We start from the raw sequence: 71,734 nt of genomic DNA, 5'->3' as shown, positions 1-71,734 counted from the left end.
ATCGGCAGCACCTGCATATCTGCCTAATAAGCCTTAGAATGTTGCCTCTACTGTTTGCTTTATAACTTTCTTTTTATATGTCCAACTGATTTACTTTTTAAAGAAAAGAAAGTTAAGCATTCAGGCTCCCTGCTGGGGTGACATGTGTGTGAATATGAAGACGAACTACAAATTGTTCAAAGGTCTATCCCAAAATGAGCTTAATTTACACTTCGTTCACCTGGCAATTATGGGAACTACTTTCAGGTGCTATTTGCAAATTTTGTGAACTAATTCAATGAACTTTGTTCAAGCACACTAGTTCATTTCGGCTACTGGATGATTGGTTAGGGATGAGGAACCAAGATAAGCTATTAACTTTTTAGGGTGTTGCATTCTTTACAGGGGCAATGCTCCTTTTCTGATTCTCCTCAAGCACACCAGGAGACTTGGGAGAAGGGCACCACAGGAACTGCTGTGGTCCCTGAGCAGAGTTTGCTTGCACTTTGAGCACCTGAGAGACAAACAAAATCCATGATGAGATCTGCAGAGGAGTTGGAAAGCTGAGTAAATGTTGCTGTTTTCCTGATCTAAATGTCCCCCATAGCTTAGATGTGCTCCACGGGTGGGTTATCCGATAGCTATATGGGGTGGGATTCAACTAATGAGTCCCAATAGCAGAGGTCAGTGCAAGTTCTTCTGCTAGCACAGTGGGGCTTTGACCCACTGCCTCCCTGAATTTGGCTTGGGGTCTGGGTGGGGGTTGGAAGAACTTCTAGAACAGTGCATGGGGAAGGAAAGAGGATTGTTCTGACTGGTTAGCTTAAAAAATGCACTGACAGAAGAATTTCCATGGTCTTATGTTGAATCCCTCCCATGGTGTCTTTATGCTTGCTCTTGAAATTATATCGCTTATAGTGTATTTACAGCTGTAATTGTATTTACAGTTGTAAATGTGTTTATACACATACAGTGCAGATGATGAGTTAATAAACAGCAGCTGATCAAGTTCAGTAGCTCCTGGAATGAGTGCCTCTAGCCAGTGATTTCTTTTACGCTTTTGTATTGACAAGCCAACCAGCTGGTATGATTATCAGTCTGTGCCTCAGAATTCAGATGAGAACCAGATGTGGTAAAAGACAGCATGTTCTTATGTGAGAAATAAACGCAAGGCTTTGTGGATAGTACATAATATGGAGGGATGTGCTACTGTTCACCTCCTACGACAGGCCAGAGGGCCACGTGTGCTCAGTAGAGCGAACAGTGGGAGCAGGGGTAGTTGTTTAGTTTTACATCTCAGTCTCTGTTTATTTTCAAAAATAGGCCCACCCCTTGGCAATGAGACTATGCAGTAATCCTATTTTTAAATTCTAAGCAAGCCATTTTTGTGCTGGTTTATGTCATCACAGGTGGACAAAGTGTTCTCAGCAACAAGGCAAAGTTCTGTGTTGTAGCCAACCTCTGACAGTTTGCCTTTACCTTTGCACAATCATGTTCAAGATACGGATGCCAGCATTCTGTGTTTTCCACAGAGTTGGGCTTTTCTTTGTCCTGAAAAGCTGGCTTAGGAAGTTGAATCACAGGTGCATAATAACATACGCATGCACGACACTCGTGGTGGGTACCAACACCCTCAAGACAGGGCTGTCATTTTGTACACACAATCTGGCATTAGGGAAGTCTGAAAACGAAGGCCTCCCTGCTTCAAATGAGGCCTGCCTCACAACAACAGCCAACACTTCAGAGCAAGCCAAAAGACAGATGGCAGAACATTGCGCTGCTGTGGGAATTCTGTTTCACCCTTTCCTACACTTGAATTGGCTTGAAATTGGGGACACAGGGATGTTTCAAGTGGCAGCCAGGAATGTAACCATGTGTAGGGAATGCAAACTAAATTTGCTACTCTGCAACTGTTGGCCTGCATACATATGTTTTACATACTGTTACCTAACCATGCATGGGATGTGACAGTATTTAAAGCATGTTGAATGTGGGTGATTCTTGAAATGGAAAAGTGCTAGAGTCCACGCCTGCATGAAAATCTTCTCAAATGCATAGAAGTTATCCTTTGTTTACTTCCCAGAAAGAGATTCTGAATAGGCTCATAAGCACAAACTTCGCATAGTCTTAACACTAAAATATGTCACCAAAGACCAATATTATGGCAAGAGAGAGAAATCAACATTTTTATGATTAACATGATGTTGACAATTTCATGAACCAAAGAAGCATTTTTTAAAAATTGTGTTAGGAGTTTGGGGGTGCCAGACTCCTCTAAATTACCAGATCCAGTAAGTGCTAGAATTTAACCAAGCCTCTTGAACCTCTGGATCCAGCAAGAGTTCAAATATAAGCCAGGACAGTTTCCTGATAAGGTAATCATCTGGGAGATAAGCCATTAAGAAAACAAAGACAATGTAATTGGCCATTTAAGAAAGCCAAGGAGAGTGGACTCTGTGGTGGACAGCTGGGTGGGGCCCCTTCTCCAGCTCAGAGATAGAAGACAAAGTTTGAATTAGAATATTTGGTGTTGGCTGTGAAATGACCTAAATTAAAAAGGTTGCAGGCTGGTGGTGGCAAATTGGATAGAGAGTCAGAGCACGATGGTGGATTTCTGTTTGCATTCAAGGTTGCAGCTATGGGAGAAGCAAGACCCTCATGGGGTGCCAATGCTATGAAACCCTCCATCATAAGCTCAGGTTGTATATAGGAATAAATAAATCAAATATCATAAAGACACCACAGTCTCTGCTATGCCTTTTTTCCAACAGGAAACATGAACCATGGGCGAGTACCTGGAATCTTGCACCACTTGGAGATTGAGGTGGCGCACAAGAATAGTATGCTCTAATTCAAACAAAAATGCAGTGTTCAGGAAGTGCAATGCACACTTCCACAGCTTAATGAGGAGCAACTCACATAGATGTTGTCATGGACTCAGATGGAAGATACTACCAAAGGGACAATCAGCTAACACTGAAGCTCATCTACTGCAATTGCTCAAGTCTCTGAGGTGAGGATACACAAGCAATTTGCCCCTTTCCCCCTGGGTACTACAGACAGAAACTGAGGAACTATTTCATGTACAAAAGGGAGCATATTTGCCAGTCATCTTTTTTCCTGTTTGTTTGTTTGTTTGTTTTAAATCCTAGAAACAGAAGCTTTGAGAACCAGATCAGGACACTGATGGAACATCACTGTTGTCTGCAGTGTTAATTGATGGAAAACCTACATATTTGTAAAGGTTTTGCAGCAAGAGATAACACCACAGACAGCATTTCCCATCTTCCCTGCCATCTTTCTACCCCATTAACATAGTAAATAAAAAAAGCATCTACACACTGACAGAATTTCAATAGAATATGCCTCTTCTAATCAAGTCTTAATGGAAGTGCTGAAATTTCCATGTCAGTAGCACTATCTACCAAGCCGGTTCTATATTTTCCTTCCTCCCTGATTCATCCCATCTCTTATTAGCTGAGGAATGAGGGTTAAAAGGCAAGAGATGCTTGTCTCAGCAATTAAAATAATTATATCTGTTTCTGCTTTGAACTAATTTTGATGAATTTATTTAGAGAAGAACAAATTGGGAGATTAAGGACCATGAGTACAGGTGGGGGGAGGTTTGGGAAGGAGGAGTGGGAGGGTGCATGTGACAGTTTTAATGATCCTATTAAGAAGCCATTCATTCCAACGTCCAAACCGATAGCCCAGCAACCTCATTAAGTTCTCTGGGAAAGGCAGATGTGAACGAAGATACACTAAGAAGAAATTATAATGCGCCAATGGAAGCAACACACTCAGATCTAATGTTTGTATAGATCTATCCGTGCAAATGCAAAAGCCTATTTCAATTAACGCTTTGAAGAGCAATGCAGAGGCTACTAGCTAGAGACATTTATACCACACAGAATGTGCTCTGTGTGGGTGTTCCATTTCAGTACTGGAAGCATGATGAGATGCTTGCGTTAAGTTCAACGTGTGTTGTTAAGTGACACCAGTTTTTCACAGTCCCATCTGCACCACGATAGGTGGTTGTTTCTTGGGGTTTTTTTGTTTTAAAAATAATTTAGTAGAAAAGATCCTTCTCCATTTATATTCAAAGAAGACAAGAGTCCCAATAGTGGGATGTTTAAAATGCAGTCAAACTAATAATTCATGTTTTGCTGATAGGCACATGATAGGAGATGAAGCTCAGAGTTTCCCTGTAAACTTGCTGGAGAGAACTCTGTGAGAGACACTCCCACTGTTCCTGACAGGAAAAGGGTGCAGCCATATATTCTCCTCCCTACCTAGGAACACCTTCTTCCTCTTTCCATCTCTTTCCGCTTTGCCAGCAATGTGAGAACATCTAAGTCTGAACTCCATGCTCAGACTACATTTTAAACTAGAATTAAGTAGGTCTTCATACATGAATTACCATTTTAAGCCTGCCTGAACAAAGCTGCTGTATTTGTTACTCTTCAACAAGTATTCTGAGTGAGTCAATGTTATTTTTGCCTTTTGCAGGACTGTTTGTGTGTGTTTGGATTTTCCTGGTATTTCCCCCTTTTCTTCACCTTAAAATAACAATCTGCCTTAAAACATCCTGGAATACTTAAACCTAAAGGCTAAAGCTAATCTAAGCTTTCTTTTAAGCTGCAAAGGGACGCACTCTGCTGAACTCACAAACATGAGCAAGGAAGGATAATATCTAATAAATATATCCAGTGCTTTTTTCATGGGGGTACGCAGGGGTACACATACCTCTAAACTAAGGTTACCAGATTTTTTTCAATGAATCCGGGGACACTTTAAATATATACATGCATACATACATACTACAGTGGTGCCTCGCAAGACGAAATTAATCCGTTCCGCGAGTCTCTTTGTCTTGCGGTTTTTTTGTCTTGCGAAGCACGGCTATTAGCCGCTTAGCGGCTTAGCAGCTATTAGCGACTTAGCGGCTTAGCGGCTATTAATGGCTTAGCAGCTTAGCGGCTATTAACGGCTTAGCGGCTTAAAGAAAAAGGAAACAAACTCACAAGAACTCGCAAGACGTTTTGTCTTGCGAAGCAAGCCCATAGGGAAATTCGTCTTGCGGAACGACTCAAAAAACGGAAAACTCTTTCGTCTTGCGCGCTTTTTGTCTTGCGAGGCATTCGGCTTGTGAGGTACCACTGTACACTTTCGGGATGTTGATGCTGCAGTGATGGCGGTGGCAGAGGGGCGGCCGCCACCTTGACCTCAACTGCCACGTTTCCCCTTCCTCCGAGGCTTCTATTTCCCTTCTCCATGAGCCTCGGCAGCCCCTGAGTTGTTGGTTCTTTGGTGGTGGTGGTGGGGAAGTGGTGCATGGTGGATCAGGCATGGAAGGTGGAGAAGGAGGGCCAAGACCAGCGGAGGCGAGGCTCGGGCAGCACAATGCCTCCCTTCCCATTGGAGCAGCTCCAATCCCATTCCTACTTGCGTGCAAGCAGGAGCGGGGCGGGGATCTCTCAGGTGTGAAGGGAGGCTTCACACTGCCTATCAGAGCTTGCGTGCAAGCAGGAGGGGACAGGGATCTCTCAGGCAATGGGAAGCCTCCCTTCCCAGCTGAGGGATCCCCGCCCCGCTCCTGCTTGCACACAAGTAGGAGTTGGGAGGCTGCTCCAATAGGCGGCATGAAGCCTCCCTTCACAGCTTAGTTGCTGGGGTCAGGGAAGGCGGAGGCAGCCTGGAAGCTGCATCTTAGAGCCCCTGCACCACCATCATATGGGGACGAGCAGCTCCTGAAGCCAGCCAGAGCCAACTGCTCTGAGCTGCTGAGACTACCACTGGTGCGTTTCCTGGTGACATTAGATGAAATCTGGGGATGGCATTTGTCCAGGGACTTATTCACAAATCGGGGAATAGTTCCCGGGAAAAGGGGACGTCTGGTAACCCTACCTTAAACAATTTGTGAATCTAAGTTTGGCCTCATTGAGGGGCAATATTTCAATATGAGTAGGAAAATGAGAGTACCCCTAAACATTTTTTTAGGAAAAAAACAACACTGAATATATCTTCTCCTAGCATCTATTCACATCCCAGCACTAACAGTCCATCTACTCTAGCATCCTGTTTTCCATGGTGGCCAACCAGATTATTTCCAGGAAGCAGCACATAGAGGCACAACTTTCTGCAGCAAGTGGAGATCAGTGGCACGCTGTTTATCTGAAGGATATTCTGTTTAGCTATCATGGCAAATGGGTATTGAGCCTCTACCAATTGGTCTAACACCTTTTTAAAGCAATCTAATTCAGCAACCATCAACACATCTTGTGGTCATTTATTGTGCTGTGAAGCAGTTAGAAAATGCTGTATCTTCTGGCTGCAGAATGGGCTTTTTAATGAATGTGAAAGGTGAAAAGTAGAAAATAGAAGAAATTCTATTGTTTTTCTACACAATATTTAATCAGTAAGCAGAATCTGAAGCAGCCAAACACTCTCGGAATGGGGATGATAAACAGAGGCAATAAAATATTGAGACGTGGCTAGAAACCTTATGCTTTGTAATGAGACACATGGTGCATGAATAAGGCCATGACTATGTATCTTCGAGGATGAGTGGGATATGTGGCTATTAGCCTCCAGTTCAATATCAGATCATTTGTTTGGCCATTGTACAGAGATAGTACTGTATTATCCCAGCATACAAAAGCTAGGACATTAAAGCAGCAAAACAAGGGCTACACTTTACAGAATGACTTGATAGTTCCAAAGTAGAGATGAGTGAATATGTCGATTTTGATTTACCATATATTATTATTATTAATTAGATTTGTACAACGCCCTTCATCTGAAGATCCCAGAGCCATTCACAATATAAAAATGCAAAATGAGAATACAAAATACATAATAAAACAAGAACAAATCAATAACCTTCCTCCCTTCCTCCCATAAGCCGTATTTAAACACATTAAAAAAGCCGTAGAATGTTAATCAGTCAAACACCTGGTTGAAGAGAAATGTTTTTGCCTGGCACATAAAGATATACAATGAAGACACCAGGCAAGCCTCCCTGGGGAGAGCATTCCACAAACCTCATTTCTCCCTGTTTCTAATATTTCCATTAAAGTTCCGTTTTCTACCTTTCCACATCCAGTTTGCAATATTTATCAAAATGTTCTCATGAAAATCCATCAGCTTCTCAGACCAGATGAGACATGAAGGATGAAGGATGGAGGAAACACAAAGGGTAACTAGACTATGTGAGGTGATGTATGTATAATATTCCCTCACAGTTGAAGTGATGTGGGTACCAGGCTCTACCTGTAACTAGTTATCTCTTTTTAGCTAGGTAGACCTCAGGTTTTTTTAAAATTATCGTTAGGAAGCTTGGATTAATTTTGCACCCTTCCTAAATTATTTATACTTGGAGCTTCATACCCAGCATTGCTCAGGTATTCTAAGAAGGCCCCACCCTCAAATCTGTGCAGTTTTGAAAGATCTGGTCCACCATCTTGATTCAAAAGGGCACCCAACTGTAGACAAACATAGACAAAGCTTGCTCATTGACATCAGGAACCAACATGCAAAATTTGGTTATGAAATCTTAAGAGGTGCCCAAATGCATAGTGAAAAAATAAACTATGTAGTAGATAATATTGAAATTAATTTTCCTTCTAGTCAAGTCAGGAGACTTGTACAATCTTTCTAACTTTTTACGTTCTGCTCTAAATAAGGTTTGTGACACGTGCATGGATAAAAAAAAAAAAATCATCTATTTAGAGGCCAGAGATGTCTGGAAAACAAACTTTATTGAATCCCTGATGGGAAAACTGTAGAATAAATGAGTCGCTAACATTGGCTCACCATCTGTAAAGATAATTTAGTTGGTGTATGTCATTTGATGGCAAAGCTATTATTCAGTTGCATTCTCCAGGATACAGTTTCAGCACATATTATTGGCATATTCAATTTCTGCTGGCTTTCCATGGTGCCTTGAATATTATTCATTGGGTGGTTGTTAGCAAATTGGTAATGTCTCCTTAGAAAATGTAAACTAAAATAAAAAATAAAATCCTGTCCTGTCCTTTCATCAACAGTACTTCTTTGAATATATAATTAAGACACTGAGGGATGGATTCAAATTACCCATTGTTACATCGGTAAATAGGCAAACCTTCCTCTTTAGGGCTTGACATGTTGCAATGTTCTTCTTGACATGAACACGCTCAATGATCATGGAATGCTGAGCAACTTGGTGTGGGAGGTTGTAAAACTGTGTTTGTATGGAATATCCTAGAAGAAGACATGGCTGGCTGTAACCCTGAATGGAAGCACACATTACTGCAATGTTGAAGGCCAGATTCAACCACCTACTTCTGTTAGCACAGTAGCGGACCTTGGCATCTTAACTTTCAGTGGTGCCCTGTACAACACCAAAATCCAGCACTTCCCTGCCTCTCTTCTTCCATTGGAGTAATAGTGGCATTGCCCCAGAAGCTCCATGCCTGGTGCAACCACACTGATCGTGTTCCCTTTAGAGCCACCTCTGGTTAGCAGAAGCCAGTGCAAAGCCCCCTTTTAGCTCAATAGGACCTTCCACTCTCTCCTCCCCCAGCATGCCTGCCCTGAAACTCCTTTGGATAGTCAGGAGAACCCCCAGAACAGTGTGCGGGGGGAGGAGAATGGAGATCATTTTGTCAGTCAAGCCAAACTGCTTGCTCTGATGGAACGAGCTCCTTAGCACTACACTGAATTTCACCCTCCGTTGCATGCCTCAGTTGCAATTGTCATAATATTGTCGTTATGAAGCTCACTTGTTTTTCAACAAAGTTAAGGATAATTTATTTAATGAGGTTCCACATTAAAGGCTAAACCACCTGGTAAAGTGAGTAAGAATGCTTTCAGGGCAGAGGGGGTTGTGAAACAAGGAGATTTACAAAAATCAGTTGTTGTTGTTTTAGGCCAGTAATTTCATGCCATGCAACTGTTTTCAGGTAGAGAAGCCACCTTGTATCCTACCTTTCTTTCAGTGTGAATCCCTAGATGGCTTACAATATATAAATATACAAACACAGAGTATCCGACTGGTAAAATTTGGTGGTGGGGCTCGTCAAACAAATACCTGGTGAAATACAAAGAAGTCTGTACTTGTATCTTAAAACTACTTACTGTGGGGACCAATTGTAGTTAATCAGAGAGGGAGTTTCAGAGGTGTGGGGGCAGGGTTTGAGGCTATGGAAATTCCCCGTCCCATGGCGGTGTGATCCATCAAGACATTCACAAGAGCATCTGTTAAATGGCATGCAAAATTGGTTTTGTAAATCAGCTCTCTTTCCTGGACTATGCTGATATTTTACAGCTCTAATCTATGATTTCCAGACCTTGAAGCAAACAAAATTGCCAGCAACAGAAACAAAGCCAATAGCTGCTTGAAGAGAAATGCTACAGACTATCACAGACAACCTGGCCAATGCTTAAAGTTGTAAGCTTCAGGAACTGCTTGCTGGTTTTCCCCTCTGGGGGTTTCTGCTGCAAACTGGAAGACTTTCAACCATGGATGTTGGTGGTAACAACGTAGCTACTTGTTCTGCTGAAGTTAATTATTATTTAGCTCGTATTTCAGCACGGTGTATTTAAGCTAATTTTTACTGTTTAAATGCTGCTAAATTTCTCTTTAACTTTTTCAACAAAAGGGGGCTGTAGGCTGAGTGGTATGGTATCTTGCATGTTAACTTGGAGTATTCCCATGGGCATTTGAAGGGCAGAAATGGGAAAACAAGGAAGAGGAACCTGGTGGTTTAGCAAGATGAAAGCTGATGGCTTTGGATGTTGCCATCCTAAATGAATACTCTATTCATTTTTGCAAACAGTTCCTGATACTCTTGGGAAAAGGGGATAGGAGTTGTGGATCTCAATCATTTGTAAAACTTAAGGTGCACAAATTGCTAGAATATTGTATGTATGCTGCCTTCCATTCGGAAACATAACAAGCCTGTGGCCAGTGACTAACTTTCCTTGGTAAGCATTGGTAGACAAAGAGGCCTGAGGACCAGAGCTTGTCAGTATAAGAACTCCATTCTACCTCCCAGGATGGCTTAGCTGTGGTACGGGATCTGATATGTGCTTGACTGCACACATGCGCATTGCGTTGAACCTGGAAGCGACCCAGAAACATCACAAAAATGTTACAAAAAGGGGTGGAATGTGGCGGGGGCCGGGTGGAACAGGGTGTTTGCATGCTTTTTCAATGGTGTTTCAAATATACATGATTTGAAGTTATGTGAGGCTGCTGTTTGTGGATTTTAGCTCTGCTTTTAACACTATCCTCCCCCATAGACTGGTGTCCAAGCTAGAGGCGATTGGACTCTCCAACTCCACCTGTCTCTGGGTTTTGGACTTTTTGTCAGAACGTTCTCAGAGGGTTAGAGTAGGGTCACATATGTCCACAGCCCTTAGCCTTAACACCGGCTCACCACAGGGTTGTGTGTTGAGTCCCCTGCTCTATACTCTCTATACGTATGATTGTACAGCCATTTATTCCAGCAACAAAATCATCAAGTTTGCTGATGACACTACGGTGGTGGGGCTCATTTCAGGAGGGGATGAGTCCGCCTATCGGGACGAGGTGGAGCGGCTTTGTGCTTGGTGTGGAGAGAACAATCTGGCTCTTAATACGACTAAGACCAAGGAATTGGTGGTGGATTACAGGAAAAAAAAGGCGGACATTCAGCCCTTGTATATCAACGGGGAACGGGTGGAGAGGGTGGCGGAATTCAGGTTTTTGGGAGTGACTATCGATCAGGGCATGACTTGGAGCGCAAATACCACTGCTCTGGTGAAGAAGGCCCAGCAGAGAATTTATTTCCTCAGACTTTTAAAGAAGAACAATCTGAGTGAGAGACTGCTGGTGTCCTTCTACCGAGGCTCCATAGAGAGCATTCTCACATACTGTATTTGTGCCTGGTTCTCCAGCTGTACAGCTAGGAAGAGGAAGGTGCTCCAGAATGTCATAACCACAGCCCAAAGGATTATTGGTCATCCCCTCCCATCTTTGGAAGAACTGTACGGTTCCCGCTGTCTTAGGAAAGCAAACAATATCCTGCAGGATGCATCTCACCCAGGACACAGTCTGTTTGTACTACTGCCTTCTGGCAGGAGATACAGAAACATCAAGTCAAGGACAAATAGACTGAAAAATAGTTTCTATCCAAGAGCTGTGGCCTTCTTAAATGCAGTAACTCGATAGTGTGACCTGGGAGTTTGATGGGTGTGGGTGTGGGTGTGGCTGGAATGTGGTTTGTTTGGTTGTTGTTGTTGTGTTGCTTTTGTTGTTTTTAAGGGATGGCATCCAATTTCGTTGCACTTGTGCAATGTTGCACTTGTGTAATGACAATAAAGAATCTATCTATCTATCTATCTATCTATCTATCTATCTATTTCAGTTAAATGCACAGTGTCTTGGAGCATAACCCCTGCACAAATTGTGAGTTGCCGGTGATGGAATTTTAAAATGTCACAACCATAATTAGACTTGACTTTGTATCTCATGTTGAGTTGGGATGAACTAACCAGTCACAAGTTCCAGCATTTAAAAAATGTAGAATGCAGAGATAAAAAGGAGATGGATCACGACAGATGCCTGGAACAATCCAGAATTCCTGAGAACAAAGAGAACAGGGGAGTAGAAGGTTTGGCCGGCTGCCTGCTTCTCAGGGTAAATTATACACAGACACCAAGTTCTTTCCAGTGCTTACAGACCATGACATAAACCTTTTGGAGCTTGGATGTCTGCTCTTTCTTGCTTTCTTTTTGCCATCTGCTTTCTCACTTCAGTCTTCAGAATTCAAAGGCTGCTCCTCTTTCTGTGGTTGATTTGGGGAAATAAGCCGTACCAAACAACCCACTGGAGACTCTGAGTCAGGAAAAATACTGGAGTGAGTGTTATGATTTTTTAAAAAAGCCATCAATGTGCTGCTAATTGCACTGCTTGGCTAATGTACATTCCTGTTGTATCACTCCTGAGATTACAGTATTATTATTTTGACATAGTGGTAACTCTACATATAATGGGGGGTTTTATCCAATGAAGCTGTTCCATTTGCACAAGGATTTCCATTTGCTCAAAGGAAATTCCCATCTGTCTCCGCTCCCCACAAAATCTGCTCTATGTTAGAAGAACCCCTAGAACAAATTTTAGGAGTTGGGAGGGGAGGAGTGAGAGGGGAAGTTCCATTGCACAAGCAGAAGGCCTTGCATGGACAGAAAGACATGGTTGGATACAACCCAGAATATGTGAAGATTTTCATGAGATGAAGAAGTTACCCCTCACTCTCCAGAATGCATATGCAAGAAGACCAGCAGACAGGGGCAATTGTTATGGCGAATGGGCTCGTTTTTTTCCTTGGTTTCCTTAAATGAACTTTAAGCTCTTATTCTGAAAAATTCAGGTTCATCACACTATTGAAGGCTGGGTATTGGTCTGGGTAGTTGGCTTCGCTCCCCACCTAGTGGAAGAAGCTCCTTTGGTTAAAAGGATGCCTTGCCTGTTTCACCACTTGTTGACTTCTAGGGAATAGAAGTTGCGGAGGGTTGTTGTTGTTGTTGCTGTGCATTTCTTTGACAAGTCTAGGTTCTTTTACTGCAGAGTCAAAGGAGTCAGTTTTCACCGTCTTTGTGTTTCTGTTGACCTTTTCTTTTAGCTCTCATGATCATATCAAACAACATTCTGCAATTCAGGTGTTGAGGTTTGGGCTGGGATGTTTTGTGATACAATAGTCGGATACTGGGAGATGGCTTCTTGAGGTTTAAAAGAGAGTCCTGCAGATTTAAAAGAGACTCTGTCAGCAAGCAATCCTTAATTTCTTCTGCAAAAGCACCATCACATGAGAAAAATTCTGGAATAACGTTTGCCAGCTGGTGATCACTGAACTCATGCAGAAGTAGAAAAGCAGAAGCACATCAAAGTTAATAAATGTATCTTCCACCTGGCAAGAGAATACAAGTATAATCCAGAGACAGGAATGTAAATAAAATGCCCACAGCACTCCTATGAGCATTAGCCATTGTTTATTTGAAATAATTCTATTCCCTCTCCCTTTTCTTGTGCAGTTCAATGTAGATACAAACAGGAATGAAAACAACAAAGGGTGACAAAATATAGGGACAATAAAATATAAGGACAATGAAGCATAAGAATATAAAGGGCAATTTACTGGTTTTAAGTTTCAATTAAAGACTATGCTCCTATTATGATCCAGCCAGATGCAAAAGTCTTGCCATTTTGTTAGCATTTCCGCCAATACTGTCATTAATTTCCCTACTGGCAATGGAGCCAACACATCGGGTCTCCAAAAGCTCAATTACAGAACACAAACCATTCCAGATGATTATGGTATGTCAGTTTGAATTCTTGACAGAATATAAATATTTATTAATATCAGCAAGAATACCATTTTTAAAATCACCATAAGTGGTTTCTAGCCCAATCTCTTAATAAGAAGTACTAACCTTTCTGTTGACCAAAAGGGTGAGCTCACCTGCAGATCTCCACTTAAAAACTGGCCAACTTATCTACCTTACTTTAGATATTTTTTGTCATTTTCACAATTTGTAGTCCAGATTTCTGGGAGGCGGGTATTGTATTTCTTATGGAATGCTGAAAAATTCTCCTCAGGGTAGCAGGTATTTCAGCCAGTAATGTTCCAAGAAGGAATTTCCAAGTGGCTTCTAACCCATTATTTACTGTTCTGAGGTGGAGCTAAAAATGATACACTTGGTTGTCCAAGAAGAATGGTACTTATTTCTCCCCTTACTAAATTTAAATGTGTATCCTCTTTAAACGACTCTTTGCCAGACCCAAAATCATTTGACACAAAACCTTATGGAGAACCTTACTCATCAATGATAATTGATTTGGTGATGGTAATGTCTCCAGACTTCTTTTTTATAATCTACAGTTTAGTATTTGAACACCAAGGAGTCAGAGCTGGATCCTTTTTGATTGTTTGTTTCCAGACAAATATCTGTTTATGTTTCTCACATGCCTCTAAATTAACTTCTAGGTAGGTTATGTGATAGGAATTTTATGGTCTTAGATATATGGCAACGTTCATAACCACACGTACATAGATCAGCACAGGAAAGCCAACCTGGAACCATTTTGATTCCTAAACTGAGCAAATGTTTCTCTGCATGGTCAAAATGGAAAAGTCTCCCCATTGTCTCTTTCCTCACAAATCCTGTCTTAAGGACACATTTAAGATACAAGGTGTGAGCCGGTGACCTGGCTCAGGAAATAAGTATTTTACCACTACAAAAGAATGGCCAGGCTCCCCAGGAAATCCAATCAAGTAACCTGCCAGACAGGAGATAAACAAGGACAAGAGAAAAACAACATTTAAATTTCTGTGATGTAGGTGGGATGTATCTGAGGGGTGGTCTTAGGTTACACCCCTTCTGTGATGTATGCATAATGTTTCTGGGGGTGGGCTTGATCTACAGGGTGGCAATTTCAATAGTCTTTATAAGGCCTTGCAGGCCATTGTTCTAGGTCCTCTTCCTCTCCTGCGTGTGAGGGGAGCACCCTGTTGCAACAGATCAATAAAGATCAAGCTTACTAGCTGCTTTGCTTCTCAATATTCTCTGGTTGGCCTCTGTTATTTTCTCCTACCAATAGGGAACCTATGTAAGGACTCTATATGGGCTCTTGGATACCCCATAAGGGAAAAGGGCATATTTTTATTTACAACAGATGGCAACCACGAAGGGACTTTTGGTTACCCGGATTCTGGAAGCGAGGAAGGACTGGTTATCCAGCGCGCACCAGGCAGTTTGCCAGGAGGAATAGCCAGTCTTCCATCGATCCCAGGGTCTGGAAATAACTGGAGGTTCAGCGGGGCTAACCAGAGGAAGCAATGCTTGATCAGGCCGGCCTTAAACAACCAGTCAAGAGATCGTGGGATCACCAGGAACAGCGCATGCGGAAGTGAGTATTAAGTAGGAAACACGGGTAGTGGGTTGGGTTCTCTAAACCACAGCAACCAAAATTCTTTAACTCTTCCTTTTCCCTTCAAATCTAAACTTTCTATTTTTTTCCTCATCTAAAAATTGCCTTCTCCTCCTTTCTGTCCCCTTAATTTCAACACCAGCCCTAGCCCTTCGGAGTATGCCCAGGCAAAAGTTGTGTGTGACTTCTTTCATTTCCCTTCTACAGTCTATATGCTGACCTATTCCTTCGGACTTTTGCCCAGAAAAAAGGTCGTGCTTTTTCTTCTGTACTGAAAACTATAACTCCCAGGTGCAGCCGCACCTCTGCCATGGCGATCTTTGTTAGAGATGACCTGTGAGCAGAGAAAGCAAGGGCACCTGATTCCTTTCCTTCTTTGTCATTTCTGAGTCCCAATCTGGCAGTGCGCTACGCAAGCGTCCAGTAGGGAACTCTCAGGTTAGATTGTAAGAGGCAGGAGGTTGCTGTGGGCTCCCTGGCTGAGAAATGACCAAAGGGGGGGTTTGAGATCGCTGACCGCACTGTTAGCTTAGTAGCCAGGAAAGGCCAACAGCTGTACCAGCCTAGTAAGTCAGGCCAGACGAACGGCGGTGTGTCACAGTACTAATTCTCGGAGTTGTCCAAATTGAGTCTACTGTGGGTTATTTATTGTGTTTCCTGAAAAGTGGGGATAAAACCCCGGCTGCAGTATAAAAGTAAAAGCTAGCGCTATTAAAATTCTTAAAATGGGTGCACCTCAATCTAAAGAAATGAACCTGCAGACTTCTGATGGGAAAGAAGCCCAGTTGGTGCTTATTTCTGGCCTGGACTCTGACAGTCCCCTTCAATTTGTGTTTAAGAAACATTTTTCCTGTGTTTAAATTGTACTTAGGTAACATCCAGCAGCTGCTTATCTTAAATGTGCCATCTAAAATAAAAATGCAAGCTTGCTCCAAAATTTTAAATCGTAAGAAAGCCATGTTGGGCCTTATCAATCTTAAACAAGACAAAAATGAGAATGAAGTGTTTGTTATTTGTTATGTTTTTTATATATATATAAATATAAATGTTATTTGAGAGAGGCTCAAAAGAGTCTTCCTCCTTGTATGTACTTCATTAAGCATATGCCTATGAAAGTATGGTCTTCCTTCTAAGAAAAATATCTGAGTCCAGTTTTAACTTGGATTTGGTTGGACAGAAGAGTTATTGTAAGGCTCCTGATATCAGTCTCTATAAGACTTCCTGGCCTCTTTTCTTAGAAAATGCCCCCCCCCCGTTTCATTCTGTCTCTTTCAGGGGTTTTTTCTTTTTACTTCTGTGCCAGGTAAATTTACTCCCGAGTAAGCTTCCTTTAAAGGAAACTGCAAAAGGGGGGGGGCATAGATTAGGCTTACTATTCCTCTGCAAATTCAGATTAGGCTTACTATTCCTCTGCAAGTTCAGGAAAAATTGTCACTTTTGTATTCCTTTTAAATCAAATCTATGGCTGTTTTAACTATGCTTTATAAGAGATCCTCTCCCTATCTTAGGAAATCATTTGTCTAGGAACTTACACTCTAAGGAACTTGCACGTCTAAGGAAGTAAACTCAAACTAGTCTCAAGATCTGCTAAAAGGGTTCTGTATAAAGTTGGGTACTTTTATTTTCCTCTTCCTTAGTACATGATAGGCGCATGGCTTGTGATAGGCGCATTGCTTGTGGTCTCTTCCCCAGTTGTGTCTGTGTACATAAGTATATGCGTGTTTCTGGTAGTACAAATCTTGCTATGAACCCTGTATTTTAGGGTTGGACTAGATGACCCCAGGTCCCTTTCAACTTTCCCAATTTGTGGCTGATGAGTTGAAATTTAGCCCAGATTTGCTCTTTGTTTTTTTCTAAAAAAGGTGAGAGGTAAAGGCCGTGATGTTTTGAAGCAGAACTGGTGATATCAGGCATTTAAGTGATTACAGTGTTTATCATTTTATCTATTATTTACAAAAATCAGACTCAAAGTTTAAGCACATACAAATTCATATAATCAAGTAGAGTAGCCTTGACCAATCCTGTAAATAAAGGGCAGGAAAATTTTGTCTGCAAATGGTAAGGCTGAAATGACAGAATGTTAAAAGTCTTATGAAGTCTGACTCTCTGGCCATTTTTTCCCATATATAAGGGCGTGGCAGATTGTTCCGCGAATGGCCAGAGGGATATTAGCCCTTTCCTGTACATAAAGGAAGCAATTGTCCCTTTGCTTGGGCTGCAATTGTTAGCTTTGGTGAATACTTCAATTGCTGAGTTTCTCTTTTTTGTTTTAAAATCTAACCCTATTTTTAAAATCTACTCCTTACCCTTCCCTTCCCTTATTCAAATTCTAATTTAGCCAAAACATGCAACATTTTCAATAGTATAAAAGGTTTGCTGAGACATGAACTCTGTACATGCACAGAGGCTAGATCAGCTTTTAAAAAAAGAGAGAGAGAGGAAGGAGGGGGAAAGAAGGGGGGAGAGGAGGTTTGCAGAGCGTGTGCTTGCAGAGAGAAACCTATCCAAATTTCCTTATGTAAAACTTGGAACCATTGAGGGAAATCACCATTAATGTGTCTTTTGCTCCAAGGGCTACTTAATCAAGAGGTTGCCAAGTTTCAAATCTAACATGCCAAATTCTTTTCACAGGTAAATATCAAAGCACTCCCACTGTGAGTTCCTCTCTTAAGTAGTTCCGCCTCCCCAATGGAATTTAATTTTTTTTTAACAGTTTTTGTTTGTTTGTGTATATGCCTATGCATTTTAGGAACAGCATTTCCTGACAGACTTCTCACATGAAATAATTTTCCCTTTTAACAGGATATGTGAACCCCATTAACAAAGTGTTTGTCCCTTCTTTTCTCCCACAGCACAAATGATAATGAGGGGATGCAAACAGTGATTTAAATACTCTATAAAAAGTAATTGCATTTGTATTTCTTTTCGTCTTTCTTCCCTTAAAGCCAAACAGTCACTCTCTTTCTGTTCAGCAAAACAAGTCTGAATCCCTGCTATATTAGTTGATTTCCCTCTATCTCTTTGTGGCTTTGACATTTTTTAGGTTACAAATAATCTGTTTTTCATTTATTAATCAGTTTTTCATTGGGTTGTTAGAATGCCAAAAACAGATTACTTCAGGTTACTTCAGGTTTCTTTAAAAATTGTGTGTCTTAGCATTTATTTATTTTTGGTTCCTCATAGGTCATTTTCTGTGTGTGTGTGTGTGTGTGTGTGTGTGTGTGTGTGTTTTACTTTGGGGACATGTCCATCACATGTTGAAAGTCATTTTCATCAAGTTCTACTTATCAGATAGCACATGCTGAATTTTAAGCCTTTTTCCATTATTTTCCCATTATTATTTTTTAGTCCAGTAGTAATCTGTGTGGTTTTGATAATATCTTTGTATTATTTAATAATAATTCTTTTCTAAATCTGATGTCTTTGGGTCAAAATCTGTTTTCATCTGACTGGTAATCTAATTTTTTGCTTTCTTTTTTATTTTTTAACCTTTGTTGTATTTTTTATAGTTCTCTTTCTATACATGTGGAGTAATTTTTATTTAATAACATGAAAAAAACAACAACAAAAACTAAGTGAAGGAAAACAAACAAACTTAGCAGATAATAACAGTAATTATGTGAAAATGTGATAATAATATTAAATTGAGTAAAATGCTTAACATGCTAAGATTTTATTATTTGCAGCTAATAACTCAAGGAGATTTACTTGGGGAGGGGGCTTTTGATCCTTCCTTTTGTCTTTTAAGTCCCCCCAAAACCCTGCCCCCTTACAGGATATCACTTCTACAGATGTGCAATGATGAAAAAGCAGCAACAACCCCTCAACTCAGTTCTTCGCCATCACAAGACCTGCTACAACAGTTTTTAAAATGCCCACAGCTATCTCTTTCAAAGTATATAGACTGACGGGGGAGTGGGGCTGACAAAGGGGGGAGGAGTTGAATTGCAAGGACATTTTCTCACTTTTGAACCTCAAGAATGTGCTCCAGCATTGAGAATATACATGCGTAGAAGATCACAATTGTCTCAAGATATGCAATTGATATTTAATTAGTTTTCTTTGTATTATGTATTATTACGTAGGAATGTTGAAATGTGTCTGACAGTGTGTTATTTCCACAAAGGAGGGGGGCTATTTTTGTGTGTAATTGTTTTTATGTTTAATGTCTTATTCCTTACACCCCAGTGGAGGATTCTCATACATTTTATGCGTTCTAATAGACCAGGCTATTGTATTGTCCAATGTTTAGATTGTCCCACCTGGCACTATGCCAACCTTCCCTACCCATTTTAAAATGTGCTAAAACTCGCTTTACCAAGGAGAAGCTTCTAAGATACATGAAGGTGGATATTCTTTGGTTTAGCAGGAATGATCCCTTATAGAGTTAAATTGACTTATTTGGACAAGTGCCCTTTTAAAGAATGGTTTTGCTTTAACAGATTGGTTTGAAAAGTTGAGAACCATGGGGCAAGATAAATTCAAATTGGACTCAGTTTGAATTGGGCAAGTGTATCCAGGCTGCAAGTAGCCTTTTGGTCCTTAAAGTGCAAGTGAGCAACTTCCCATGAGTGCAAGACCAACGCCAATAAAATAAAATCCCATAGAAAGGCCAAGGCAAAGACATCTCTCTCATGATATGTCCAAACCTGTGGCAGCTATGGTGAGTGCCAGGCGACATGGTTAAATGAAAGCCCCGAGGGGATTCAACAGACAGGATGTGTTGCTGTAGCACTATGCCGGTGTGAGACCACAGAAGAGCTACCTTGACACCTGAGAACACAAAAATGGCGGGGGGCAAAGCAAACTGCATTTTTCAGTCATTAGTGGACCTTCCTGCTAAATGTAAAGCATAGCCACTATTGAGAAAATGTTTCTCCCAAGAGCTAGAATGCCACAAGTAATTTAGTAACAAAATGCAACATATGTTATTTTTATATGATATATTTATACAAAGGCATCCATTTACAACATACGATGTTATTATTTGTGGGGCAAAAATTTTTAAGAAAAATTCTAGCCCCAAAGGGGGGATAATGTGATAGGAATTTTATGGTCTTAGATATATAGCAACGTTCATAACCACACGTACATAGATCAGCACAGGAAAGCCAACCTGGAACCATTTTGATTCCTAAACTGAGCAAATGTTTCTCTGCATGGTCAAAATGGAAAAGTCTCCCCATTGTCTCTTTCCTCACAAATCCTGTCTTAAGGACACATTTAAGATACAAGGTGTGAGCCGGTGACCTGGCTCAGGAAATAAGTATTTTACCACTACAAAAGAATGGCCAGGCTCCCCAGGAAATCCAATCAAGTAACCTGCCAGACAGGAGATAAACAAGGACAAGAGAAAAACAACATTTAAATTTCTGTGATGTAGGTGGGATGTATCTGAGGGGTGGTCTTAGGTTACACCCCTTCTGTGATGTATGCATAATGTTTCTGGGGGTGGGCTTGATCTACAGGGTGGCAATTTCAATAGTCTTTATAAGGCCTTGCAGGCCATTGTTCTAGGTCCTCTTCCTCTCCTGCGTGTGAGGGGAGCACCCTGTTGCAACAGATCAATAAAGATCAAGCTTACTAGCTGCTTTGCTTCTCAATATTCTCTGGTTGGCCTCTGTTATTTTCTCCTACCAATAGGGAACCTATGTAAGGACTCTATATGGGCTCTTGGATACCCCATAAGGGAAAAGGGCATATTTTTATTTACAACAGTTATTTCATAGTAAAGTAGGGAAGTCATCTCTCTGTCAGGAGATTATGCTCACTAGGTTACATTTTTTCATATAATATGTGCAATTTCAAAACTTGTGAAGTGAAGGAACTACTTTCCTTTTGAAAATCTTGATAATGAATTCATGCAACAGAATCTATTACAATGAGATGGAAATCCTAAAGACTGATAATTTAAATAAATGTGGTTTTTCTGAAAATAAATTGTTATTGAGGGTTTGTTTTTTAAAGCTTATACAGAGGCCACCCAACAGTCAAGGGCCAAATATATCCCTGTATTATTTCTCTCCAATAGACTGCAGGACCTCTTAAGAATGAAAGTGCCATGGTGTAATGTTTTGTTTTTATCATAGTTATCTTTTATGCAAGTGCCAAATCACTCTTTATTTGTAGGAACCTCTATACCGCTTGATATATAAGACACCAGAGCAGTGGACTTTTTAAGATGTGTAAGTGTATGCAAAATAAAATATAGAAAAATAGTGAAGCATCTTCAGTAGTATGGACAACATGGCTGGGTCACACTGTAGGGAAGGCCTAGGTGAATAAGATAGCATTAAGCAATTTTGTGTGTCTGAGTCTTGATGGCAACTACCCTCATGTTCAACAGTTGTCTCCTCCACAGACAAGATGGTCATTGTGATTCTCTGCTGCACTGGCAGGTGGTTAATTATCTGTAGGACAGTCTAGGAGAAGATCCAACTGGTGTAAAATAAGAGCAAATCCACAAGTAGATTTTGAAGGTGGGCAGTGAAGAGTTAACTGAATCTTTAGATCCTGGAGGCTAGGGATCTGGTCAAGAAAACATTGTTTCAAATGAGAGCTGGTTTAATTAACTATTTTAATGAGCAACCAATTATTTAACTTCACTTTACCTGAACAGCCTGAATATCAAGGTACTGATAAGTTCACATTGTGAAAGAAGAGTTTCTAAAGAACGGCAAATAATGGCTTTATTTGATAGCAGTGTAGCTGCTTCTCTACAGAGGATTCAATTCCTCCTCCTTCCTCCACTGAATTTCTATCTTTAGCCAGGAACAGCTCATTCCAAGCATCTAGCAGTTTTACTAGTTATATACCTTCATTAGATGGTAAAATATAAAAACGGGTCACAAGATCAATTTCCTCTAAATGCCAAGTTCTCTTCCAGAAAATGGCACACTTGTTTCCTTTGTATTTTCAAGAATGCTAAATCAGTACCACAATAATTTAGCACGGATATATTCCTATGAAAGCATCTGTGGGCCTTGGCACTTATCTCAGAGAGGCTCAGGAGTTTCTTCCTGATTCCAGGGCAGTTTTTCCTAGGTCAGGACAACACGAAAATCTGTTCTAAAAGTTCTCTTTTCTCCTAGGTCATTCTGACAAATCCCAAGAATTGTTGCATAATGGATGAAATTGAAGATAATTTTGAGATAATCGTTTTCAGTGTTTTTCCCCTTCGTGAAGCTACTGTAGAAATGTATCCAGAGGCAATGTGTTGACAACATTTACCTTCCCCCATTTCTTGAGACTGATTCTTTGTTTTTAGTCTGGGCATATGCTCCTGCAAGTTGCTGGCAGGTCCGGAGGGGTGGTGGTGATCGCTCTGCTTGCCTGTGATTACCTTTCTTCTCCTCTTCCAGCTGATTCCTCCTGTTTAACTTTTCTGAGCTTTTTACCTGCTATTCGTCATCCAGCCACACAAGTAAAAGGTTGCACTACACAGCCTTTGACTGCCTTGCAAACGCAGCAGTTGCCTACAATATCTCTGCTTCCTGCAGAGGGTTTCCAAATGTTTTCCTGGGGCAGTGCATAATCTGAGAAGGAGTGCCAAGAATTTGAGATGCCAATGAGGGAACACATAGATGTAGGGGAGCACATTTGCGCTCAGTGAAATTTCTTTGGGCTGGAGGTCATTGTATTTGTCAGCTGTTCACTTTTCTGGTTGTCCAAGTACAGCGGTACCTCAGGTTAAGTACTTAATTTGTTCTGGAGGTCCGTTCTTAACCTGAAACTGTTCTTAACCTGAGATACCACTTTAGCTAACGGGGCCTCCTGCTGCCGCCACGCCGCTGGAGCACAATTTCTGTTCTCATCCTGAAGCAAAGTTCTTAACCTGAAGCACTATTTCTGGGTTAGCAGAGTCTGTAGCCTGAAGCGCCTGTAACCTGAGGTACCACTGCATCTGCAAAGATTGAATTGTGGGAGTGAGCAAAAGACATCAACTTCAGCACTCTTTTTGGAGGTGTGTGTGTGGGGGGGAATTCACAATACCCACCATTATATAAACCAGTTGTATCTGCATCTTAAACTGCATGTATCTCTCCTTCCCAGTCCTGCAAAAAAAAAAAAAAGAAATGAAAAAAGGGGGGCAGAAATTAGCTGAAGCCCACACCAGGCCATATCCAAGGGTAGGTGTGCTGCATTGAAGCAGCAAGTAGGACTATGTATCTACTAACTCTATCTGCCCAACAAAACCATTGAACAGCTAGAGTGCCTGGCAAATGGCAAATGCTAGAGCCTGTGGTGAAGTGGTTCCTTCCCCCAAGCTGCTTTCTCATATGCACTAAACTTGTTAAGGGGGTTGGGGGCTGTGCTTGCTAACCCTACCCCCAATATCTATGAGATTAGCATTTGGAAAGGGGAGCATATCCAGCTGTGTATATGTTGGCTCCCCATTGGGGGCAGGCCATCTGACATGATGTCACGAGCAAAGCCATAATAATGTATGGTCCTGCACTCCCCATATTTACCATATGTGTAGAGGCAGATTAAGGAAAGGATTGTAGAAGCAATTTATATGTCAATAATTCGGGGGGAAAGTTACTAGGGTACAAATACTTAACTGTATTAAGGCACTTAGTAAGCTGAGCAGAAGGATTCACTGTTTGTTCAGCTGAGGGTGCTTCAGGAAGATTTGCTCCTCACAAGATTCATTGCTGGAATAACAGGAATGCATTCAGAAAGTCCAAGAACGAATGACATGAATATGCATAACTATTTGTTAAAACAGGCCCCATATCCATAAATCAAATGGCTTCTAAAGGCCACAGCTTTCCATGTTCTTGACTGAGCATTGCAGGGCATTACTGGGGATGAGGGAAGTGTATCAGCTGTGCAGCCTAGACCACCTGACCTAGACCAACCTGGAAAGCTCAGTTGGTTAGAGCATGGTGCTGATGATAATGCCAAGGTTGCAGGTTTGATCCCTGAATGGGACAGCTACATATTCCTGCACTGCAGGGGGTGGACTAGATGATCCTCAGGGTCCCTTCCAACTCTACAGTTCTCTGATTCTCTCTCTGCCTCATCATTTCATGTAGGAGAAGAAGCCATAACACTTTCTGCTTTACTAAAAAGGGAGAAAGAGACACAAATATGTTACCAAACCATTCAGAGACCCAAATTAATCAGTCTTCCAGATATAGTTGCAGAAAGAACTTTATTCTTACAAATACGTTTCTAAGAAAAAGTTTGGCTAAGTGCCTCTAGCTGTGAAAGAGATGGGATTAATGAGCACGACTTGGCTTCTCCATGCATCTCTAACGTTCCAGCTCCACATACAACCTTGTTATCTGGTAATTAGTTAATGGGAGCTTATGCTAAATGTCTTTGCCCATGCAGACAGACTTTCCCACCCACCATCAGTGGTATTTTAGGCACTTTCTCCCCCAATAGGAAATGCACAGAAGACAATAAGAGCAATAAACTCTTTCTTTGCCATCTCCAATTCACTTTGGTCACATCCACACCATACATTTCAAGGACATGGCTACCCTCAAGGAAACCTGGGAACTGTAGTATACTTCTCACAGAGCTACAGTTCCCAAGATTCTTTGAGAGAAGTTATGTGCTTTAAGTGGATTGTTTGGTTGTGGCCTTTGTTTCTACATTGTCTGGTGTGGGCAGCTCTTAATTTCTCAGCTGAGGCTGCCTATACACTATAACCCACCCCCTGGGCACTGTAGTTTACCGTGTGACATCACGTACGTGGTGCAGTGAGATGCCACACCACAGGAGGCCTGACAGGGCTTCCTGCAGCTGTGGGAAGGCCCCGCAAGACCCACCACTGCAGCAAGCATACCCATTGGTGCCCATCATAGCCATGGGAAGGCCCGTTGGGGCCTGTCGCAGCCATGGGAAGGCCCAGCAGGTGCCATTACAGGCTTGCAATATTGGGGGCCCAGTCCCCTCCTTGAAAATTTGGGGGTCTCAGCCTCCCACTCCGCAGATGGTGCCTCTGGTGTGAGCCTGAGTTGGCAGGTGTCATTTGTGTTTCACTTATGTCATACAGAACATAGGGAAGGACTTAGGCTGCAGTTTACACACCACTGCACACCTGAGTACTTGGATCCAAACTGATGTAATCCCTTGATGTCAAGGGACTACTGCACTGAATTTTGCATTACAAATTTGCTTGGAAGTAAATCCATTTTAAATCACCAGGGCTTAATGGCAGGTCAATGTGTTTAGGATGGTGCATGAATCTCATAGCCAAACATTCTAGGCTGTGGGTAGTGTATGTACTATTAAAAAACCATATTGGAGCAATGCTTGCTGGATGCACAGAGGTAAGCGGCAAGAAGAATGGGCAACAGTATTCAGCTGGGCTTTGTGCTTGAGTGCCAGGCTCCTCTCACTCTCACAGACAGGTCTTTCAACCTTGCTCTTGCTGGAGGCATAAGCCAAAGGGCACAAGGCTCTCAGTTGGAGGCAACCCAGGGAAAGATGATCTTCCTTTGCATTCCGGATAAGAGGTGGATGACGAGGATCATCTGAAGTGCTAAGGAGGAGTGTAGAACCATTGGTGTGTTGCAAGGACTGAACTCGTGGTCATGGTGATATTGATGCTTGTTTTGTGTCTTCTGCCCTATCTGTGTGTTTTGTGGTCCCCCTACTGGTGTTGTTTATTTGACATGAGGTAGGGCTGCTCCATACTACGTGTGGTATGATCCTGTGTACACAGTCGTTGAGCTCTACCCAACAGTAAGTGCATACTCTTTCACATGAACACTTGTACCTATGTAGAGACAGCTTGTGCCTGCGTTCAGTGTAGTATGTGAATAAGCCTCCTGGCATTCCTATATTGGTAATGTGACTCCATAATAATGGGATTTACTTCTAGGGTTCAACTACTTTCTCCTGCTTTCCATCTTTTAAAAGTTCAGCTATCTTCATCAGCTAATGGCAATGATGGCAACGTCCCAGAACAATCTAATGAGCACCTCACTGTATCCACTTCCAAAGCGGCAGAAAGTGGAAGAACCTGCATTTACAAAAAGGTTTGGACTCCATCAAAGAGCAAAAAGCATTTGGCCATTGTAATTCGGCTTCCCAAAATCTTCACTCTCCCTATAATGGATTTCTATGGTCACTGCTTCCTTGTAAATTAAAAACAGAGAACGATGTTTCAAATGCAGTCTTGCAGAAACATTGCAGTGCCCAACTCAGCAAGTGCAGTGAATAAAGACCTTTTAAATGCCTTCCAAATCCAGAGATAAATGGGCTGAGCAAGTAGAACTGAGAAGCTTTCAGATCAGCTCCAGATCAGAAATTCAGGCTATTATATATAGTAAACATAAATGTGAGAGACAAGACTTACCGGTACTTAATTCAGAGTCAATCTGCCAGCTTCAGCCTGGGCTTTGCTAAGGCTAGGGCTGTAGCCAGCCTCACTGTGTATTCCCAACACTGTGTGGTAGTTTGGCTACCAGAGCTATAGGAAGGGTTAGGGTTAGGGTTAGGGTTAGGGTAGTTGTTTTAATAATATGGTTTCACTCTTGATTCGGTTGGTTTATAAAATAAATAGTGAATGAGATGCAGCACACATGGACTTTGGGCCTAGAAAAGCACATTTACACAGTTGTTTCTGAGAATGACTATTGCTTTTAAGTTGTTCATTGTAGGCTCTGCTTTCTCTGACCCTTAGTGAGACGGACACTGCTCTTGCATTAAATTTAAATTGCATTAAAATTAATTTTTCTCTCTCTACCTAGAATCAGCTTAAGGTTTCAGGACTGGAAACTGTCTTGGTCTGGTGCAGTCAGAAACATTGTTTTGCATTATCCTATGTACATAAGCATGGAATGTTGCAACATCTATTCTAGAGTTGTCAGCTGAAACCACAAAAACCATATATGCAGGAAGAAAGAACTTGCCAAGAATTAATCACATCTCACGAAGTCCTGTTCTGTGTTCTCCACTTCACTTCAGAAAAAGGAAGTAGCTGTCAAGTAACTTAGCCTTGTGTATTTTTCTTTCACTGAAAAGAGCACGCTTATAAATATCCCTTCGGCACCTGAGAGTGATGCCAAAGATAATTGCATGCTCCTTTGCGCCTGACGCATGCAAGTGGAGTGTGCACCTCATCCATCTCTTATCATCACAGCAACACAAGAGGCTGTTCCATATTCACAGAGTGATGAACATAATAAAACTTTTCAGGCCTTTGAGGCATTTTCTAGCATGCCATGGAGATGATGGAAAGGGACCAGGGATTTCTTTAATATAATAACGTTCTTCAGCAAATGCCATTACTATAATGACCTTTGTGGTATCTCCTGGTCTGTGCTAGCCAGCTAAGTGTTACTTTCCTGAGTGAGGTCCATATACAATCCACATGAGCTGGAAAAAAATCTTATAGTCTTTAGCCCCAAACCCTTGCTGACTCTTGGACGTCATTCCCTAGTCATTTGCTGTGTGCAAATGCAAACCCTTAAAAATGCCCCCCAAAATCATGTGTGTGCATGTGCACACATTCACACACATGCACACATGCAGCTCCTATTCATTTCAGTGGAGTTCCCTGGTGGAGTCTGACTCGCATTCATGGCAGAGATCAGGGTAGTTGGGATTCCATTTGGATGTTCTGCTGTGGGTACCAAAATTACTCGAGTGAACCTTGTTTATGAATTGACCCCCTGTCGCTTGCAGATGGATTCTGGTAGAACCAGTTTCCAGGATGTTGCAGTAGTTATTGTAGCTGAAGGTAGGGATGGTGTCAGTGGGGCCCACAATGATGCATGCAAAGTCGGACTGGGTAAATGGCATTTTCAGCATTCTATCATTACAAAGCATGTAAATTCTATTCCTGATCATATGGTGACAGTCCGTCCCATCAGTAGAAAATTTGGCATGGGAAATCTACTTTTCCGCTGGAGAAGCAACGGTTTCTCTGGAGACTTCTCATTTTGCTGTTGTGTTATTTTAAGATGCCAAAGAGCTCCAATGGGAAATGCCAGCAAATTGATCTCTGCTCCGTTTTGTTATTTGTTAATTTTAGTTCTAGGCAGGCTGTGTCCTTGCTCCAAGCACTGGAGCATTAATCTAGCCTTATTAAGGTTTATTGTTGAACAAAGTGGGCTGAACACAGCTACCCTGCTTCAAGTTTAGTAAGGGCCAAAATAGATGTGTGCTTAAAAGATAGGCAGTTATAGATCTTATTTCTCTTTAATTCAGGGGTGGGGAACCTCAGGCCAAGGGCCAAATGCAGGCCTCTTTATCTGGCCTACTTTCTCCAGGCCACACCTCTCCCTGGCTTTGCATTGCAGCCTCTGTTAAGTGCTTTTCCCTGGCTGGAACTCTAGCTTCTCTGGACAGACAATAGAGAGGGGTGTGTGGAATGGGAGTCCCTTCCAAATCTATAGCTCTTTGATTCTATGAAATTGTTGTGGGGCTCAGTGGTGACAAGTTCCTCCATCCTCCACCCCCATTATAGAGAAAAGAAAACTATCTACATTTGTTTTTGCAGATGACTTTTTTTGTATTCCCTTATTCTCAGGTGGGCTTATGTAGTAGGCTGCTAGCAACTCTGTTTTGCAAAAAGAATTCACTGTGAGGTGTGTGCTTTTGAATGCAACGAAGGAGGATTTTACTCATTCAGTGTTTTGGGAATAAATAAAAAAATCACTGATATGATTTTACTCATCTAGTGTTTTGGGAATAAATATTCCCAAAACACTAGATGCGTAAAATCATGTCAGCATCTTATTTGCCAGCTCAGGGAATTGTAAAAATTATCGCAGTGCTGCTAAACAGAAGGTTCAGTTGTCTGTGTAACATCCAGTCTTAGGTTCTGGAGCATCAGTGGATTGAAATAGAAACATAAAATAAGATCTAAACTTTATAACAATTTTTCACAAAATCTGAAAACAACATTCGGCACACCAGAACTCTGTTTCTAGAAATGATAATCCAATTAAATTTTTTTAATGACTTGACTAACAGCACAATCCAAAGCATATTTACTCAGAAGTAAGCCCCATTTCTCTCAAGAGAACATTACTCACTAATAAGGGTGCTTAGAACTGCAGCCTGCATTAACATCCCAGATAATATACCAGAAATATTGACTTAACAGAGCAATTTATTTTTTCCAATAGTGTTACTGTTAAACCATATTGTGGGGATATTGTTTTTGTTTGTGGGGATATTGTTTTTGTTTGTTACTATGCTATGTATTTTTGTGTTTTTATATTGTAAACCTTCCTGTGATCCTTGGATGAAGGGCGGTATAGAAATTTAATAAATAATAATAACATTTCCCCCCAGCGAAAACTGGAACATGGTGTCCCACGCAGTACAGAAATAGCATTAAATGGAAACTTACAAACTCAACTAAATTCAACCCTGACTTACAGTGTGAAAACCCATGCAACATAACAGAACAATGCTTGCAAGTGGCCAGTCCAAGCAGTAAAGCCATTGCTGCATCCAGAGCCCTGCCTGCTTCTGTTTGTCAGGATGCAAGTTTGGGGTGTGGCTTTTTTGCTGTGCAAGCTCCTGGCTGGTGTGGCAGAAGGGCCTCAGATGGGTCCATCCTGGAGTAGCTTTGTATGCAGCATGCCTAATTCCAACCACTATGCAGCAGTTGGCCAAAGGTATGCCTTTGTTTGCTAATATGAAGGAGTACAATACGAAAGGGAGCCAATTCTTTGGTTGCCACCGTGGACTGTGGACCTCTCTCCCACTGCATTTTTGCAAGACATGTGAATTTCCTCCCACACTCTACAGCACTTACTGCTGTGAAAACTGTACACAGTACACAGAACAAATACAGTTGTGCCTCTCAGTTTGCCCTTTAGTTTTGTCACCGACACTTATTTATTAGTGTTACTGTTTGGTAACCAGGTCATCATTTGATTTTAAAAAGATAGCTTTTAGATGAGCTCATGTTGAGGCATGGTAGATGGATGAGTATTTTACAAATAAGCATTTTAGTTATTAACTAAAGTGCTAAAGGTGGGGTGGTCGAGGGTTGCTGGCAGAGAGAAGTGCAGCTGCTGCGACCTCTGCTGTAGCAGAAGCCCCAGCTCTGTCCACAGCAGCCATTAGAAAGCCCCCCCCCCCACATGAGGCATTTAAAGGGTTTTTTACACTGTTTTTAATATTGTGCAGTATTGCATTTTTATATTACTGTTGTGTTTTAATTGTTGTAACCTACCGTGGGACATTAGGGTAAAGGGTGGGCTATCATTACAGTTGTGCTTTGGTTCTCAAACACCTTGGTACTCGAACACCGCAAACCCGAAAGTAAGTGTTCTGGTTTGTGAACGTTTTTTTGGAAGCCAAATCTCCGACGTGGCTTCCGCTTGACTGCAGGAAGCTCCTGCAGCCAATTGGAAGCCATGCCTTAGTTTTCAAATGGTTTTGGGAATCAAACAGACTTCCAAAATGGATTAAGTTCGAGAACCAAGGTACCACTGTATTATTATTATTATTATTATTATTATTATTATTATTAGTCAGAATGGAACACCTAGAGATTTACAATCCTAAGTTCCATGGTACTCTGGCGGGGGACAATCATCAGAAGCCTCAGTTAGGCCAGCCTGAAACTGGAGTAATGAAAACATCCCCAGAAGCCAGCAGAACTTCAGAGATAGGCGAGGAGAAATTGGGTAGTGCTCAGCTGCTCTCGTAACGTTTACAGTATTTCTTCTAGTCTATGGACCTACTTATACTTGGATGGTTCTTCTCTCCTTGTTGGCAGTGGGATAACTCAGAAATGCATTGTTCCAAATTCGACAAAGCGAAACACTTGGTGAAAATACCTACTGACCAGTTTTAAGACTGAACGATTCTTCATCTGTTATCCTCCCTTGCCTGCAATCGCTGTAAGAGCTTAGACACCCTTTGCATTGCTATCTGCAGTTCTAATCATGGAGCAAAACAAATCTCTTACTCGAGAACAGAGTACCAGTGACTCAAAAGAAATCCTAGATGCAGCAATTAGGTTTGGAAAATACTGCCTGTTCTTGATTTATTGGTCTCAACAACTCTTTGGCACAGGAAGCTGTACAAAAAAAATTGAGGGCATAACAGTGTATTTTGGCATAAACAAAGCTCAGAAAATATGGGTTGAGATCACTTGAAGCTAAACTGTGGAAGTAATGTGATCAAGCCAGATGGCTGTCCACCCTTTTGGTCATTTTGAAGCCTGCGCACTCAGTGTCTAAATGAGATAGGTGAGCTCCCCAGCCTGATTGAGACTACGCATTCTGTGCCTAGAAGTTGCTCCTTCTGTCAATTCCAAGTGTGTGGGTTCTGGTTGGGTTTATTATTATTATTATTATTATTATTATTATTATTATTATTATTATTATTCTACCCTGCCCATCTGGCTGGGTTTCCCCAGCTAATCTGGGCGGCTTCCAGCAAAAGATTAAAACTACATTAAAACATCAGTCATTAAAAACTTCCCTAAACAGGGCTGCCTTCAGATGTCTTCTAAATGTCATATAGTTGTTTATATCCTTGACATCTGATGGGAGGGCGTTCCACAGGGTGGGCACCATTACCAAGAAGGCCCTCTGCCTGGTTTCCTGTAACTTCGCTTCTCGCAGTGAGGGAACCACCAGAAGGTCCTCGATGCTGGACCTCAGTGTCCGGGTTGAACAATGGTGGAGATGCTCCTTCAGGTATACTGGGCCGAGGCCATTTAGGGCTTCAAAGGTCAGCACCAACACTTTGAATTGTGCTCGGAAACATACTGGGAGCCAATGTAGGTCTTTCAAGACCGGTGTTATGTGGTCTTGGCGGGAAACATAACCTGTGGGAAACATATTCTTTGAATACTTAAGGAGAGTTTCTTATTATTTCAGTATTCAAGGCCTAAAACATGGAGCTTCAGCTTAGTAAATCCAGTAGTATGGGGTTTGCAATGTTAAGCAATATGCGTTGAGGAACTCATGTTATGCTGTTAAAGAGCATATAGCATCTAGACATATTGTTTGAAAATTCTTTTGGATCTCTTTTCTCATTTACTTAAAAAAAGACCCCACACTGTAAGAAGTGCAGTCCTTTATTCTTGATATTCTTAACTTGACCTTCACTTCTGTTCCTTGGCATTCCTCCACAGAACTATGGACAAGGATGTAAGAATCAAATGCCTGATCACAGAGGAAAGAGGTGTGCATTGAAACCAATGTGACAGAGGCTCCCAAACCTTTCACCCCATGAGCTACTTGAAAATTGCTGAGGGTCTTGGCAGACAACTTAATGACCTTTCAGCCCATTTCAGGATTTGTAACGCAGTGTGTTAGATGCTACATGAATAGCATCTCCACTGCTTCTTCCCCCCGTCCCCTCCTTAGATTGCATTTCTGGTACTGCAATCTGAATTCCACAGAATTGGCCCTTCTGAATGAAGCTCATGGACCCCAGGTTTGAATCCCCTGTTATAAGGAGTTCTTGTAATAGGGAGGTTGTGATGCTTCTCCAAGTTAGTGTTTTTACTACTACCTTGCTGCATTTGTTGACTTTGAAACATGCTGGGAATGTGCCCCCTGCTGCTCATCATCCAAAGCAGTCTTATACATGAGGGGGGGGGGAATCTCCTGCAAGAAATAATTTGTGTGGAGAGGAAGTAAAGAAGGAAATGGTGAATGACACTGCAATTCTGCACCTAAGGGTCCACTCAGAAGAAGTAAGCCCTATTGAGTTTGGTGGGACTTACTCCTAAGGAAGAGTCTAACACTCTTATTCCTGGTTAGACACACATAGGCACACATACCTTCACCTGCACACACTGTGTGAATACAACAAAGCACCCTTCTTCTTTCTGTCCTGCAAAGAACTGAAAAGCAGAGGTGACATGCTGACATTCCTGCCTTTTATATTCTGTGGGGAAGCATGAGAAAGTAAAGGCACACTCTTAGATGTTTGAAAGTAGATTCATTTTGCCAGAAATAACCAACTGATAAGGTGCAATAATTATTTTGCAATGCCTTTATCCAAGCTATTCATCTCTGCAGACAAGGAGGCAGGCATCTCTTTTGTCAGGCTCCAGTGACTGTGCAGTGAACATTTCACCGACTGGGGCTGCAGTTCATATTTTCAGTTCTTTAAAGTGAGTTATGGCGAAGAAACCATTTTCAGCTCATACATTCTCCACCCCCCTGAGCTAGCCCATAAAAGAGAAATACCAGGAGTGGGGGTGGGGCAGGGAGGCAGTGGCGGCAGTGTAGTTTGTGACTGACAGCTGTAGCTTCAGGCCAGAAAATTATTTTACCAGGTTTCTGCCATTCTTTAACTTCAAATATGGCTTTGTGTGACTGATTAACCATGTTTACATGGATACTTAGTGCTGACAGCTTCTACCCAGCTGATCTTGAGATACAGAGAGGAATGATCTGGTGTAACTCTTAAATAATCTGTTCTGACCAATAAACATCTGTATCAAGCATATCATAGAATCACAGAATTGTAGAGTTGGAAGGTACCCCGAGGGTCATCTAGTCCAACCCACCACAATGCACATGGTTCCCCATCCAGTTTGAAACCATACCCAACCCTACTTAGCTTTGCAAATTTGCTAGCAAAGCTGCACATGAATTGTTTCCCCTACCTCAACAAAACTGCATTTGTTTGGCATGTTTTGGCTTGACCCTGGGTAGCTCTAAGTCATGCCTCTCATAATGTCATCATGTCATGTTAGATCTGATATGATAAGAAAGATGTGGTTGGTTGAAAAAGGCTTTAATGAGGAAAAATTGTGCCAGCCAGCTATTTATTTACTTGCATTTCTTTCCCGCCTTTCTCCCATCATGGAATTCAAGGCAGTGTATGTGTGGTTTTTCGGCAATTTCTCATCCAGGCATTGAGCAGACTTAGACATGCCTAGCTTCAGCAAGCTGCTGTTCTTGTGTGCCTAGCTATGGAAGCTGAGGAACCTGCTTGGGTGCCTGGGTGAGGTAGTAGCAGGGCAGCTAAACAGAGTAAGAAAAGTATCATGCACCCAAACCTGAAACTAGCCTCAATGTACTCAATACCATTTCCCCCAAACTCAACTGCTATGTTGGTTCTCAACCGCAACAAGACACACATGATCACAAACTGAAGTCTTAGTTCTTTATTGATTTCACTTATTTCCCCAAACAACTGCTTGGGTGATATACTTCAAAACAACAGTAATAAAAAAAAAACTTTTGACAAACAATGGTTCAATAATTTAAGTTGAAACGTCATGGGGTAGTTGGGGTGTATTACATGTTTTTTGTGATTGAGTGAGTTCACCCAAAGTTACATCTAAGGCAAAAAGCAGTGGATTGGGAACTCTAGGAGACATAAGAGGCAACTCCTAGGGGGTAAGGTCCCATTGGCTCCTCCAATAAAATATTTGAGCCCCTCCCCCAAGTTGATGGGCATTGCCATTCAAATGGTGCGCACACACTGTGTCTTGTGATTGATTGTGAGGGGCAGGGCTTACCTGGGCCCCTCCAATATTTTTTTGAAGTTGGCACCCCTGCTAGAAGATCATACTCTTAAGTCAGGACATGTCTATTTTATGATACCCATTTGATACTTTGCATTGCATCCAACGGAGCACTAAGTGAATCTTCTGTCAGCACAAGGATTTTTGTGAGTGTTTTCCTCCTCCCCATGCACACCCCCTAGATCTGTTCTAGGGTTTCCGCCAAGCCTCTGGGGGAGGAGAGGGGGGAACGACCTACTGTGCAAGCAGTGATGCTTGTGCTGATGGAACATTTTAGTTGAATGCCACCTTTGGTGGTTCCCTGCTTCTCTGCTTTTGCCATTTGACAACACAGCAGCCTCTCAGTCCAGGCTCCCATGAGGCTAGCCAGTGCTTGGAGGTGTCCCTCCCCGCTTCAGGGACTGCTGTTTCCCCCAGGAATGGGAGGGAGCACAAAGGTCTCTGTGTAGTGCTGGCTGCTTGTGGACCACGATCTCCCAGAGATCCTCTGGAACCTGCTTCTCCTCTGGAAGTAGCCGCCGCTGCTGTTAAAGGATCGCTGCCTGTTCCTCAAGTACTCTTTGTAGTTTTTGGTCAGCAAGGTGTAGAGGAAAGGGTTGATGCAGCTGTTGCTGTAAGTCAGGCACGTGGTCAGGTAGTTGATGTTCCTGGTGGCGTTATGAGACACTGGGAGGGGGTCAATGTATTGGGAGAGGAGGTGCCATATCCAGAAAGGCAGGAAGCAGGCCCAGAAGACCAGCACGATAGTGAAGATCAAGTACAGCACTTTTTGGTTGGGCAGCCTCTTGGTCTCTTTCAGAGAAGTCGTTTGGGACACCCAGTAAGTCCTTGCCAGCCGGATGTAAAGATACCCGATAACAACCCCGGGACCCACAATGCTGGTACAGAAGAGGATGGTGATGTAGATCTTGTAGGACAATTTGCTCCAGGTAGGGAGGCAGATGTTCTTGTCCTCTCTTACAAGCTGGATCATGATGAGCATCGGGAGGGTGAGGAGCAGAGACACAACCCAGATGATGATGGCAATGGCTTTCCGGTAGCTCTTGGACCTTTTCACAGTGTCCAGGGGCTTCAGCACTGCCAGGTATCTCTCTGTGCTCATCACCATCAAGGTGAAAATACTGGTGTGCATGGTGAGGAAATCCAAGCTGAAAAGGATCCGGCACCCAGCTTCTCCAAAGTACCAACCCCTGGTGAAATATGTCCCGACAATGAAAGGGATGGTGAGAAGGTAGAGTAGGTCTGCTAGGGCAAGGTTGATGATGTAGATGTACATAGAGGCAGAGTATCTCAGATAGTGGCACATCACCACCAAGGTGTAGATGTTGCCTGTCACTCCAATAACGCACATGATGGAGAGGATAGTCCCGATGGTGCAGGTGGCTATGAAGTCCTCTGTGGAGGCCCCATCCCAGGTTGTATTGTAGGAAATGTTGGGGTTGCTTCTGAGTAGGTTGCCCTTATCTGTGCCCACCCTCACTGTTGAGGAGACTGTGTCCTCCATCCTCTTAAATGATCTAACTCAGCAGCCCATGAACAGTGGAAAGTGAGTTCTTCTCAACTGGGTATTCCAGACACCATAAGGAGGGCAGAGCAGGCTTCATTTTTCAGCTGTTATCGCTTGTGCCGAAGCAGAGGCAGCTTCCCCAAAGTTTACACCAAGTGGTTTATTCTAGAGAAAGGACATGAAGAAACAGTGTTAGGGTAGGGAGAATCACAGAATGGGAGGGCTGCAAAGGTGGAAGTTTCAACTACAGTCTAGATTGTGAGTCTGGATAAGTGACAGGGTTGCAAACTGGCAGGCAACGAGAGTTTCATTAGCTAGTTAGGAATTTGGCCCCTTCTCATTCTGATTTTCTGAACAGCTAGTCCAACTCGCTACATTCGTAGAATGAGAGATTTGCTACCTTAGATACCTTAGATGCCTTAGGTGCCGCCAGCAGATTACAGACATGTGCACTGTCCAAGGTGCCAAAGGTGCCCTATAGCAGGGGTGGCTCCCCCTGGGCAAATGTTTTTGGTCCTCCAAGACCCAAGCAACTTTTATGGTGATAGCAAGAGGGAAAACATTATAATAAACATGGCTCACTGTGCTCTCCTGGAGCACCCTCATCAGACCCTCATCAATTGTATGTATATGTTGTGATCTTTGGATGAAGAGTTGTATACAAATTTTAATAATAATAGTAATGCTACTACTAATAATGGGACGCAGGTGGTGCTGTGGTCTAAACCACAGAGCCTGGGGCTTGCCGATCAAAAGGTTGGCGGTTCGAATCCCCGCGATGGGATGAGCTCTCGTTGCTCGGTCCCTGCTCCTGCCCACCTAGCAGTTCGGAAGCATGTCAAAGTGCAAGTAGATAAATAGGTGCCGCTCTGGCGGGAAGGTAAATGGCGTTTCCGTGCACTGCTCTGATTCGCCAGAAGCAGCTTAGTCATGCTGGCCACATGACCCAGAAGCGGTACTGCCTCAGCCAGTAAAGCGAGATGAGCACCACAACCCCAGAGTTGTCCACGACTGGACTTAATGGTCAGGGGTCCCTTTAAAAAGGTAAAGGTAAAGGTACCCCTGCCCGTATGGGCCAGTCTTGACAGACTCTGGGGTTGTGCGCCCATCTCACTTAAGAGGCCAGGGGCCAGCGCTGTCCGGAGACACTTAATGTAATCAGCAGAGAGGGGGGATTTGTGTCCCCATCAGCTGAGAGGAGGGGGCTTATTGTCTCCTCCACAGATGACAAATGATTGATCTGATGAGCTGGTAGGGGATGATTTGCCTCCCCATTAGAGTGCTGTGCTAGACAGAGAGATTTAAATCTCTCCACTCACCCCAGGATTATTATTATTTTTTCCTCCTTAGCCCAGCACTGCGATGGGGATGGAAACCAACCCACTGGTCATTAGGCCAGTCATTTGATGAGGCGCGTGAGAACCCTTTCTTCTGTTAATCTGCACAGATCAGCTGAGGAGGGGGAACGTGTGTGTGTGTGTGTGTGTGTCTTTTGTCAAACGGGTATACATGTGCACATGCAAGAATGTGGGATATTCTCACCTACTGCTGGCATTCAGACTCCAGAGTGTTGGCCAAGGATGAATGCAACTCTTGCAAAAAACCAGCAGCAACATAAGGCAACCACCCTGGCTCTATAGACGAAGAATACATTTTACTAAATTGAACCCCAACAGCCTTTGGTAAACTGTTCACATTCTTTAATAATGAACCACCAATAATGAATTGTATTTCTATGTGGCTAAAGAAATGGCCACATGATTCAGCCTCCATTTTCAATGAGCCCAGGCTGACTTCCAGGCTTGTCATCAGTTTGGGATGAGGTGGCAATCACAGGCATGCTGCTACTCAGTGGTTCGTCTTGGCATAACATTCTCATGTTGAACCAACATTTTTAAGACAGGCACATTTTCGAAACCTATGTGTACTGATTTGTTTTCTATCTTTTTAAAAAAATAGGAGACATTGTTTGGGACCCAGTCAAGAGTTTCTGATGCTTTGGCTGGTAATGGCGCACTGGCAGAAGTGTGCAACTGGGGTTCTCACTGCCAGTTTCCTACAACTCAACCTCCACAGTCTTCTCTTAAAGCCCTCTCAGCAAGAGTCCCTCATCTCACCTTGTGGCAAAGAATTTCACCAATTTGTTGCACACTGTATGAAGTTGATTTGTGGGATTGGTTACTGCCACAAAGTTGGGTGATGGTTTCAGAAGGGTGTCAAAGTGACAAACGCTAGAAAAAGAGGTCTTGTCAGCCTCAAGAATCGGACGGGCTGCTCAGAAGAACAGCAGAGGAGGGCCATTGCCATGTGGCCATCAGGTTTGGCATGGTGGGGAGCAGGATGTTAGATGAGAATATACCAGTGATCTTGTCCAGCGAAAGTGATTCCATGTTCACCCCGAACAGCAGGGGTCTTCTGTGGGCACATTTGGAATTTTGAGATGGTGTAGGGTAGACTCACAAAATGAATGCTGCGGGACATGGTATAACACAAAAATGGATGCCATGTGGGGCAGGATGCAACATCAGATGGCTGCCGTGGGACGGCATTAATGGCTGTCACACCTGAAAGAGCAGGAAAATAAAAAATGACCTGCCTCATCACCTGCCCCTTATCTGTAAGCCACCACCACTCACAGAGAGAAGCTCTTTGCACCTTGCTTCTTTTGAGAAGAGATGAGCTGTTTGGTTCCCAATCCTGGCAACCTGCGAAATGTGAGCGTGTTTAAGGGTGGAGGGGTGTTTGATGTAGGAGATGCTCAGCCAGTGCAAACAGGCAATGAGCAGGAAGAGGAAAGAGGCTGCTGTGCATTGTGGATTTCTGAAGGCATGTTTATTGAGCCCTTTCACATAGGAATTACCAGGAGAAACATACCGTGCACAATTGACACCAAGTCATTTCTGCAACCGCATAGTTGGATTTTTGTGGGGAGCCACTGCGACCACAGCAATTTAGCACAGAGAGAACACATCACCAGTGCAAACCATGTTTCCCCCCATGATCTTGTACATCAGGGGTGGAGAACCTGTGGCCCTCCAGATGTTGTTCGATTCCAACTCCCATGATCCCTGACCATTGGCCATCATCAATGGAGTCCAACTGCATCTGGAGAGACACAGGTTCCCCATCCTGGTTGTACATAAATAGGACAAGCTTGCTTGGAGAAAGAAAGGATTTTAAAATTTTTGAACTCACCCAAAGTTCACATTTAGGTCCAGTTCACATAAATGTAGGCAATAATAAGTGATTTTTTGAAATGGTCTGTACTGCCCAATGTTTGTTTTTGTGTTTCTTAACAATGTTTCCTGAGAAAGCTGAAAGCAGGTCACAAAAATATAGAATCATGCATGAAGTTTTGACAGACCTCCAAGACAAATTTGCTCCTCCCCACACTCTCTACTGATTTGGAGGGGGGGCATCATTAATATATTTTGTTATTATTTCTGAGGAACTTTCAGGCTTTTGCCAGGAAAGAAAATATCTGTGCTGGACACAGCAGGTGTTGAAAGTGTCACCAGCCTGGCTTGAGCACAGATCTGCCACCCAGCACAATTCCTTATGTTACAAAGCAATGCGACACAGCACGGGGCATTTTTGTCCGGCTTGGTAAAGGGTAACATTTTAAACTGAGGCTTGCTTCTTAACAGATGTGGAAGGAGGGATTCAAATTATCTTGTTTGCCTCTCTTGGGGACCACACACTTCTAAAGTTCCTCTATCTTTAACACAAGCAGTTCAGTCTTCATCAAAGAACAGGTCTGTGAGGCACTTCAGGCAAATTAGATCAATGCCTTTATAGACAAAAAGACTGAGACGGTCCGTTTGCTTTGATGCATATAGTACTACTCCAAGGTTTCAGGCAGCCTAGTCCTATGCCTTTTACCTGTAATGTAGCCCTACTTTGCATTCAACTTGCAGCTTTGACAAAATGCAAATAGCATTGGCTGGGGAGCTATTATCAGTATCATAGCAGGTATGGAAGGGGGATGTAACTGTTTCCTCCCCTGCTGCAGTGCTGAGGAAAATCCTTCTTCTGAAATTGGTATTTGTTTTGATAGTGAAATATCCCATTGGAGTCAAATTCCTCTTCTACACACACACACGAAAAAGCTGCACATTCAATCCAGTGACACATATAATAATAACACTTCTAATTTGACCCAAGATATCAGCCCTAGTTTAGAAGTGGCACAAAGATGCTACTTCTAAAGTACATCTTGATGTGTGCTCAGTTTGGAAACAGGCTAAAAACACCCAGACGATAACATACCTTCCTAACACTGAGAAAACACAAAAGATCCTCCTGAGCTGAGGGTAAGAAGAAGAGAAAAAGACACAATTTTCATCAGCATGTCAGAAATGAAGCACAAGCACACACAAGCACATACATACCATGTTTGCATTTTGATATCAACTGCCAATGCATAACGCAGCCCTCGGAGGCATTAAGAAATAAGAACTATCCTTCCTGACCTTCAGCTACATCTTTCATCTCAGGTGACCAGCACACACATTTCAAGGAGTTGCCCCAGAAAGATCAATAAATCCCGTCCCGAAATGGAAATTCCAGATCCAAACCTGACTTCTGTGAAATTCCAGCTGATGAAGTTTCTTCTTGCGTGAGTGGAGTAAATAAATAATGGGTGGCTTGGTGAAAATGTCTCCAGAGGATCTTCCTAGACACGAGGAAACGGTGCAAAACCCAAGGCTCAGAGCATCTGGGATGACTGTGTGAAAGAGAGCGAGAGAGCGAGAAACCTCACTAAGTATGTTTGAAATGTGTGCCCTCCCAATCCTTGCATTCACTTATGCCTGCTATTTATGCTGCTCCCCGTGACGCTCAACATTGTTGGACTGCAACTGCAGCAGGCGGGCGAGCTAGCCGGGATCTTCTCTCATTTTTTTTTTAAAGAAGCAGCATTTCAAAAACCAAAGCTGGTTGCTAGCCCAAGAGACAGCAAGCCATGCATCGCACATCAGGACTGTTTCATCCTGACTGAGAGGGCTACTTATATACTCCTTGAAACATTCTTAGCCTTTCCCCAAACAGATCTCTGTGTAGGGAGGGGAGGAGAGGGGATCCAATATTCTTTGCAGAAGCTTGGGAATAAAAATAACAGGTCTGGGGTTTGTGTAAGAAAGGGTTAAATCCTTCTGGGGAAGGTGCCAGCGGGAGACTTGGCATTGAGATTTAATTCCAAAAGGGAGCTGTGAATTTGTTTGGGTTGGAGGATTTATTGACAGCTGATCTACTACTCGGGTATCATAAGTGACACCTTTAAGACATGCTGTCCTGATGATAATAAACAGCTGTCCAGCTTGTTTAGGGCTCTCTGCTAATTTCTCTTTCGACTTGGGATGACTGTGGCAAACTAAAGGGGAAAAGATGAGCGGACTGCTTTGAAAATGAAAACTTTTTAGAACTGGGAGAAGCTGCTTAATGAAGATGGGGGGGGGGGGGGAAAGGAGCTGAACGCAGGTAGGGGCTGCAGATGCCGAGCCAAATCACTTGCTCCCATTCCTCTCCTTCAAGAAACATTCATTGTTGACAGAATCATTCTCTGTTGAACCCTTTCCTGGAAGGTGGAACCTCTCCTTATACTGCCTTATTTTAAATTATTAAGCTTTGGAGCCTCTCAGAGTGCAGAGCTCAAATTTTCACAATAGTGCACTTTTCTGTAAAACTTATTTGTGGACTGATTAATAATGATCATGTTCAGATGTGGAGGCGTGTTATACTGGTGTGAGGATACACATGGCATGACATAACAGTGACCGATATAAGAATGGTGCTCTTTTTTCACAAAGCATCAAATTTATACTATATTACTGACTAATGCAAAATGATAATTTTCAAATATTGCGGAATGTGTACACACAGATATGCAGCCAATTTAAATAATTCTTTGAGCATGGTATAGCAAATAGTGGGTAATATACGACACAAGATATGAAGGCAATTCATAAAACCCTTCGGAACACCAGGATAGTTTTGAAAAACCCTACAGTTGTACTTTATAGAAATGTTCGACAATATACACATCTGCACAAATATTTGAAATTGTATGTCTCTTAGCTACATTTAGTATTTCACACGTTTGTAGAAATGAAGTGGAACTTTGGGCACATGTTAAAAAGCTACAAGGGAGCAGTTCATGGCAAGTGTGGGGAGCTTCTGCGAGGGTTGTTGACAGGGGCTTGTATAGTCCATCACCTTTCTGAATCCAGCCCCAGCTTGCTCTGAAAGGAAGGGCAGGCTTGGACTCTTGCGTCTCTTCACAGCACTAAGAGCTCTTGGGCAAAGTTAGTTGGTTTGGCTAAGAAATTGGTTGATTTGTGGCTTAGCACAACAAACTGCTGAGCCAGTCTCTTGGTTGCATCCACGTTGCCTCACTTCAGTCATATTATTAACACATCTTCATAATCCAGGGCTGCCATATTTCAAACAGTGAAAATCCGGACAGAAATGTTGAGCTTTTTGGGCAAAATCACTAAAAAAAGAATGCTGTTTTTGAGCTATTTTTATGGAAAAATGGCAAAAATAACATTGCCGACACTGCCAAGTCATAATCTAAATTATCAACCTATGTGCGTCAGTATTAATACAGTGTGGTGTGAAGCAGAGTGGTAACTTAAGCTTTATGCTTTGTATTGTATATAGTAAATAACCCCTGTTAAAGTGCAACTTGGTATTATGAATGTTAAGAAAGATGTAAGATTATTAACAATATGGCACCATTAAGCTAGTTAAAAGGAATATGAAGATAAATGAAAATATAAGAAAAGATAAATTTTGGATAAATATTATGCTAAAATTAAGCTTTTAAGGTTTGGGTAAAATTATCTAAAATTAGGGACACAATATTGGAAAATTATAATATAAGAATTGAAACAAGGTGATAAATTGCTGGGTAAAGCTCGAAAAACTTGGAAGGCAGGAACGAGAGATGCGAGGAAGTCCAAAGAAGTGAAGAAAATATGGTTATTGTAAAATTATATGTTATTTTGTTTGTTCTTTCTATTGTATTAAGAAAATCTTTAATAAATGTTTTTTTAAAAAAAATAAAGTACCTTCCCACCTTCAAAAATAAAAAAATAAAAAAATAAAAAAAAATAAAGTGCAACTTGGTATTTCCTTTATTGCCCGCCTGAGTCCCCAAAAGAGCCCCATGGCAAGACCATCCCTGAAACTGGAGTTGCCTCAATGAGCCCTGACTTTCTTCCATGTTCTGCTCAGTTCCTAGGTTCTCTTTTTCCTTTTCATCTCACTGCCTCCAATTGGGAACACTGCACAGGTCTTCTATTCACTCATTTTGATCTGGTCTGTTGGTTTCAGTGCTTAAGGCCTTTTCATTTTAACTTACCCTTGAATCTGTTGGGGTACATTAATTAGAGAACTAGACTAAAGTAGTAGTATATGTGAGAGGGGGGATTTAAACTTAGCACAGCCATTAATTTATAGAGCAGCCTGAAGACATCTGTAAGAGGAAGTGTTAGCACTGGCTTATGACTATTGATGTGTCACAAGAATTTAGTTCTTAGGAAAAGTACTGAATATTATTATACAAGTGTTATAATTTGTGGCAGGGGGAGGAAAGCTGACAGAAAGTACATTTAAAAGCACCGGGCATCACCAGCAAAGGCTAGAGTAGCCAGGAAATATGGCTGATCTTTTCAAATATATACATACTTTTTAAAGCCAAATAGAGTTAACTGCATTCTGAGTGGGTAACTGAGATGTAATAAGAATACGGGCTTAAACTGGTGGGAGGAAGAGCTAGTTTAAATATGGGAAATAGTTTGCTAACAAATCTGGACTAGAAGAAGTATTTTATGGTTTATTTTGTGGCTTTCTAACATTTGTTACAGACAGCAAAGCCAAAAAATAAAATATCAATTAGCAATGAAATATCAGTAGTTGAAGCACTTCCACCAGTATAGCCATCCAAGAGGGATAGCTTTGGGATAAATAGCCTTGAATTTGTGCAATGGTCATAGACTGGCCTTTTAAACTCCCTCATCCTTCTTGCTACAGCATCATCATTTTGCCTTGGCCATGTCATTCTGCTTCCTCAACACCCTTTCCCTTCCTGTACATGCTTGGATCTTGATTAACACTGGGCATGGTTGTCATGATGGTGCAAGAGCTGCTCGCTCATTAATGTGTGAGATTTACCTGGAAAGAGATATAATCCCTTGCCTGCTTAGCTCTGATCCGAAGCTTAAGCCAGCATTTGCAAACCACTCATAGATTGCTTCACTGTGCTTCAGGAGAACCCAATTATCCCATGCTAATAAGTCTTTTCATCAAAACTCTCCTGTAGTCTTTGCAGCAGGAGCGAACTTGTCGTTGCTGCTGTTGGCATTTGGAAGATGGTTGTAGACAGATTTTCTCGGGGACCAGGTGGCTTCTGGTGTCAGTCAAACTAAATTAGGACTCTGCATTGTTTTCCTCATTCCCATGCCATTGTAATGACTATCAAGGGGAAGGGGAAAGGAATGCAACATCATGATTGCTGCACTGCCCTCTTTTGAGCTGAATGCATCTCACCTGCTTTTATGTTCTGGATGTAATAAACTGTGGAGTGTTGCTAAAAAGAGGAAAAAGGGGTCTCCAAACACCTTCCTTGCCTAACCACTACAAACCATTCTCAGACCTATTAGGATTTCTGAGTCCTTAGCACATACCAGAGACATTTTTTTTAGTATTAGGAGGGGTAAAACGTGTTTCTGTGTCCACATGTGTGTTTCAAACTACAGTGGAACCTCAGGTTAAGTACTTAATTCATTCCGGAGGTCCGTTCTTAACCTGAAGCTGTTCTTAACCTGAAGCACTACCTTAGTTAATGGGGCCTCCTGCTGCTGCCGTGCTGCCGGAGCACGATTTCTGTTCTTATCCTGAAGCAAAGTTCTTAACCTGAAGCACTATTTCTGGGTTAGCAGAGTCTGTAACCTGAAGCGTATGTAACCTGAAGCATATGTAACGCGAGGTACCACTGTATATGAAACTGATATTGTGAAGTAGAAGATCGGTTTTATGTGTTAGCAGAAATTGCAGTGGTTGGTTCTAGTTGCTTGGTTTCCTTCCTTGCTTGCTTAAAAATCACCCTACAGCTCCATTCCCATTGTTTCAGAGTAATATAGCAACAAGGGAAGATGCCTTATTCAAAGCCAGGCAGTTGGTCAATCTCGCTCAATATAATCTACACAGGCTGCTGCTGGTTTTCTCCAGGATTTCACATAGCGTTAACTCTCAGTCCTACCTAGAGATGCCAGGGATTGAACCACGCAGATGTTCTACCACTAAGCTATGTCAGGAACCCCTTTGCAGAAGATATGATGGCAAGACAACCAGAAGATGGCCGCTTCAATGATACAGAAAGGCATCAGCTTAAATGCCAGTGTCAGATGTGTCAGCAGCACTTGGCCAGCCTACATTGGACAGGCTGATGCTTCAATTGCATAGCAACCACGAATCAGTTCTAAAACAACAACAACATGGGGAGGACAGTACCAAAACCACAGACGTTTGAGGAACTGGGTTCTCCATTAAGAGTGAGTGAAGGATGACAGTGCTGCAGAGACGGGACAGCATGGAAGCAGACTTTTGAAAAGCCCCCTTTCTCAGGATATAGTGATCTATACATTATCTCAATCTTCTCTTCATGGCTAACAAAATGCTAGAGGGCACCTAAGGTTGTATCCAACTTTGGTCCTATTCAGATTAGACTCAATAGAAATTAATGGCTAACTTCATGGACTTAATTTCAGTGGTCCACTGCAGGTAGGATTTCGTTGGATACAAAACCTATTAGCCCAAAATGGCCAGTTGTCCATTGTAGTTGTTTCAATGGCTGAAAGTCCAATTTATGAAAATTTGCCACTATGGATTTAAAATGCCCTCCCCAATCAATCTACTTTTTTTTTTGTTTATTGTGCTATTGATTATACAATACAGCACTACTATAGAAACAAGAATTTGGAGAGGGAATTCTTTCTTGAAGCAGTGAGTACCATATTTTTCGCTCTATAAGACGCACCAGACCTAGTTTTTGGAGCAGGAAAACAAGAAAAAAATATTCTGAATCCCAGAAGCTAGAACAGCAAGAGGGATCGCTGCGCAGTGAAAGCTGTAATCCCTCTTGCTGTTCTGGCTTCTGTGATAGCTGTGCAGCCTGCATTCGCTCCATAAGACGCACACACATTTCCCATTGCTTTTTAGGAGGGAAAAAGTGAGTCTTATAGAGCAAAAAATACGGTATTTTTGCACAGAATATTTTTACACTATCCTGACCAGAGCTTGTAGTAGAAATATCATCATTAAAGAGGCTTCTTTTTGTCTCCAAGCAGAGTGTCTTTCTAATTTGTCCCGTGCCAAAGGATATGAACCTAATGTTGAGATTTACTTGTAAAGGGGAACGCACAGTCTATCTACTTTTCAAATATTTGACATCATGCCTTCTTTTCAGATCTCAGGAGTCTATGCAGAAGCTTCCCAATATCCCACTCACACAAACACATTTTTTTTTCTATTTACAGCAACTATCAGGATCCTTCTTGAGCTCTTTTAGTCTTTAAACCCCCCCCCCCGCCCCCAAAAGCCTCTTGAATCCTTGGATAACGGGAACTGAACAATTCATTGGAGAGTGTGTGCTGACTGCCCTTGGCAGACAGGGGTCATTGGTTGTCTGTGAAGACAAAACCCTAGTTTCAGATTTAAAAGCACAAAGGATACTGCAGATGTGTTGATGCTCTTTTTAATGAATTCTATTGTCAAGTGCCTTTTCAGTAAGTTATAGAAAAATAGCCATGGAAGAAAAAATGTTGGGTGTGTGGCTCTGTAAAATAATATTTAATTTTTATAGGGCTGGTCGTGGTCTTTTCAGAGGCAAAAAACAAACTAACAGAACCAAGAAAGTGACAGGATGCAACTCTTTTAAAAAAATAACTTTTCCCCAATTACAGTGTTCTCTGTCCAATTAATATTTCAAAAGTACCATTTTGCTCCTGCTCCCAAATTGGCCACAATAACATACATAGAAAAACTACATATACAAAAACCAGGTAGAGGGCCTTCTTGGTAGTGGCGCCCACCCTGTAGAATGGCCCCCCCATCAGATGCCAAGGAAATAAACGACTATCTGACTTTTAGAAGACACCTGAAAGCAGCCTTGTTTAAGAAAGGTTTTAATGTTTGATATTTTATTGTGTTTTTAATATTCTGTTGGGAGCTACCCAGAGTGGCTGGGGTGACCCAGTCAGATGGGCAGCATACAATTAAAAAAATACCATTACTGTTGTTGTTGTTGTTGTTATATTTTGCCCTCTGATTCTTGGAGTAGGACTATAAAATGTCTCCATATGTGACCAGAATGTTTCAAGCTAACTTAGAGACTATAAAATTTAAGAACTCTCTCTAGCCTGTGGTGTCAGCATAACTAAAAAGTCTGTTTCCTTGATCACCAGAACCTAATGGATCTCAGATGACAGAGATGCCCATCAATTAACGTCAGAATATTTTATTCACCACTGCGCAGGTTCATGTGGAAGCAAGTGGCCAACTTCTCACTTGACAATTTATACTTTTGTATAGATATGCAAAGGCTAAACACACACACACTTACATGTTGTGAAGGTCTGTCCTAGATGGACACAGGGGGGTCACAGCCTGAGGCTACTGAACTGCTTATGCAAATACTGCAGCATGCAGTTTAGTTGCTCACCAGCCACACAAGGTAGCTGCACACAAACTCAAAAGCCTCAGCAGCTCTTGATGATCTTTTGTGAAGGTTTGCTTATTTTTACTGCCTTGCTCAGGTAAAAGCAGCAGTCCAAACTGCAGTAGTCGGTGTCTTCTATTATTTAGGGAATCAAGCAATATGTATTCTGTTTCTTTGGATGGTTTATGTGTGAGTAAATTTGTTTATGTGTGGTTTTGGTTTGAAGGTAGCATTGAGGAGTTGGTTCGGGAAGCCCTAGGAAATGTTGTCCATTGAGAAATGTTTCTTGAGGAAGTTCAAAACAGCTGCCTTTTTCCACAAAATTTTCTCATTCACGATTTCACTGCATGATGGACACAAGTCTTGGGGAGGCCACAGGGTTCTGGGAATTTCGTCGTCCTTGCTTTCAGCACCTATGCAATGTAAAGCAAAAGTGAAGTTCATTATATTACCACCACAAAGCACAAAAGGACATTCTTATGTAGTTGAAACTGGTTGAAACTGAATTGTCTTCCACACCAGCTGCTGTTTGTAATACTATGTTAGGCATTCCTAAAGTATGGCCCGGGGACGTAATCTGCTCTGTCAAATCCCAAAAAACTCAACAACAACATCAATCCACAAAAAAGCTCAACAACTTTGGGTGGCCCTCATGTATGTTCACATCATCAAATCTTGCTCTCTTTGTAAAAGTTTGGACACCCCTGTACAATGTGGATGAATGGCATTCTTGAAATGTAAGAGTTTGCTTTCCTTTTTAAAAAAAATAGGGATGGGGAACCTGTTGGAATTCTGCCTGGGTCAGAGGAATGTGCCACAACGTAGGCACTGGCAGATATTCCTTGTCGACCTCCCCGCTGCTACTCCCGGCAGATAAGCAGGTGAGGTCTCACGATTCTTCCCAGATGTGAGAAGAACACACCGTTTCTTCTCTCTCCCCTTTGGTATCCCCAGGGAGGGGAAAGAAGCAGACAGAAATCTATTTACATCCTTTATTTCTGTCTCTTACAGCAGTACAGAGAAACATGTCTGCACTCAACAGCAGTGAGAATCAAACTCCACCCATGTACTTCCAGTACGGGTCACAAGACACATACACTGAGCTAACATCCGGTGCTCAGTACAGAATGGACTGCCCCTATGTTCCCATGGCAACAGTCACAAACATCCTGTCTGGCTTTCCAGCCACCAGCAGCTGACGAAGCTGCTAGAGCCTTTGCTTGCTGCCGCATTGGTGCTTTATGGTAACACATGTTGTTGGATTCCACTTCCCATCAGCCCTGGCGTGCACAGACAATAGCCAGGGATGATGTAAGTTCTAGTCCACATCTGATGGGCCATAAGTCAGAGACATAGTTTACAAAGTTTGAAGAAATCTGATTTTGAAGAGAGAGAGAATGATGTGAATAGAATGATAGCTGCCAACACTCAGATTTTAACTGGTTTGCAGTGCAGTTCTGTACAGTGTGTACAAAACTCTAGTATAGACTGTAAAAACAAGGCAAAAATTAAACCTATTAAATTCTGAGAGAAATTTAAGTAGGGTACTCTTGGATAACCCTTCTATCTAAAGAATATATGCATAACAAGTTGTTGCGAACATAAAGGACATCATTGATATGCAAAAGTACCTGAATAAATTACAGGAGAGATAAAGTCGTAAAGGAAAATCTGAAAAAGTTGCTATAAGAGAAGACAGGAAACTAGGAAGAATAGATATGGACAAAGACTTTTGCTGCAAACGTACACATTTTTCAGTCAGATTTTGTAACTGTTTCAAACCAAGAGAGTCAATAATGATTAATTATCAAGATGACTCTGTTGTTAAGAATATTTAATATCTTTAAACACATCTTAACTATGGAAAGTTTATGTTTCTATGAAGAGCTGCATTGGTGTAGGTTCATATTTTCAGCAATTCTTTATACATCTCCTTTCTAGTTTATCTTTCCAAGATCTCAGTTTCTCCAGAGGCTACAGATGCTGACAGCAGCAATAAAACCTGTGACTCAATATCTTGCCCTTCTTTTACTTTCTCCCTCCTTTATTCAATGACATGATTAACTTAGGTCCATTAATTTCAATGGTCTACTCTGAGTAGAATTAACATTGGCTACAACCTCTAGAGACTAATTTTTGTCATTAAATAAGTCCAATATGTAATTATATTAAAAACAAAGCAACAGAGGCAGATGGAGGCAACTAAAAAAGATAAACAAAGGGGAATGTTGTAAACAGTCACTAGAAAGAAAACCCCAAAGCCTGAGTTCAAGAGGTATATCTTCAACTGCTGCTGAAATGAAAACAACAGAGGTGCTTGACATACCTGTAAAGGTTGACCACAGCTGAAAAATAGCCTCATCTTGGTCCTTCACTTTGGTGATGAATTCTGCTGGCAAACTTGCAAAGCGCTTTGCAGCCGGTGAGTAAAAATAGAAGTTCGTCATGAATTCTCTTGCTGCAGGAAAGACTTCTGATGATGCTAAGGGAAGGCAGAACAGAGAGAAAGGGCAAGGATGTCACCATGAGAACCACAGATCAGTAAGGTGGTGGTGGAGGAAATTGGCTTGACCACACATACAAAACATCTTAGGCCTCGCAAGGTGAATTCAGAAACAGGCTCTTTACTTTCCTCAAGGACAAATACTTTGCAGCCACTGCAGATAAGAAGAGCAACAAGATGTGTGGTGAGTGCTTTTCCACCTCTACTCTTGAACAGCAATGGTTGACTTCAGCAGTTACGTACTTCATTTCTGTATCAATTCACTTCTGCATTGTCCACACCACACTGCCAAACACTATTTTTTGTAGCTGAGGGAAGCACAAAGGGAAATGACTGCAGAACCTTTTCCCTGCCTGCCATTCTGGACAATATTTCTGTTAGGCTGAAGGGAAAAGAGGCAGAGCCATGCATCTGGCCTCCCTTCAGCCATGAGCTTACCTGGAGGAACAAGGCAATGGGAGCTTGGTGCAGTAGGAGTACAGCAGCAGAAGCCCATTGGACGCCTCCTCTGCTGTGCCCACACCCCACTGATCTCTCTGCCACCTCCTTCCTCCCCCTCTGGGTAAGCAATAATATGGCTGAGGGGAGGCCATGTTTTCTGGCAGATCCCCTTCCCCCCTTGTTGTAATGGCACAGTACCAGAGGCCGCTTTTCAAGATAAGAAGAGGGCTTTCCTCTTCCCCAATTTTGGTAGAGGGTTGGTGGGCCACTAGGCGTGGCTCTGTGAGTCTGATCTGCCCTACAGGCTGCAGGTTTGCCACTCTCTGCTGCCATAGCTCAAACAGTACCTAGAGGTTAGCTAGAGCTTCAATATGGGTAACCAAACAGAAGGAACTTTGCTTACCGTTTGCCCCATCACTTTTCAGTGCTTCCTGCACTGCCAGCAGGTGGAAGATAATCCGGAGAGAGCATAAATAACTTTCGAACCCGGGTATGTTTCCTTGACATCCCACACACTCTGGAGTCTCTGGAAAGCTGGCATTCAGACCCTGAAAAGCATGAGGAAGCTCTTTTAATGTAATAGTATAGTGGAGGGTGAGCTTTGTCATCACTCCTCATCTTCCCTCTCTCTCTCTCTCTCTGTGTGTGTGTGTGTGTCACTTGGCATATTGTTTTTTTCTTGCTTTTATTGTTGAGTCAAGAAATCTGATGCAAAAAAGAAAAATATCCCGAAGAGAACAGAAAGAAGAGGGAAAGAATATGCATAACATTAGCCCTTTCTTCTGCCTTCCAATATATTATGTCGACTGAGCAGTTCTTGTTGAAGCATCAAAACGAAAAGGAAAGAAATTATAAATGCCACTGTTGATCACTTAACTTGTGGTTTGTGGGCATAATGCTGTCTGTGTGTGTGTGTGTGTGTGTGTTCTTTAAAGTGAAAAATCTCATTTATAATATTTGTAGCTAAATTGTATCTATATTCCTTCTTTTTAATTTACAAGGTAACCTGTGGGAGGGGAAAAGACTATGTACACAACCAAAAGCAACAATTCAATTACAGGAGTAGGTATGAGAAAGTAGCTATTTTCACTGCCTTATTTTGTATTATTGTTCTTTTTCTTGTCATTTCCATATTTTTGCAGCTGTCGAAGACGTGATGGGGCGGGGCACAGAATGCATATCATTCTAATTCAGATAAAATCTCCTAGTTTCTCTATTTCTCTCATTCATCAAATTTTGTGTGTAATTATTTTAGCCTCTGCAATTTCCCACACACCCCACAGGATATAATTTCCATCCTTTAAATTTTGACACCACAACAATTTTCTCTGGTTTTTATTTTTGTTTGTGTCTATAAGTAAAAGGTAAAGGTAAAGGTACCCCTGCCCGTACGGGCCAGTCTTGACAGACTCTGGGGTTGTGCGCCCATCTCACTTAAGAGGCCAGGGGCCAACGCTGTCCAGAGACACTTCCAGGTCACGTGGCCAGCGTGACATCGCTGCTCTGGCGAGCCAGAGCCGCACACGGAAACGCCGTTTACCTTCCCGCTGGTAAGCGGTCCCTATTTATCTACTTGCATCCGGAGGTGCTTTCGAACTGCTAGGTTGGCAGGCGCTGGGACCGAGCAGCAGGAGCGCACCCCGCCGCAGGGATTCGAACCGCCGACCTTTCCATTGGCAAGTCCTAGGCGCTGAGGCTTTAACCCACAGCGCCACCTGCGTCCCGTGTCTATAAGTAAGATGAATTTTAAAAAATAAGAAGATTGAACAGCTCTCCACATATTTCTCAACTAGAATAAGCTAAGTCTATGAAGATATTCTTTGGGTACAATCTATGTTTCTCTCAGTCCAGGCAGTGATGGTCTCAGTGATGGTCAGGACCTGACACACATGAACGTGAAGCCAATGTGGTGCCTTCAAATACAACTCCCATCATCCCTAACGATTGACTATGCTGGCTGAGATGGGAGATGTGTCCAAAACAGGCTTCTGCTGCCATTGAACATTCCCCCAAGAACCCCTGTACCTTGCAGAGGACGCATGGTGGTGTGGGGAAAGTTCTCTGAAGATAAACGTTTAAAAGCTACTCAGTTAGAAATTCTGGAAAATGGGGTTGGGGGAAGAGATGCCATAGACGCAACTTGGCTGGAAAGAATCTCCTTGCTTAGTTCATGTACCTCTTTTGCAGCCTTTAAAGCTTCTATCCATTCATCCCGCAAAATATTTATTGACAAGTTGGACTCCTGCCACACTTCCAGTTTGTGAAGGTAGTTGTGGACCGCAGAGCGCTCAGGAAAATACTGAAACAAAGCAATAGGAAAAAAGATTAACAAGAGGAGCCCAGTAAACTTCTACCTGTGATGGAACTGAATGAAAAGTGGTGGGGGGCGGGGCTGTAGCTCTGTAGGCTATTCACTGGGCTGTGTACATACTGCAGGGTTATGTAAAAACAATGTACTGGGTTGTACACCACCAAGTCATCCCCAAACAGCAAGGATGTCAACCTGCATAATTTGACTTCCTCTCTTTGCTCCCTGCCCCTACAATGTGCTCTCGGGGTTCTACCAACCCACTTGGGCAGACAAGGGAGGGGCATGAGAGAACAAATTGGAAGTTCCAATGCACTTGCACTCAAGGGAGAATTTGGCTGGACACAGAGTTCAGGTACCTGAGAATCTTAGTTTTTCTTTCTTTCCAAACCCCAAACTCCCCTTGTACCCAGGTAGGTGTATGTACTAGGAGCTCAAAGGCACAATTTAACTTTAAATGCATATCAGCTTGACACATTGTATGAACCAGGAATCCTGTTCCTGATACAAAGGAGCCAAGGTTAAGAAATCAGCCACCTTGAGCTGCTATTATCAGAAAGCTGATTACGTCCTTGGATTTAACTATTCCACCAATACTGCCTTTTGGAATCTACCTTCCAGGTAGAAACACAAGGCACTGGTACCTGAGGTAACCCAGGATGATACAGTGGTCTATGGTGCTGAGAGTGTCATGCCCCCACCATTATTTATTAAATAAATAAATAAATAAATGTTGCTGGGTATTGAACCTGGAGCCTTTTGCATGCAAAACAGATGCTCTAGCGCTAAGCTATGGCCCTTCCTCACTCCTGTTAAGACTCTCCTGGCACCAAAAGTTGGATATCTACAACACGAGGTCCAAGAGCACCTCTGTCTCCTCAGGCAAAGCAAGGTAGACAATACAACCAGAGATTCAGTCCTCTCTTCCATGCTTTACCCAAAGACTGGATTCATACACTGCAAGGGGTTATTCTCACCAACCCTGTTGCTTTTTTTTTTAATCAGGCACCTTGCCATGCAACCCACACACCAGAAGCATAGCATCAACCATATGTTTAATTCATCACATTAAGCAAAGAAGAATTACGCTAGAGCAGTAGGGACCCTTTCTTTCCCTCCAGGTGTCTCTGGCTCCTGTTTCTTGCAAGTGAGCAGCTGCAGTAATTCAGGCAGTTGCTCAGTAGCTTGGATGCTCAAAGCCTCTAAGTAGATCAATCAATCTGAAGCATGCCTTGCCATCACAGCATGAGGATACAATACAGAATGTTAAAACCACTCCAGTGTCACGATGCAGCTTTCTCTTCAGTAGTTCAGCAGACAGACACCTCCACCTGAGCTATTCTTCCTCTGTTGTCTCTCCTTCTCTCTGCAGGTTAATTTGCTCAGATTTGCAAGCTCAGCGTGCTCAAAATGGATTAGGAGCTCACAGAGCCTTCTCTGAAGAGCAGCAATCCATTTCTTAGCCTAGTGATTTTTTTTTCAGGCAACTCAGTCAATAGCTCTGTGATCTCAGCCCACAACCAGGAACAGGCTCACAATCCCTTCTAAAGTTCCCAACAACTCTTCCCTTTAACCAAACCATGTTGTTTCAGAGGAGGTAGTTTAAGGCCTTCCCTCTAGAATGCTGACTCACATTTCAAACAGTCTAAGTAGCATACCAAGCAGGAAACTGTTCTCTAGTCTAGCCCAAACTCACATAGTTCTTTTGTATTCTCTTCCTAGTATTAATTTTTTTTTGCGGGGGGAGGGGGGAGGAACCCCACTGCTAGATTGTATGCAGGAACCATTCTACTATTCACACTATGTCTTCCTTCAAAGCCTTACATCCAACTTCAGGTACAAACTCTCAAAATTAGATTTTTTTTTCCAAGTAGGAAGCTCAGAGTCTGAGATGGAACTCTGATAGATTTATGACGTTTATATTCTGCATGTGGTTGCTAACAGGCAGACAGAGAGAGAGAGAGAGAGAGATGGGAAGAAAGAGGCAAAAGTAACTAGAGAAATGACAGGTTGACCAGGGGATCGGCTGAGTGGGACAACAGATGGAGAGGAAACAGGGAAACTGGCTTGTTTTAATTGTGTGTAGAGCAACACTAGGAAAAGTTTGCTTGCTGATACCGTCCACTGCAGAGTTTCAAACATAAAAGCCACTTCCCCTCTCAAACAAATCTGCCTTTAGCTAAGGGAATATCACAAGGCTAAGCCAAAATTATGCAGGAATGCAAAAGAACAATCTTACACAGTTAAGTTTTAAACTTGACCATGTCTAAAAGCCACCACCAGCCTACTTCAGGAACTGTTTTCCTCCTCAAAACATAGCTTAAAAATAAAATAAAATGTGACAAGCATAGCTTTTATTTACTGCCCCGAAGGACCAAGTAATTGTTCACAGAGAACTTTGGGAAATGAGAGAGCCCAAAAGAAAATTAAAAGATCTCGCAAAACGTTCAAAAACGGAGTTGCTACTATACCAACAATAGAGAAGCCTAGATATACCGTATGTAGAAAACTTACCTTGGCCAGTATATGCACATACCGCTTCAATGCAGAGAGCCTCTCTTCAGTGAAGTTGGCTAAACTTACTTCAATTCTGTGCAGGCTGCAAAGCACCGCATACTCCAGGTCAGCCATGCACAGCTGTGTCCTGTGACAGATAAGAGGGTGGAAAGATAACCTCATCATTGAAGCAGACATATCATCTATATCACAAGAGGGCAGACTTCAGGGGTCATCTGTGTTTTTACCAGAGATGAACCAACTGGAGCCTAGTGCAAAAGACACCCTAAGGAATTTTTAGGCCTGGAATTTGGTTTTTTGAGCACCAGAGCCAGAGGCGTACCTAGGGGTTGACTAGGTTGGCCCCTGCCAAGGGCACAGGCCTAGGGAGATGCAAAAATTGCACCTCTCCACTCTGTCTTGGCTCCTTTGGCAAGGGCGCAAGGGACAGGGGGTGGGGCACCAATGCAGCTCCTTGCCAAGGACACAAGGGAGCCTAGTATGCCTCTGACCAGAGCAGAATGGAGTTCACATCCCTTCCACAGAACAATCCGTTCCTGGTTTCCTTAAGCTTTTTTTCTATTTCCGTAGCATCATTTATGGTAAAGAGAGCATTTGGGTTTTGCTGCTGGGAGTCAGAAGTCCTTGCCCATCTGTTGGAAGTTACCTAGAAATCTATACCACTCCTGATCTACCCTGCAGGAATCAGGAACTGGCTTCTGAAGAACCAAATCAGGGCCCACTTTGGCACCACCTGGACCACAACTCAGGTTGCTGCTCAGGGACTAACAGAGTCATCTTCAGTAGAAGGCCTTCTTCCCTTCTGCTCCCAAAGCTGTGCCTGATCAGCTACTGAATGCTCACCAAGTGTCAGGGATGACCAGTGTTACATAAATGCAGTGAAAACAGAAGAAAGGGGAGGCTACTAAAATGGCTCTTGCTTCTTACCTGTCTGCTACCTCCCAGGAGTCAGGGGTAGCCTTTGTTTCTGCTATTGGTGGCTTAGAAGTGCCAATGATTTCTCTCTGGACCCCAGGTAGTGTCCGCAGGAAGTCTGTGTAGAAGGATCTTGAATTGTTTGCCCTGTGAAGGAAGTAAAATATGAGAGGAGACTCTACTCTAAGATGGCAGGCAATTCTGACCTTCTGATGCAGGAGGTCTCCCTTTGCTACAACGCCATGGGCCATGCTGGCTGAGGCTGTTGGGGGTTTGACTCCAGTTGCAACTGCAGGTCACCATGTGGGCATCCTTGTTCTAACCCATTTCATGCAGCCTCTTCAGTTCAGCTGCCATAAAACCTGTTCAACCCCATTCGAGGTATGCAAGAGAGAAACAGTGCAGGGCACTCCATTGTGTAGCATCAACATGCACCTATGCACACAGCTGCACATTTCCAGCACCACTGCCAAAAATGTTTCGGATTTTGTCTTAAGGAAGCCCAAATCTGCTCCCAGAAGGAGGTATACCACCCATTATCTAAAAACTGAATTGTGCAGAATTATAGGGCTAGAGCAGATGCTGTCAGCTTGCAATTTGACATGCAATTCAGCATCTGCAGTATGATATGGACCATGTATTTCCCCCGCAAAAATTCCTGATGCACATAATTGATTTTAGTGGCTGAACTTTAGTGGCCACTGAATTCCTTCAGAGGATGGAATTTAGGTTCTTTTAGTTTAGAACTCAAGACACACAGGCCCCTTCTGCACTATGCATTTAAAACAGTTTTATACCATTTAAAACTGCCATGGCTTCCCCCCGAAAGAATCCTGGGAGCTGTAGTTTGTGAATGGTGCAGAGAGTCATTGGAGACCCCTATTCCCTTCACAAATCAACAATTCCCAGAGTTCACAGGCTGTGTATTAGGAAGATATAAGTAATTGCTCAATGGGGGTTTGAAGGAATGTAGCTTATAAATCATATACACAAGCACCACGAACACTGTTATGCAAAAGCAGCTCATATATGTATGTCGATTATGGATACCAGCAGCAACTCACAGAGGGATGGGTGTGCAAGAGCCTTTGCTTGAATACAGGAAACCAGAAGGGAAGGTGGTGACCTTGCATCTAGCCACTAGCTCCACATTGCTCTTCAATACTCTCCTCACAACAATGTTTTCATACTGGGCCATGTCCAATATGACCTAAGATCAGAAGTGCACATTGCATTACAAATGGAGTTGCTCTTTTAGATTCACAAGCAAACCGTCTCCCTTTCCTCCTCTTAATGCTTGTCTACCAAGTGATCAGATCATCTCTGTTGCACCTCAACAGAGTCTTAGTACCTACTTCCTTGAAGATGGTGCTGCTCTGGATAACGCGCATGCCTCAGATGGTTCCTTTACAAACAGCTGAGGGTGTGGAAGGGCAGAAACAGCAGAAGACAGTGTCTGTGCCCTTTTCTCCCAGAGAAAGCCCAAGATGGACCAGTTAACCTTTCATCACACAGAACTACAAAAAGTATTAAGTGCTTACACTGTGTAGAAGTTTAGGCAAGAACCTTAATCTACAGCTGCCCTTTTTGTGTGTGTGCATGCCACCCAAGTGGCCTTTGTAAAGTAAATCTGCAAGTTTCTTAACTTCTCATTGAAACTGAAGGCATTTTAATCCTATAACAATCCTACAATTAATGTGAGTAAAAGTTTCTTGTCTCTAGCTGGTGACTTATTTACAGAGTTATGCAACATGCAAGTCTAACATATTTACAAGCCTAGTATCAGGCTTGTATCCAGGGTACACAGACTTCAGGCAAAAGGGGGTTTACTTTGTTTTTCACAAAACCCTTGAGATCCACCAACTGGAGATAAATTTTGGACTCATAATTCTTTTATTTTGAGTATCAGAACTTTAAAAACCTCATGGTCATAATTCCATAATTCATTCCCAGTTACCCTAATCTTTCTTCATCCAGCAGTATAATTTGGGGTCATCTTGTTGCTGATATTGTTGAACTACCCAGAGTCCAAAAACTTTGCTGATCTATTGTGAATCACACAGATCTAGATCTGCTCTATCCAACCCTGTTTTTAATCAACCAATTAAAATTCACCTCTCTGCCCAAAAAGGAGTCCTCCCCCTCGAATATCAGGGCCACCTTCCTTTCCTGAATGGAGTCAACAAATTCTGTTGTACTGTAAAATAACAAAGAGAATAGCATGTTAAACAAAATTTGGAGAAAGTCCCACATGAACATTCTTTTCATGCAAATACTGGTCCTCCCAATAGCTCCCAATAAATCATGCACTGATCCCTTGACATAACTTGATTTGGCATATTGACATGTGACACTGTGGGAGATTAGAATGACACTAAATACCTGACTTCTTAACATATTTTGTGAAGAAAGTGATTGAAAGATGCCTAAAATAGTTACCTGAGTGGAGCCAACAGTGGGGCGTCAGGGGACCACCAACTAGTTAGATGACTCTCTGCAAAGGTGATTACGGCTTCCCTCAGGCTCTGAGGGTCATCCTTAATTTCTATGAGGGGAGGAAAAGGCTGATCATAACTCTGAGGACAGTCATTGTGCATTCTCCAACTCAAACACCACTCACAAACAGATGCCATGTGCCAGCAAAGGCTGCTTGCAAGCCAAATCCAATTTCTAACACATTTTGAACATAATCTTCCCTTTGGCCTTTAAACTTTATTTACAAATATTTATATCCTAATCTTCATCTAAAAATCTCAGGGTGAGGAACATTTTTTAAACAAACCCATTAAACAATAAAATCACTATTCACACCAAGCAAAAAAACAAACCCTGCACAGAAGCATCTTTAAAAATCCCAAGCTGAACACTAAGAATTTCCCAAAGCTTGAGTACACAGCCATGTTTTGAGGTTGCTTTGGAACAGAAACTCTGAGAAAAATAGTGCTGGATTATTTTTTTTTTAAAAAAAACAAACCATCCCTAAAATATAGTCTGGAAACCACTCTGACCTTACCTTCTTTATGGGTATTGGGTTGTAGGCTGTGTGTGCCTATTTTGGTTCTAAAACACATATCAGGACGTCAAGTTCATCTTGCCTTCAGGACCAGAACATATATTCCCATGTCTCATCTTAACATATATAAATATTTGTGCAGTGTGCATGAATTTCCAGTTTGCTAATATATTCCCATACAAGAGTATGAACTCCAAGCTGCTGATTGTCAGAAGAGTGGCAGGTTATTTTAATTGCTCACTAAATGTGAAACATCACAAAAAGAGAAAAAGTGGGTAAAGCCAGAGAGATTGTGTCTGTCCTAGCCATTTGCACTGATAACCACCCTCCACCTTGGACAACCATGGCTCTGTAAGGCCATGACCATCTGTTTCATCTAGGTGGGGAATGGGGAGGAGGGAGCAAGAAGCTCAGTTCTCCCTCCAGCTAGTCGCAACCTAGCAAATTCACCTCTGACCCTTATTTCAGCAGTGAGAGCTCTAGATTCAAATAAATAATTATGTGAGGTTTAGAATCAATTTCAGGATACATACCTTCAAGCTTTATGCCATCGCCAGCATATGTAGAGGATGGCTTTAAAAACTGGAAGGAAACAAACCAGAGAGTCAGGTTTTGCTTTGGGCATCATATGTTCCAAGTCTGCTACAGTACGTAGGGTAGGCACCATACTGCCCAAGCACAAGGTTGCAAGTTGAGGATTGCACCCATCTGTTTAGAAGATCTGGCAAGGAGAATGAAGTCCTTTTTGGACATTTTGGTGCTGCTGGATTCTTCTGGTGGTGATTGACTGGATTGCTCTGGCGGCCTCATCTTCTTCCTCTCTTCTTTCCTTATATTGCTTTCTATTTGTTATTGCTGCATATTGCAATATGTACATAGCAGTTGTGAATGTTGCACATCCATAAGGAATGTACAGGGCCAGGGTCAGGGAATGGTAGTGTCAAGGACCCTAGGAACCCAAGAAGAGCAGCAACACCACTTCCTCCTTGATCAACTGCTACCTGCTCTCTCTTCCATATGGAAAGCATAGGGACAGTGGGACCCAGTGCTACTGCTGCCAGTAAATAAGTTAGACCTCTGGTCTTCAGAGTGCAGCAGAAGGTTATCTACAATAAATGAATGACCCAGGAAGGTGTGGGTGTATAAATGAATACATTTGCATTTTGCAAAATATTACGGGGGAAAACGAAAATCAATCAAAAGGCATCCTTACAGTGTTGGCAGAACTTCACCATAGGCTGGAACAAAGCTAACATTATGAAAATCAAAAAGAGATTAACTTTTGTTACAATTTAAGACTATTGCTCATATAAGGATTTCAACAGCTTTTGAAGGAAATACAGAGATATGAAAAAGGAGGAAGCCAGTACAGTAACACTGGAATTATAATTATGGTGTTGTATGCTACATTTAAAACAGAAGAACGCCTGTCCCCCCTCAAAACAAAACAAAATCAGTGGATCTCATCAAACTACGTCATCCAAATTTTCACATTATCATTACCTTCACAGTTGGGTATGTGGTGACTTCAAAGTCTGAACACATTTTCTCGTTGCACATCTTGCCACAATCTATCACACCCAGCTTCAAAGTAGGTCTCCAGTCTGAAAAGGCAGATAAAGCCATATGGGATGGGGAAAAGATTTAATAGGGGATGGCTGCTTAATCTATCATAGAACGCAAAGTTAAGAGCACTCAATGAACGCAGCAGCTTTTAAACATAAATGTGTCAATAGCATACACACATACATCACAGTCAAAGAAAGGAGATTGGAAAGAGTGAGTGTTCCGAAGAACAAGGGTGGAATCTGAAAGATAAAGAAAAACATAAGAATCTTCCTTCTACTCAGTCAGACCATTGGGCCATCTAGCTCAGTATTGTCTATTCAGACTAGTAGCAGCTGTCCAGGATTTCAGACTGGGGTCTCTCCCTTGATACCTGGAGTTTCTGGGGATTGAACTAGGACCTTCTGTATGCCAAGGCCCTCAACTGCTGAGCTACAGTTCTTCCCCTAAAAAAAAAGGCCATGGAGACAGGACGAGCAAAGAAGGGATGCATGCACCTGCAGAGATGAAGGGTGACATCTACATCAAGGGTGCTGCCAACTTGAATTAAAAATGGGGCAGGCAGGGAGAGATAAGCCCCACTCTGCATATCAAACCTAGGACATGGTGCACACATAGCATTTGAATGACCATCAACTTGGGGGGTGGCGCCCTCAAATATTTTATTTGGGGTGGCGAAGACCCCTCAGCCCCTAGGAGTTGTCTCCAATGCCTTACAAAGTGGTGTACAGTGCAAAGTAAGAGCCATTAGCTGGGGTAAAGGGACCCCTGACCATTAGGTCCAGCCGTGATGGACTCTGGGGTTGCGGCGCTCATCTCGCTTTATTGGCCAAGGGAGCCGGTGTACAGCTTCCGGGTCATGTGGCCAGCATGACTAAGCCGCTTCTGGCAAACCAGAGCAGCACATGGAAATGCCATTTACCTTCCCGCCAGAGCGGTACCTATTTATCTACTTGCACTTTGACGTGCTTTCGAACTGCTAGGTTGGCAGGAGCAGGGACCAAGCAACGGGAGCTCATGCCGTCGCGGGGATTCAAACCGCCAACCTTCTGATCTGTGGGTTTAACCCACAGCACCACCCGCGTCCCATTAGCTGGGGTATCTAACCTTTTTTGCCTCAAGGGCCACACCTACCCATGTTCTATGGGGCTGGGGGTTGTCAAAGTGGGCATGGTCACTGTGTGCTAGCATTCAGAGACTACCTACTCAAATGGAAGAAGCAAGAGAAAGGGTGGTTCAAGCGGGAAATACCATGGGAGCGTCACGGAGCTTAAACTCAAGGCAGAGAGCTGGCTGCTCTCCTCAAGGTTGAGCAGAGAAGGGAGAATGCACGGGCTCCTGTCCCTTAAGATGCAGCAGTAGCTCCCCCTCTCTGAGCATGACATGGGCTTTCTCTAAATAAGTTGGAGGGGCAGCCTCGACGCCCTGATAACCCTGCCTTGAACAGCGCGCAGTGCGACTGTTCAAGAGAAAGAAAATCTCGGAGCATGCACAGAGGGTCCTTCCGTTACATTCCCCAGCCACCAACGCCAAATCTGACGGTGAAGGGGTGTGTGAGAGACAGGTATGCCGGCTTGTCCTACCCTTTATATCCTGGGCGAGCGCTCGCCACGTGGGGGCGAAGGCGGCGGAGGCGGCGGACCAGCGCGCGTAAAACTGGACAACCCAGGCGTTGCGAGAAAAGAAGAGGCTTTGCAGCGTGTCCGGCTGCAGCTCCACCACGGGGTCGTGGGGCCCGTAGCGAGAGACGCCGCAGGCCTGCGACGGCGGGGAGAAGAGGCAGGAGGCGGCCAGGAGGACGAGGCAAGCGGGCAGCCCTGGCCCGACTCGGGGGAGATGCCTCGGCATGACGAGCAGCAAGATCTGGGTCGTTGGGAGGGAGAGAGGCGCGCACACTGCTTGGTGTGCAGCGGGGGAGAGCGAGGGGCTTTTAATGGAATCTACCAGGCCTGCCCCCAGACCCCCCCCCCCTCCATCATGCCCACCCTCCAGACTTTGAAGGGCGCACGATGGGGCGGGACCCTCTGCGACTCCATCCTGTCCCGGAATTGGAGGTCTTCTGTGCCAGTGTCCCCGACGTTGTTTGCCCAGTGCGTCGAAAGCAAACTCGGCGCGACGCCGCTTCCCGCTCAAAGGGAGGGAGAGGAGGAGAAACTAAGTAAAGTTGTTCTATTACCTTATTGGAGACAAAGGGCAAGAAGCATGGACGTAGCTGGGGGGGGCAGGGAGGGACAGCTGCTCCCCCATCAATAAAAATACATAGCAAAGTGAGGTTCTGGCCCCCTAATAAAAGGCCTCCCCACTCCCCAACAAAAATCCTGGCTATGCCCATGGCAAGACGTATGCAATTCTGTTGGCCTAAGCAACACAAGAGACACAGGTGCATGCTGTTCAACAGTCAGGACATTGCAATAAACAGAATGTGCAACCTAATGAAGGAGCTCCCAAGATACAACACCTGTATTGTGGGAAACAGCATGTAAAGAGAAAAGAAAAATGCCCAGGATACGGACAGCATATGGACAGTGTGTGGCAAGCTGTGCGTTTGTATCAACCCTAACCTTTGAACAGAGTACTATAACACATTCATTACCCACTACCAACCATTGATGATGTAACCTATTCTGAGCCAATGTTCTCTCATGGTTTCCCGTAAAAAAAGAGAAAAGGATTCCGGTACGTGCAACTTGACACAGAGTCAAGTTATCTGACCACTTTTGCAACTCCCGTTGGCAGATAACGTTGGCTTCAGTCCAGTCCCTGAAGTATTTCAGCAATGGTTGAATCAGGAGCTAGAGACCAGGACAGTCAGAGAGAATTAGGAGTCAAAGAAAGCTTGTTGGATTATAGTTCTTTGTTTTACTATACTCCTGCCCGATCCTTAATGATAATTAACACCACCACCAGAAACATTCCCCACTTGTTGATTCTCATAAGCATTCAGATGTATACTGCCTCCAACACTAAGTACAACATAGCTATCAAGGCGAGCAACCACTGATAGCCTTGTCCCCTAGGCTGACTCTTATTCCTCCCCATAGAGATCGGCCTCATATTGTAATATTTCAAATTCATGAGAACTTTCATCTTCTGAAGGATCTGGGGGTTGGGTTAAATCAGCATCCCTCTGAATCTGAAACCTCTCTCACACACAAAGCCTTCCTTTTTCTTCAAATATGTGACTGGTGTGGAAACAGAGCAACTGAACATCTGAACTGCAGCAGAGCAACTTAACATCTTGGGAGATTGCATGGATATGGCATCACTGGGGTCCTCAGTGGGGCAGCTTTGGGGCTGTCCTGCTGTATGCCTGCTTGTGGTGCTGACAAGGGAGAGTTGCTCCATCAGCCTGCATGTTGCTTTTATCTTATCAGATTCCCATTACAAATGATGGCTTTCAACAATACCGTGGTACCTCGGGTTACATAGGCTTCAGATTACATACGCTTCAGGTTACAGACTCCACTAACTCAGATATAATACCTCGGGTTAAGAACTTTGCTTCAGGATGAGAACAGAAATCGTGCTCCAGCGGCGCGCTGGCAGCAGGAGGCCCCATTAGCTAAAGTGGTGCTTCAGGTTAAGAACAGTTTCAGGACGAACCTCTGGAACAAATTAAGTACTTAACCCGAGGTACCACTATATAGTAATTCCTATTCCTCCATCCTTGCTTAATAGAACTTTATAAGCAGTGCATTAAATGTTATGCCTAATAATCACTTATCATAATATAAAACAGAATGGGATACTAATAAAACACATGAGCAATGTATTTTCCTGAAACTGGACAGGAAGTTGAAATTACATTTATTTCAGGGAAATCATGGGTGCTTGATCTTTGTCACCAATGGGCAAGGTACAGCAGACCAGGATGAACCAGGTTATGTGATTTGCGCAAGGCAGAAGTTAGGACAGAAGAGGAAGGATCAACCCAGAACTGAAGTCCAACCAACAGATACAGGAATGGAAAGCTCTTGTTGTTCAAACAAGATTTCACTGGAAGAGGAAGCCCTCTGAAAGTTCTTTCTGTCCCAGAGAATCCAATAGCCTGCCTAGATGGACAGAGCCAGGTCACAACTTAAGGCTACTGAACTGCTTGTGCAAATATTGCAACATGCAATTTAGTTGCTCACCAGGTACACAGGGTAGCTGCACACAAACTCAAAAGCCTTCCAGTTCAAGCCCCAGCAGCTCTTGACAGTCTTTCGTAAAGATTTGCTCATTTGTGCTGCCTTGCTCAGGTAAATGCAGCAGTCAGAAAATCTTTGTCATCCCCCGCAAAAAAATGTTTGTTGTTTACTGTTTCACTGGATAACATGGATGAGGAGGTCACAGTTATACACCTGATTGACAGCAGCAAAAGAGCACACCATGGCTTAGCTGAAATGTCAGCAGCAATTCCAGTCCTTTAAAAAATGGTTTGTTCATTCTTATCTTTCATGCCAATGAATTTTAATTTTGCTGTAAATGAAGATCCTGCACTATTGTCCCAAAGGTCACTAGGGTTACAAGTAAGCAGGAGATTCATCATCATCAAACCTTTTATTGGCATCACATACAAACACCCCCAAAAAATCAATACAGAATGACCACTTCCCCTGTGGCACAAAACATTTGCTAAAAGAAAGGAGGCAGAGCAGTCTATCGTCACATCTCTTGGTCTTTCAGGGAGATCAGACGTCTGCAGTGTATTTCGACGACAAAAAACCAAATAGAGATATTTAGCCACTAACTTGGTGAGCTCCTGATCATTCCCCAGTAATAGAAAATGTATGACCTCCAACTCTGGTTTCCATTTGGGGATACAGAGTTGATCTAGAAATTGCTGGCAGAGATCAGCATATAGTTTACAATTAAGAACCATATGTGTATGGGTTTCCACCAGGTGGTCTTCACATGGGCAAGTTCTTTCTCCTTCCATCCTGCCTGAGAACCTTCCCCAAAGGAAGTTTGATGGATTTGAATTAAACCTGGCCAGAGAAAATGCCCTTCCTTCTTGAGGGTTAGGCAGAACTTCAAGGTAATTGTGGTTAGTTTCATGTGCCCAAGAAAGTTGAAAATAAAGAGGGGAACATGTTTTCTCTGCTGCTACTGTTAGTTCTTGGCATTCAATATCCCACAACCTAGTTTATTATAGCCTTGGCAGATGGTAGAGACATCGATCGCAAAAGTTCCATTGACAGCCTGAGTTGCTGTACCTTCTTGTTAAACTGTTGTAGTCCTGGGGAAAGAAAGGGGTCTAACAAAACTTCACTGAGGAGAGGATCTTTATCTGATGTAAGGCAGATGTTTAACCAGCATAGAAGAAATCTCACCCAGGCGACAGTCTCTACTTTGTGTTGATCTCCCTCTAGACACAAGGCTGCATAGGGTACACAGTGTGGGACAGTAAAAATCTTGAAGAGGAAAGCTGCCTGCACTCATTCTACCAACTGGGTAAACCCTGGCAGCCAGACTGGAATACCATAGAGCAACTGAGCTATAATTTTGGCATTGGAGACCTTAAGGGCAGAAGGGATATGCAAATTACCTCTTGTTATGAAAAAATGCATTATGGCCTGCATAGACATCTTACTGGCATTCACTGCCATTGCACGGTGAGTAGACCAGAGAAGCCTATGATGGAATGTAATTCCCAGATAGTTGAATTTGAATACCAAGCAGGAGATTGTGTTGGGTTTTGACTTATAACAGTAGTGCTTTACTTCCCTATGTAGAAAGATCCCTTGAAATTTAACAGGGTTGCGTATGAAAGGTTAAACCAGGGATGGAGAACCTATAGAACACTCTCAGTTTCTATACTTAAAACAAATTACCCAAACCATATGAAGACACCTATTTTGTGGGAGGGGGGAGGGCAAAACCTCTTCTTCACCTTCATCTTTGGATAGATAACATTTTGTTGCTCCCATAAAGTACTCCTGGTTTTGCACCTTAGAGCTATATTGTATCCTACATGCTCCTTTTCTACAGCCAATGCAAAACAGCTGGTTTGAGGTCTTGCTTAAAATATTAGAAGTGGATATCAAGATAGACATTTTCTATTCCCACAGGTAGCTGAGCCCTGCTTTTACTTTGCTTGCACCTGTTTAGTTACCAAAGTATTTATATGCCACTATATCATAAAAAAAATCAAAGTGCTTTACATCAACCACATTAGAATAGAACAGAACAGAACAGAACAGAACAGAATAGAATAGAATAGAATAGAATCCAGATGAAAATTTAAGAGATCATCAATGAACTGCTACAGAAAGAAGTTTTCTTAATTGCCTGCATAAGCTTGGCAGCACAGAAATGTTTTCAGATGGCCCTGAAGGATTAAAACAGAAAGCACTGGCTGGATTCCGCTGGAAAAGCATTCCACAGAACAAGATGTATATAAAACAATAGCACATCTTTGCAGTGCATTGTCCCTTCCTCTGCTTTAGTATGTGACAAACCCAATTGCCGGTGGAAGAAAAGTGGAGACCCACGAGGAGAGTAACTGCAATGCAGCTTCATAGGCCCAGAGAGGGGGAAATTGCTTAATGAGCCATGAGTGCAGATGCTCCACTGCATCAAAGAAGAATTGATTTGATGTGTACTTCCAGCATAAATATAGCAGCAAAGAAATGGAAAATGCACTATCATATCAGTGTTGGATATAAGCAGTGTCCAGTGCACAGCGGAATGATGAAAAGTACGTGCCAACATGCTCTATATTACTTTATTTACACTTCAAAGCTGGTAATTTACAGGAAAACATCTTCCCTCTGCCGGAGCAGAGAAAGGCATCCTCTCTCCTCTAAAGCACGGAGAGAAATCACACTGAACTGCAAAGAACAGTGAAAAACAGGAAACCAGTGTACGTCACATCCAGTCTCCTTTCCCGTGAGAAAACCCAACAGCACTTGACTGTTGAATGTAAACATTGTCTTGTGACAAGCACTTCGCTGCTCAGTGAAGGAAGCAGAAACCAACATCCTCCCCCTTTCTGTGAACATCACTGGGCAGCGTGTTCGTACAATATCAGTACAAACCCAACTTCTGCACATAGGTACAGTGTTGATCCCTTGATACAATCTTGGACAATACATCAGCAGGAATTTCATTACCTGGCATATAGGACACCGTTACGAGTCCCTTTTGAATACGTTCCCTAGCATGTTGCAACTTTAATTGCAAGTGCTTCGTGCTTTGCTTACAACCTTCAGAATTCAGCAAAGCCAAACATGCTTTGTTGTCCTGGTAAACCTGGATTGGACATTTGACAGGAATTTTTATGTCTTTGCACAATTGTAACAACCATTCACAATCTTTAAGTGAATAAGACAGTGCATTCAGTTCAGCTTCACAAGTACTTAAGCTAACTGTTGTTTGCTTCTTGCATGACCAATCAAATAGACCCTGATTGTACTTATAGCAAACTCCAGACGTACTTTTCCTGTCTGTAGTGTCACTTCCAAAACTTGCATCTGCAAATATCTCAAGACCACCAGACTTCTGATTGTTAAATCTCAGTCTGTAATGCATAGTGCCTTTCAAATACCGCGCTATGCGTTTCAGAGCTTTCCAATCCTTAACAGTAGGATTGTTGACTTGTCTGCTTAGCAAATTACAGCTAACAGCAATGTCAGGTCTTGAACATCTGGCAATGAAGTTTAGCTTGCCTAGCACACTTCTGTACAGTGTAGTATCAGAAAATGCTTCTCCAGTGTCATCTACCTGATAACCTGTTGTCATCGGTGTGTCTACAGAGTTAGCATCCATCAGGTTTAGTTTGCTTAACACATCAGCAATTTTACGTGACTGGTGTACTAGAATGTTACCATCTTGATCTCTCTCTATTTCCAGAGATAGGTAGTTGTTTACCTCACCAAGATCTTTTATGTCAAAGTGCTCTTTCAGTTGAGCTAGGGCATTATTGTACATTGTGACATCCTTCCAAAAGAATAAAAGATCATCAACATAAAACAAACAATACAGTTTCTTTTGCCCCTCCTCTTTGACAAATACACATGGATCAGCTTTCCCTTGCTTAAAACCTAGAGAAAACAATACTTCAGTGAGTTTTGTGTGCCAACACCGTGCACTTTGTTTGAGACCATAAAGGGACTTCTTCAGAGCACAAACAAATCCCTGTTTTACCTGTACGCCATCAGGTGGAAGCATATAAAGTGATTCATCTAGAGATCCGTACAGAAAAGCTGTATTCACATCATGGTGACTAATGTGTAGATTCTCTTCTGCAGCTAGCTTGAGCATAAGCCTAATGCTCTCATACCTCACGGTGGGTGAGTAGGTCTCGTGATAGTCTTCACCTGGTACCTGTGCAAAACCTCTGGCTACCAATCTGGCTTTGTGTCTGACTATCTTGCCATTTTGATCAGTCTTCGCTTTGAAGACCCATTTGCTTCCAAGCAGTTTCATTCCTGGAACTACTGGAACAAGGTCCCATGTTTTGTTCCTTTCCAAGGAATCAAGCTCAGCCTTCATGGCATTTAACCATGGCTCAGCTTCCTTTGAATCCAAATCCTGGATTTCTTGGAAACTTGAAGGTTCAAACACCTTCTTGGAGCTCTTAACAGCTGTTACTGCTATCTTAGCAAACTCATCAGCAAATCTCTTTGGAGGTCTGCCTTTTGTTGCTCTCTGTGACCTACGAATTAGTCTTAAGTCTTCAACACTCTCCTCTTCCTTCTTAGGAGAAAAGTGACCTATTGTGAACAATGGTTCCTCTAATTCTTGATCAGAGCTTTCAGAGGGTCGCATAGAGGCTTTCGCACTCTTGAAATCCTCTGAATCACCCGATTCAGTTTCAGACTCAGAATCAGAACCTTCATCAGTGGGTGTGGGTTGTTGCGGTTGCTTTTGACTATCCTCAGTTTCATCACTGTCATCAGGATAACATTGGAAAATTCCCACATTCTCCCCCCACTTGGCATTGTACTCAACACTTCTTGTGAGCTTAATTGCCTTAGAGTCAGTCATCATTATTCTGTAAGACCCTTTCTGATAACCTAGAAAGATACCATGCAATCCACGCTTGTCTAACTTGGAGTTTTGTGGTGAGTGAACCCACATGTCAGAACCAAAAATTTTCATGTGTTTGATGTATGGCTTCTTGCCAAACATCTTCTCATAGGGGGTACAACCAATCGCTGAAGATAACCTGCGATTATAACTGTAAGTGAAACATGAGAGAGCTTCGGCCCAATAACTCTCTGGAAGATTGGCATCATGCAGCAAGGTTTTTAACCCTTGAAGCAATGTCTGATTTGCTCGTTCCGCAAGTCCATTCTGCCATGGCGAGCGAGGACTAGACAAATCGTGTTGAATTCCTTTCTCAGTCAGAAAAGCTTCAAACTGCTGAGAAGTGAATTCTCCCCCGCGATCAGTGAAAAGAGTCTTTACCTTCTTACCATGCACATTTCCCAACCAAGCACAGAATTCCTTGAACCTTGGAAAAGCCTCTGATTTCTGCTTGAGATTGTACACATAAATATACCTGGAAAATGCATCAATGAGAACCATGAAGTACCTGTTTCCACCCAAAGAGGGCGCTAGTGGTCCAACCAAATCAGCATGAACAACCTGGTATGGTTCTGTAGCTTGCCTACTAGACACCTTACCTTTCGCAGCCATTTTCACTTTGTTTGCTGCGCATGCCTTGCACTTCATGTGGTACCTGCAGGGTTTAATAGTCATACCTTCAACCAAGGCAGGCATTTTAGATACTGCCTCAAAATGCAAATGACCAATTTTCGATGAAAATCATGAATACACTCTGCATGCAAACTTTTGTTAGAACCTGCAATGCAACAAGTGTCATCCTGCACAACATCATCAAAATACAAAACATACAAACGATCAACATATTCAGCATGCAATACATAATCATTTTTCTTTGTGATGATGCACCTTTTGTTCTTAAAGGAAACGTCAATTTTCCGCTCATTCAGCTGTCCAACGCTGAGCAGATTATGCTTGGCATCTGGCACATAAAGCACATCCTGTATCGATAAGTCCAAACTGTGAAGAACAACAGTTCCGTAGCCTTTACTGGGGATTGTGTGGTCATCCGCCTGGTGAATCGCACCTTCCTGCGGTGTAAAAGACACGAACAGTCGCTTATCGTTGCACATGTGATGCGTTGCAGCTGAATCAACAACGAAGAAAGATCTAGACGTCTTCTGGACCTCTGCAACCTTTGGAGTGAAGCGTGAGACCATTGCCTTGTGCTGCGTTGTCCTGGACACCGGACCTTTGCCTTTGCCTCGGCCTTTTCCACGCGATGAGCTTTCGCTGCGCTGCTCTGTCTTGGCCCTGGGATATCTGCATTCCCTCTTCATATGGCCTAGACGTCCACACGTGTAGCATTTCACTGCCTTCAAAGCTTTGGCGCCATCTGGTGGTTCCACTGCACTCTGGGATGACGTCTGTGAAGACTCCCCCTTGTTGATGCAGCTAGCACCCTGGCGGTCTGCTTCATTCTGAATCATGGCAGTATCACTGGCTACTGTGAGTTGAGCATTTGGCTGATTGGCATCAGATTCCCCACTTGCCTCATCCAGCCTTCTGCAGCTAGCCATCATGACTATGGCATTAGCCTTCTGCGTCATCTCTGCTGCTTTAAATCAGGCTGCTTCATACAAGCTGTGTCTGTGTACAGCTGCTTCAATCCAAAAGCAAATTCAAAAACAGCCTCTGCTTTGTGAACCTGTGCCTTTCTGCTTAACTGCTTTGCTTATCTGCAGCTGCTTCAAACCGCATTCCAAAGGCAAGTTCAAAAGTGAAAGTTCTCTCTGCCGTCTTAAATTCATGCTGCGACACTGCTGCAGCTGCTTTACTTTCGATTTCCCCCAGCATAGGAAAAAATTTATCTTTCTAGCCTTT

General features: G+C 42.7%; 2 protein-coding genes and 1 long non-coding RNA gene across 5 annotated transcripts; 1 reads left to right on the top strand and 2 right to left on the bottom strand.

Annotated features, from left to right (window-relative positions):
• Nucleotides 1-33,989: 33,989 nt before the first annotated feature.
• Nucleotides 33,990-40,864, bottom strand: LOC310838465 (urotensin-2 receptor-like). Of its 2 annotated transcripts, none has more exons than XM_083725925.1 (2): nucleotides 40,452-40,864; nucleotides 33,990-36,039 (listed from the first exon to the last, which is right to left on the bottom strand). In XM_083725925.1, the coding sequence occupies exon 2, from the start codon at nucleotides 35,869-35,871 to the stop codon at nucleotides 34,762-34,764; it is 1,110 nt and encodes a 369-aa protein (XP_083582051.1). In that variant the 5' UTR covers nucleotides 35,872-36,039; nucleotides 40,452-40,864; the 3' UTR covers nucleotides 33,990-34,761. The 2 variants fall into 2 exon arrangements, with proteins under 2 accessions (XP_083582051.1, XP_083582052.1); XM_083725926.1 differs by having other exon boundaries at nucleotides 40,637-40,864.
• A 5,750-nt stretch (nucleotides 40,865-46,614) lies between these two features.
• LOC310838449 (sulfhydryl oxidase 1-like) lies at nucleotides 46,615-62,822 on the bottom strand. 2 transcript variants are annotated; one of them, XR_014560970.1, is made up of 12 exons: nucleotides 62,440-62,822; nucleotides 60,794-60,894; nucleotides 59,824-59,872; nucleotides 58,717-58,822; nucleotides 58,393-58,474; nucleotides 57,342-57,487; nucleotides 56,290-56,424; nucleotides 55,360-55,489; nucleotides 52,714-52,836; nucleotides 50,941-51,085; nucleotides 48,843-50,075; nucleotides 46,615-48,389 (listed from the first exon to the last, which is right to left on the bottom strand). XR_014560970.1 is itself a non-coding variant. In XM_083725880.1 (12 exons), the coding sequence occupies exons 1-12, from the start codon at nucleotides 62,702-62,704 to the stop codon at nucleotides 47,849-47,851; spliced, it is 1,596 nt and encodes a 531-aa protein (XP_083582006.1). In that variant the 5' UTR covers nucleotides 62,705-62,822; the 3' UTR covers nucleotides 46,615-47,848. The 2 variants fall into 2 exon arrangements, 1 of the variants encoding a protein (XP_083582006.1); XM_083725880.1 differs by having other exon boundaries at nucleotides 46,615-48,006; nucleotides 49,920-50,075.
• Nucleotides 51,092-53,905, top strand: LOC310838527. Its single transcript, XR_014561020.1, has 2 exons — nucleotides 51,092-51,901; nucleotides 52,277-53,905. It is a non-coding gene; the product is annotated as an uncharacterized lncRNA (long non-coding RNA).
• Nucleotides 62,823-71,734: the final 8,912 nt, after the last annotated feature.

This window comes from Podarcis gaigeae (genome assembly GCF_964106915.1).
Source record: "Podarcis gaigeae genome assembly, chromosome: 2".
In the NCBI taxonomy this organism is placed as follows: domain Eukaryota; kingdom Metazoa; phylum Chordata; class Lepidosauria; order Squamata; family Lacertidae; genus Podarcis; species Podarcis gaigeae.
Note: the sequence above shows the minus strand (reverse complement) of the source record. Positions and strands in the feature narration are given on the sequence as shown.

What these genes read in the sequence shown, in the direction of transcription:
- LOC310838465 (XM_083725925.1), bottom strand. Translation starts at nt 35,871, where the DNA reads ATGGAGGACACAGTCTCCTCAACAGTGAGGGTGGGCACAGATAAGGGC.
- LOC310838449 (XM_083725880.1), bottom strand. Translation starts at nt 62,704, where the DNA reads ATGCCGAGGCATCTCCCCCGAGTCGGGCCAGGGCTGCCCGCTTGCCTC. An exon ending in ACTCCTTTTTGGGCAGAGAG is followed by an intron (nt 57,488 to 58,392) that starts GTGAATTTTAAT and finishes TTCTGATCTTAG; the next exon opens with GTCATATTGGACATGGCCCA. An exon ending in ATGTGCATATACTGGCCAAG is followed by an intron (nt 52,837 to 55,359) that starts GTAAGTTTTCTA and finishes GCTTTGTTTCAG; the next exon opens with TATTTTCCTGAGCGCTCTGC.